Raw genomic sequence first — 64,125 nt, 5'->3', positions numbered from 1 at the left:
CACACTAAAATTGCAATGCAGTGCCATATTTTTTCTCAAGTTATTTGCAATATTTTAAAAAGTGTACTGCTGTTTTGTGAGTTTCGGAAGCGTAGTTTTCAATTAATTTGAATTACTTTAAAGAGACCAGAGAACAATCCACACACATCGCACAAATCATCTTTTCCAGTCCTCAAACCCAGGCTACACATCACTTACAAACAAACAAACACACAAAGTAAAAGCCCAACTACTCCTTGAAATATGAAAGCCTAGCCTAGTTCTGATGGGAGCAATAAAGTTTGGAGAGCTGGTGGAAACCCTAAATGGCTCAAGACTAGGATATCCAAAAGGCCATCTTCTCCCACAGAAATCTGCCTGTAAATTGATATTATAAATTTTTATTTTTTTTTATATCATTTTAAAGGCCATCTTATAAACCTTAACAAAAAAATATTTGGTTGGTGGGAACATGAGACAGGGCCTTTTTTTCGGTAGCACCCTGGTTGTGGAATTTGTTCTCAAAGAAGGTGAGATTAGCATTATCTCTGACTGTCATTTAGGTGGGCACTGAAAACATTATTGCTCCACATAGGTTTTAATTTAGGATTGAGGCTTTGTTTATTTTGATTTTCAGGTTTTAGTTTTAATTTCTGTTATTTGTTATGTTTTAGATGCATATATACAGAGAGAGCTTTGGGAGTCCTCATTAGTGCTAATAAGCAGTCCAAAAATTTTTCATAAATAACTATCTGAGTTATTATAATCTATATGGCTGCATAGAGAAACCAGTACACACAAAGATATACACAGAATAAATGGTAGGAAAAGGGACTGTTAACCTCTGTATACCTCTTATAAGCATGAATCACTACATATGGCAGCATAGCTAGCATGTGGCCTTTTCTGTTGGGAAAGAAGTAGCTAATTACCGCCGTATGGTGAAGTTACTCACTGTATATTTAACAGTGGAACCTCCAATAGCAGTGAAGCTGTTGGGCTGGCCATGCATTCACCTTTACAGCAGACAGGGCTCTATTTGAAGGACTATATAGTCTGTCTTAAAGATAAAAAGGGAGAGCCCAGGACTTAAGAATGTCCATAAATAGTTAGCACGTGGTGACAGGTCACAATTTCCCCCACTATGGCAAGGGGTTGCACAACTTCTCTTTCTCTCTGTTGTGATAGCTGATCAGCTGCCATCTTATTAATTGTGTGAAATTTTTGGTGGCTCAGTTTGACCACCAAAACCCTCTGCTCTGTAGCTATATATGAATGAATCAATTTATTTCGGTCACTGACCAGAACGAAAGCTATATATAATACTAAAATAATGCTTTTAGCCTGAATCCTCTTAATTCAAATTATATGTTGGGAAATACCTTTCCCCTTATAAATTCAATCTGGAATGTTTTCTGAAGAAAGAGGCAATTTCAGCTGATGCTGATATGAACTTTTATCTGAACAAGGATTGCAAGTGAGGACACGTCATACTCCTGTTATGAGAAAATGCCGCTCTATTCACAACTAATTGTTACACTGCCATGGCTTCCGGCAAATGATATTGTTTACCACTTCCTTTTACTGTAACATGATAACCCATTAGGTTCAGCAATAGCACACAAAGACTGGTGTGGTGGTTTCGCAACATTTAAAACAGTAGTATTTAAACCAGGGGAATCTTATCTGAGGAGTGAAAATGCACAACATTATCCTCATACTTCATGTATTAGAAAGCAGTTCATTCATCATTCATGTTTTTTCTGCTTTAAAGCTTCTTGCTATCCCCACTGCAAATGATTCAGAACCAAATATGGGCATAGTCAGGTTTCCTCTTCTTAATCAGGACCTGCAATCCAGCTAATACTTCACATGTGTATGAAGTTTAAAGTTAGGAAGGGGGCTGAAAATAATGTGAATGTTATTTACGAGGCTGCTTGAAAAGAACTTTTCCAGTTGGTCTGATTCTGAACCATAAATATTTCTATAAGGGTTTTGTTAAACGTATGCAGATCCATCTAGTCTTGCGCTGTCTATTCCGTGTGACAGTGGCTTTCTCGTGTCTCAGGCATTTCCCACCTAGCTGAGCTCCTGGGGATTGCTCATGGGAACTGACACATGCAAAACATGCGGTATACCACTGAGCTCTGCCAGCTGTTTCTTGGTATCACTAGTAGCACTTGCAAGAAAGTGTTCCATCTGCATTGTACACGTAAAGCAGTATGATACCACTTTGAGCAGCCACGGCTTCCCCCAAGACTCCTGGAAGACTTAGTTTGTTAGGGGTTGCAGGGGGTTGCTACGGTCGGGCAAAATACAGGACAGGTTGGGGTGGAATTGGGGGGGCTAAAAAGTACTTTACCTGCTGCAGAAATGACTTCAAGGCACTCCATTACAATAGCCCATGGGGGTTACAGTAGTTTATTCAATAATAAAAAAACAGGCCCATGCAAGACCCCTGTTCCTCGCTCTCTGACTTGAGTGTCCGTCTCTGACCCACGCACCTCTCCCTGCGCAAAAACTCTTCCCCCCCCCCCCTTCTCCATGCATCCAAAAAGCTCTTGCATGGTTGAATCCTTGTTCTGCAAATTTTCTCCTGCTACGGTATTTTGCACTGGAAAGAGACTTCTTCGTCCTGGAAGGTTTCCACATGTCGATTTGTATGTAGAATGTTAGAACTGTCGTTCACAAGGGTTCCTCCTGAAATGTTTTTGCATTTAATATGTAACAAGTTCTGGAGCTCCAGCCTATCCCGCCCGTTAGGCGGAGCACTTTAAACCGCAGCTTACTTGTTTTGCTTTCACACCAACACCCGGTGTCTTTTCGGGAATGGTGAAACTTAGCTTCTCGGCATTCAACAGGGCGAAAAAGGGGAAGATCGGGGAGCTTAAAGATGCGCCTGCAAGCGCCACTCAGGGAAACACTCCCGGTGCAATTTAAACACTAACGGGGCACCCGCGCGCGTCCCCCCCCCTCCCGCCACTGCCCAGCAGAAGCAAGAGGCGATTCCACCCCGCAAAACCGACGCGCGACCTGGATCCGCATTCAAGATGCAGATAGCGGAAGAAGGGGAGGACTAGAGGTGTCTACTACGGGCTACTCCGAGCGCATGCAATCATAAGCGGTCCCTGGAGAGGATGCGATCCATTTACTTTCGGTTTGGCCATGCACCGCCCCAGTTCCAGACCTTCCGGCGGCGTTTCGGGCCAACCCGCGCGAACGCGCCCAGCCAGCCAGCCATTGCCGCCGGCGCTGCGCGAGGGGCCGCCCGCTGTTGCGCAAGGGGCGCATCTCCCTTTCCCCGCGCGTCTCGGGGGAGGCGCCGGCTCCGCACTTTGCAGGCCAGGCGCTTCCCCGAGCGACACTCGGCGCGTCCAATAGGCAGCGGCGCCTCCGCCTAGTTTGGGAGATTCCCCGCGAGGGGCGGGCCCGGGGCAAAAGCGAAAGGCGCTCGGGGAGCCCCGGGTCCCTGCAGGGGCTGCTTCTGGAGGCTGCTCCCGGGAGGCTTTTGCGGGGCTGCTGCTCCCGGGCTCCCCCTGGGCAGGGGGCAGAGGCAGGAGGGGCGATGCTGCTCCAGCGGAGCGCCCACTTTGATCCTCAGAGAGATGTGGGGCCCTGGCTTTCCGAGCAAGCGGCGCTGCTGGGAGACGCTGAGGCTGGTGAGGGTTGCTGCTGCTGCTGCTGCTGCTGCTATTCTTATTCTTATTTTTTTTCTTCTTCCTGGACGGTGGAGTCGCGCATGCCTGTCCTTGTTGCCCGCTCAAAAAAAAAAAACCCCTCACGACCTGTTAAATGTGTTCTCGAGCCAAACTGCATTTTTTGGGGGGGAATTGGGGCGGCGGGACTCAGCTGCTGGCTCGCCTTGTTCCCAGTGGCGTAGCGTGGGTTGTCAGCACCCGGGGCAAGGCAAGTAATTTGCGCCCCCTAACCCGTGGATTTGCGCCCCCTAACCCGTGGATTTGCGCCCCCTAATCCGTGGATTTGCGCCCCCTAATCCTAACCCCCAGATGTTGCGCCCGGCCCCCCCTGCACCCCCCACGCTACGCCACTGCTTGTTCCGCTCCGGTTTCGTACTTGGGAAACTTAGAAGCAGTTTTCCCAGCGCAGGGAAGCCTGGCCAGGTGACAAACGTATCTCGACCTCAGCTCAGTGACCAAAGTTACTCAGACAGGTGAGCTGAGTACCTGTGAGCAGGAGTGCGGCGGCAAAGTCGGGAGGGCAGGTTTCCCTCATGCTCGTCGCAGCCTCCCCCCCTTCTCACAGCGCTGCCCTCTTCTAAGAGAACCAGAAATAATCTTTAAAACGTCTGGCTGCGTACCCTTAAAGCACATTCATACTTTCCCCTTCTCTGCTGCTCAGAGAATTCTGGGCACTGTAGTTTACCCCCTACACAGAACTACTGTAACCAAGAAGGCATAAACTACAGTTCCCAGAATTCTTTGAGGGAAAGAATGGGCTTCAGGTGTGCTTTGAAGGTATAGCATGAATACAGCCTTCCTCTGCTTACATTAGAACAGGATGCTTAAAACGGACGTTTAAACCTGCTGTAAAACACCAATCATCAGTCTTGATCAAAAACAGTGATAAGCTGATCCCAGAGGAGACAATAATTCCGTCTAATAAAATCCGAAGGTCACTGTAAGTAAAATTGGACTATTGCTTTTTAAAGTGAATGCATTATTTAGGGGTGCTGTTTTGTATATGATTCTATGAATGATGTTGTCTACCAAACGCCAGCCTCCTTTCAAAACACAGAATATCACCCATATAGGAAGACAGACAAGTTTATGTATTATGCACAATCTACTGTATTACTAGCAGCAGATTATTTTCTGACCAATAATGTATTGGCTCTTCCCTAAAATAACAATGATGATCCTAATCACAAGCGGACTGCTATTGTATCACTTTGTCTGACGTATAACATAAAGAAGCAGGCAGCCTGCAGGTCAAACTAGACATGATAAAGGAGATGTGTGATTATATCTATGGTCTCATTAAACCTATCATAAATAACAGCTGCTTGGGTGGTGGATGAGAAGTGGAATCCATTCTTAGGACGGGAGGGCTGTATCCAGCTTATCTTGTACTCAGAGTAGATTCATCAGTGGACTTAATTGAAGCTATTCAGTGTTTCAAAACAAAAGTCCCAGAGAGACAAAATATGGCGTACTTCCAGCCAGGAGGAAATTTGGTCATTAGAAACACAGAGATGGTGTAGATCATGTGATTGTGTTGGAGAAGCACTAATGGTCATGTCAACACCAGAGAAGTTGAGAAATGTGCTGTTTTTTGTTTGTTTTTTAAACTGCAAATAATTTTGTTTTGCAAATAATAATAATAATTTTATTACTTATACACTGCCTATCTGGCTGGGTTTCCCCAGCCACTCTGGGGAAGCTGCAGTACAGTGAAGAACAATTACAAAACAAGAAGTTACAGAGCCCCATGTGTCATTATTACAGCATATGACTGGAGAAGTGATAACCATTGAAATCAGATAAACAAGAACTAAAGCAGCTATCTGATATAAACCCTCAAAAACCCAGTGTGGGTAGTTGGAGGTCATGAACTCTCAAGAGAAGCATTTATGAAAGTTAGGAGGAGAAACCATACTGTATCAAATGGATTAGGTGTACTTTGACCCCTCAAACATATCTATGTATTGAATGCAGAGTTTTGCAAAATTTTGGAACGTGAGTGTGGACAAAAGGGACAGGCTTCGAAATGGAACCAGGTTGCTGCCATTTAATAGCAAACCGGTTGTAGAGCAGTTTTTAATCTGAGCCATGGGAAAAAGGTTATAGGAGCAATGGAGCACCCAATTTGGGAGGAATTGTCCACAAGAGGTGAGGGTGGTAGTGTTTCTGATTCCCAGATATCAGTGGGATAGTATAAGGCTACTGAACTAGGTGTTCAATAGGGCACAATATCCAGTCAAAGAGACCAGAGGGCTGTATGGGAAAACACACATGCTACAGACATTTGGAGATTTAGATCTGGATAAGCCAATTCTAGGAAGTTACTGAGCCAATATGGGAAATCCACAAGGCTTGGCTTTGTTGTTGTTGTTTAGTCTTGTCCGACTCTTCATGACCCCATGGACCAGAGCACGCCAGACACTTCTGTCTTCCACTGCCTCCCGCAGTTTGGTCAAACTCACTTCGAGAACACTATCCAACCATCTCGTCCTCTGTCGTCCCCTTCTCCTTGTGCCCTCCATCTTTCCCAACATCAGGGTCTTTTCCAGGGAGTCTTCTCTTCTCATGAGGTGGCCAAAGTATTGGAGCCTCAGCTTCAGGATCTGTCCTTCCAGTGAGCACTCCAGGGCTGATTTCCTTGAGAATGGATAGGTTTGTTCTTCTTGAGGTCCATGGGACTCTCAAGAGTCTCCTCCAGCACCAGGCTTGGCTTTAAAGGTGAGCAAAGATACTTTAGGGAGTATTCTAGTGGAATGCAGAGAACCAGTGGGATATAGTTGTATCTGTAAAAAAACCTCTAAAAGAAGGACAGGAAAGGGCATATGGTAATGGTGGGGTGTATCTCAGAGGGAATAAACTAGAAATCTCAGATGAAACAGACTCCCCTCCCCTGAAGCAAAATGCTCAGGGTGATCTTGAAATGGAGACCAAGTTATGTCAGGTCATGGTTTGCTTATATACAGCCTAGGACCTTGGTGGTAACTTAGACCCAAAGGCCCTCAAAGCAGTGAGCAGCATAATCATGTTAAGAAATATAAATTAAAAGTGCACTAAATACAGGAAATCAATCATCAAAACAAAACACCTGATAGCGGCCTACCCATAATAGGGGTTGATGGTTGAGGAATATGATCCCTAGTGGTAATTGGCTAGTATTGTAGTAATAGATGGCTTCAGTTACCCTAACACAGACAGTGTGAATGTGTCTGCAAGTTATGGCAAAGAGGTAAAAATTAAAGATAACTTCAGCAACTGTGTCTTGGAATGGTTAGCCATGGAACTTGCCAGAGGAGAGTTGACACTGGACTTAATTTTCCATTTGCGGTTAAACCATAGAATGTTGCCCCAACATGTGGCAATGGATTCCAGTTTAGGTGATTTTCAAAGTTGGGTTAGATCAGTGAATCTCAATTTATCTGATGCAATAGACCTGGAATCCTCCCACCATATTTGCAGGAGGGACCAGAACCATATTTGGACCTTGAAGCATCCCATCCAACCTGGGCTGTAGTGGAGTCACCAGGAACCATCAGCCAACAGTTTGTGGACTGGCACCAGTCTGTGCACCACCACTTTGAAAGGCACTGAATTAGATGACTGTCATCTGCTTACTTGAAAAGTGAGTTCCAGTGGTGTTTCCTCTTAGGAAACACTGCATAGGATTGTAATCAACACTATTTAAGAAGGAGCAGTGCAATAAAGAACCCCAGTCATTTTCCAGGAGGGGTGTATTTCAGAACATTGGCTCCTGAGTCAAGCATTTTTAATGAATTATTGCCACAATATATAAATACCTGGAAATTCCTGTTGTCCTTGCTGTGTTTTTGATTCTTCAAAAAATTATTAAGACACCCGTTGTGGAATTCCTTCCCAAAATAGGTGAGATTAACCACATCCCTGGTAGTGTTTAGATGGGCTGTGAAAACATTCCATGTGGTTTAATAGTTTACTTGATGGTATTTTATTCTTTTTTGTAAACTGCGTTGAGGGCTCTGGCTTGGGCCAAAAAATAGCGCGCGCGCGCGCGCGCACACACACACACACACACACACACATATATATATATATATATATATATGAGAAGACAATTTTTTAAGCAGACTCTGTGACTATTAAGAAAGTCCTCTGTCTTCTCTGATTATTTCTTCAATATGTATTTCCAAAAGTAGTATCTGAATATGTAATTCTACAAATGGTTCTGGCAACATTATTGATCTTATTCTGACAAGCAGCTTAATACAAACTTTAATTTTTAGAGTGAAACCCGCTTTGTAAGGTGACTTTTTTGTGTTTGTAAAAAGAAAAGTGTGATGGTTTCCTTTAATTTGCTTAGTCCTGGCAAGCATAAAACTTGTTTAGTAAGTATTTCTGGTTGAAATCAATGATACTTAAAAGTACTTAACCTTTGGCTCGATCCTCCCCAAAGTTACTGTAAAGAGTTGCATAATCCGTGTGACTGCCAGGAATGGCATATCGAATTGGAGTGCAATATCAGATACAGCCTGAAAGCTCTGGAAGTGTAGAATTTATTTTTCTTTTTAATTTAAACTTCCTTGAAATACGGAGAATGCTCAAACCGAAGCATGAGAGAGCAGGAAATCCTTCTGCAGATTCAGCTTCCTACTAACTGTCTATCATGTGCACCAGTTTTCCTTTGGTGTGTCACAACTTATCTTGCTTCCATTTTTCTCCTGTCAAAAATGTGGCAAGAGAACATTTATAGCACCTCTCTCTCTTGACTTCAAACTCTAAATGTGTAACAAGGAAATGCTAATTAAACTACAGTGGTACCTCGGGTTAAGTACTTAATTCGTTCCGGAGGTCCGTACTTTACCTGAAACTGTTCTTAACCTGAAGCACCACTTTAGCTAATGGGGCCTCCTGCTGCCACTGCGCCGCCGGAGCACGATTTCTGTTCTCATCCTGAAGCAAAGTTCTTAACCTGAAGCACTATTTCTGGGTTAGAGGAATCTGTAACCTGGAGTGTATGTAACCCGAGGTACCACTGTAGAAGGATTCTTCATGTTGCAGGTTATAGCATTTTGCAAGAGTTATTACTCTGGGTAAGGCAAAACAATAAATTAGGGCTGTCACTCAGTTAAAAAAATAATAATCTTAGGCTGCAATCCTGTGCATGCTTCCTTGGGAGTAAGCTCCCTTGATCTCAGTGGGGCTTGTGTTTGAGTAGACATGCACTATGAATTGATAATCACCAGTAACTTTTAGCAAATTAGTCCAGCAAATAAATTTGCTTCTGGATTAAAGCAGAAGTAAGAAGCACACTTGCATTGTAGTTCATTCATGCTCATGCCATGGGAGACGTCTTAGAGTCTGCATGCTATGAGAAGGAGGTGAGGACCACTCCTTTAAAAACTGCCATCAGTAATCTTTAGAAGTATGAAACGATTTCTTTTAATTTTTTTAAAATCTACCCCGTCAAAGAGGGGCACCTTTTTAAATGATTAATGTCAATTGGTTAAATGTTTCAGCCCTCAAAAAATTGTGGCGGATTTTGGCACAGTGGATTTTAAATTTACTATTATTATTGGTTAGTTATAAAGCGTTTCATATTTGTGGGTTGACCTGTGCTAAGGGTTTGGGACAGAGAATGCTTATATTTCCCTCCTGACTACAAGGGCCAGCCCAAGCCATTTATCAGCCTGAGGGAGAGCAGCAAACGGTGACTGCTGCTCTTGTGCTGGCAGCAATCCCAACGCATTCAGATTCTGTGTTCCAATTGAGGATGGGCAAATCTGTCCATATCAGTTCCTCTTAGTTTCTAATTTTCCCACTCTTAAGTTCAGTTCTCTACATTTCCACAACATTTTCATATTTACAAAACAGTCCTTGTGAAAAATCTTCAGCATTGTAGCGTTTATTATTATTATTATTACTATTATTACTACTACTACTATATAGGGAGCTCCCCATTCGAGTCATGCGTGACTGCTGACACACATGCCGCTTTGGGCATTGGAAAGGGACAAAGTGGGGGCGGAACAGGGCAGGGTGGGCTAATGGGCGTCCCACCATTGCGTGTGGTGCCTTGGAAAGCAACCCTTGAGTAAATGGGGAGTTGCCTGTATGCTCCTCAGCTTCTTGAGATAAGTTCATGTGATTGTCAAAGTTCCTTCTTATAGATGAAATCAAATCTCCCATTCCACTGTCCTACCAGTTAACAATATCCACGGGACACTGTGGCTTGTATTACATTAGAAGACTAGAATTCTAAACAATTTCCCCATTCATGCTGAAAGAGCTGCACTCCTAATAAGGCCACTAAGCAATAGTTTAAAACTACTAATTATTCCTATAACATTACATGACATTATTGTCCTAATGACGTTTGTTTGTTTCTTTGTCAGTCTTTTTAAAAAAATAGAATTGAGCTTAAACTGGCCTGAAGCATCTTATGGTTGTTATTTCAGATATTTTGGGGAATAACTTGGAGACACTCCGCACAGTTAATGTTGAAAGAAATGGAAATATTATTTATACCTGGAAGGTAAGTAAAGAAAGAGAGATAAGACTTAAGAAATGGTCTCCATGATGCTATGTCTGCTTTACTGGAAGTAACACTGACTACAAATGGGCATTGCACTCAAGTAAGACTTGGTGTGTTATATAGCAAATAATAAGTGTGTCCATCCCTTCATTTAATTTAAACTTTAATTTTGCTCTGAAATTAGAGATCTTATCATTACAAAACTGATTAATTTGCAATGCTGACTTCATATCCCACTTCGTTCATAATCAGTGGAGTGCTTCTATTTAGCACATTTTGGACTGCAGGGCTACATACACTTACCTGGGAACCAGTAGGATTTAATTTGAACAAACGTACATAGCTGTCCTCCTGTCTTGCCTTTCACCACCAAGATGCTCCCGGAAGTGCACCACTGTGCTTATCAGACCCTTCCATTGGGACAACCGATTATCTGTAATCCCTCCTAAAATACAGTCCTATTTATTTAACAATTTGTACAACTCTCTTTCCTTGTTCGCTATCAGCTGCTCCTCAGAAGGGTTGGAGCAGCAGGAGTCAGCAACCCTTTTCAGCTGTGGGCCAGTCCACCGTCCCTCAGACCATGTGGTGGGCCAGACTATATTTTGGGGGGGAAATGAATGAATTCCTATGCCCCACAAATAACCCAGAGATGCACTTTAAATTAAAGCACACATTCTGCTCATGTAAAAACACGCTGATTCCTGGCCCGTCCGCGGGCCGGATTGAGAAGGCGATTGGGCTGCATCCGGCCCCCAGGCCTTGGTTTGTCTCTAGTATCAAATGCCTCTGAGCTTCAGAAGAGTGGGCAGGGTTGCATTCCCTCCGTCCAACAGTGGACAACTTTTGCAAACTGTGGCAGCTGAAGTAGTTTCATTTCTGAACAAAGACTGGTCTTACCCAAATTTTCCTGGAACTCTCCCACCACTGACTGACTGCTCATGGTCATTGGGTCATGCAAATATGTTTTCCAGCAACTGCTGTCTTCTTAACTGGCGAAACTGGTTGAACCTGGTACTTTTAGACATGCAAAAATGTTTTTCGCCACTTTGCTCTGGCTTTTTCCGCAGACCACTGATCAGGTGCTTCATCACTGAGCTGTGACGCTTCCCCTATTGTGCCCAGACTTTAAAGCATGAGATCGTTGTTGTTTTTCCACAGACCTCTGATCTGGTGATACAGATTGGATGTGCCAGTTAGTTACATGGTGGCAGTGCACAGCCCATGCTGGTTCTTCCAATAGTCTGTTCAGCTGCTTTTAATTTAATTGTTCCTGTTCTGTTAACAGTGGCCTGATACATAGCAATCAAACATCTGTTTATCTCCATACCAGTACAAACACCACATGCTCAATTTCTTTCTGTTGAGCTGCTGTTAAAGACACAGAAATGGGGTCAGTCAAAGGTGGCAGCCTTCAGGCGGATGGTCACACTGCATAGCAGAATTAAGAGGAAGTAAAACTACTAGGTGCAAAGATGAGATGATTTAAAATGGGTTTCCAAATTTCCCAACATGTTTTGATGAGTGCTTTTCCTTGGGAGAAAAAAACAAAATCTATAAGTTCATTCAAAATTGTATTCACAAGGCATTAGAATACAGACTTATGTGCCTTTTCTCATTCTCCTTACCATGAAAGGGAAAAGGGAGGATATATTTAGTTGAGGAAACTGAGAGAGAAGGTATGACAGAAGTAGGATTGTCTATGTGTGTGTCTGCTCTCTCGTTCTATCCTGGCCTGCTTTCTGAGTCTCATAGCAGCTCAGCATCAAGAAGTTAAGTAGGTGAAGGATTATCATCATCACTTTTATCTTAGAGATGGGCAACCTGTGGCCCTAGGACCACACACAGGTCTTGGTCTAATATCACCTCCCTGCTCCCTGTAGGTGATCAGTTCAGGCTTTTGGCGAGAGCAACAGATTCCTCTCCCTGGCTGTCTGCTGGGCAGGAAGGAAGAATGGAAAGGAAGAGAACAAGGACTCCTGGCTGTGGCCTTTCTGATTTCTGGCTTCTGCCACGTTTAGCACTGATCCATGGTCCCTGACATTACCCACAAGGAGAAAAGCTTCACCTCCCTTCATGACAGGGGAAAATGTAATCATATATTTTGGGCTCTTAAAGATAAGGGACCAGAGCTGGTGAAATTGGACAATTGAAGATAAATGGTTATATTATTACAGGTGACACTGAATGTTTTTAAAATGTTCTGTTCTCATGGCTGAATCACTTCCCTTGCAGGGGAATCAGGCGCACACCTGTATTGGATTGTATGAGCCCAGTAGTCAAAAGAACCAGGTAAGCTTCATCCACCATATAGAATAGGGAGTGTTATAGAGCTTGGCTGTGTCCAAAATCAAGGCTTTTACAATTGCTACAATAAAACCAACAAGCATGTAAAATCTATAACAGATATATACACACACATATATACAAATGTTTATAAAATTATGAACATTGACATATCACTATAAAGCAGCAGTACTGACTTCTCCAGAATCCTCATAGAAGAAAAAGGGTTTGGCCAAGATCATGACACTAGAGGGAAGAAGCTTGGCAGATCTTCTAGATGGGGTAGGATTTAAAGATGCAATGCAGCCTTCGGGTAAATCATTCTGTTATTAGACCTTCAGAATGAACCTCCTTAGGGGCTGATTTGCCTGAGGATCTTAATTGGCACAGTGAGGGTCACATGGCAGAAGTAATTCTCCTTATGAATTGGGGCTTGGGTTTGAATCAGTTTTGGCAGGAAACATGCAGTGAGTGGCAAATGTTCTGGTGTTACATGTTACCTGGCTTTCTTCAATGTATATGAATTGCTTCATTCTGTGACACCTACAATTTTTATAACCACCCTCGGGTGCAGGTCCATGCAGGCAGTATTGCAGGTCAGGGTATGAGATATTCAGAGATACCTTTTCTCCAAAAGGGACTCAGTTCCCAACACAGATGTAATTGAGAAAGGTCTCCCTGGGCATTGCTGCCACCCAGGAGCCAAGGCAGGTCCAGCAAAACCATCATATCATAAACCAGTATAATCGGGGAGAGAATGTGTAGCTGAAGTCATATCCCTAAAACTGCTCATAATCTCCTGTACCTCCATGTGACTCCTTCTTGGATTGAACCATCATCCTGTTACCATATCTAGACACAGTGATTCACAGTCAAGATAAGATCCAGCATTAGAGGGAAAGCTGTCAGAAATTGGCATCTATTATAACTATGAGAACTTTCAGAATAAATAACTTGAACAAAACATGACCAGTAGATAAGATGTGCAGGTGTTGATTGGTCTAGGATAATAGGTAAGATACCTCTATTCTCTATACTTCCATAGCACAAAATTGCTTGGTTTTGAGGGTATGGACCATGGGTAGGCAAACTAAGGCCCAGGGGCCAGATGTGGCCCAATCGCCTTCTCAATCCGGTCCATGGGCAGCCCAGGAATCAGTGTGTTTTTACATGAGTAGAATGTGTCCTTTTATTTAAAATGCATCTCTAGATTATTTCTGGGGCATAGGAATTCATTCATTATTTTTTTCAAAATATAGTCTGGCCCCCCACAAGGTCTGAAGGACAGTGGACTGGCCCCCTGCTGAAAAAGTTTGCTGACCCCTGGTATGAACGTTAAGGAACCTAGTTTTAAGGGGGTTGCACTAAAACTGATTGGGATGCGGGTGGTGCTGTGGGTTAAACCACAGAGCCTAGGACTTGCCGATCAGAAGGTCGGCGGTTCGAATCCCCACGATGGGGTGAGCTCCCGTTGTTCGGTCCCAGCTTCTGCCCACCTAGCAGTTCAAAAGCACGTCAAAGTGCAAGTTGATAAATAAGTACCGCTCCGGCGGGAAGGTAAACGGCATTTCCGTGCGCTGCTCTGGTTCGCCAGAAGCGGCTTAGTCATGCTGGCCACATGACCCGGAAGCTGTACACCAGCTCCCTCGGCCAATAAAGTGAGATGAGCGCTGCAACCCCAGAGTCGGTCACGACTGGACCTAACGGTCAGGGGTCCCTTTACCTTTTATGGAGACTAAAGTGTGTGAATGTAAAGAACAAGGAGAAAGAGAGAACTAAATGTAGTTAAGATATACTTGCTCATAAAATGTCCAAACATTTCCCCCCAAATAGCACTTATATACTTTTGAAAAGGACTTGCACATGATCAGCTGCTCTGTCAACAGTGAGAAGACATTGCTGGGTAAGCTCCTTCCTGTTGCTTTCTCATTAAAGTTATGTTCTGTACAGTGTTAGAAACTCAGATATATAAGCTATGTGACAAATGGCACCTAAAATCTAGGTTGCAATCACCACAATGGAATATCTATTTGCCAGGGGGTTGTAGTAGATTACCCTCGGGATCCCTTCCAACGCTACAGTTCTATGATCTCAACTGCATTGCTTGGTCTTACAACAATTCACTTGCCCCAGTATGCAAGGAAGAGAAACACACACAGTGGAAATGGAAATGGTATTAACTATGAACTGAGGGAGAGGTTTTTAAATTGTGGTCGCCAACTTGGCCCCGGAAATCTTCACATAGTTGCAGTTGGACCCACGGCAGTAGCAAAACGCGCCTGGCTAATTTCTAAGACTGGTTCTGTATGAAGACTCCTTGTATCTTGTTAACTTGTAGCATTAATCCTTCAAGTGTTGCAGTATAATCTAAGTTATGCCATTTTTAATGCAGGCTTTGGCATGTTAGCATGCAGTGTGGTGAGGGAGTGGGCCTGTGGGTTTCACATTTGTACACTTAAGCATCGTTTAGTGCAACATGCATGAGCAGGAAGGAATCTTGGGCTCCTCTTCTCCCCTTGCTCCTCCAAGCCCAGGAGGAGGAGGAGTTTGGAAACATGTGGTTCCACATTTGTTTATCTGCAGATAGTTACACTGGCCAGTTCAATCAAGCCAACTTCAAACCACGTTATTGGAGTTGGCTTGTTTAAAATAAACATAGTTAGAATTAAGCACAGTTATGGTCTGGCCAACACAGAATACTGTCATTAATCAGAAGCAGAAATCAAAGCTTCTGAATTGCTCCTAGTCTTGCAGGAGGAGGAGGAGAGGAAGGGGAAGTACGAAATTCCAAGGTTTGCCTTATCTTGTTCCTTCTCATGCCCATGATGCTAAATTATGGTTTTAGTATGATGTGCACACATGAGTATTCGTTTTTAAATATGAGCTAACCACAATACGTTTTTATTATAGCATTGCTTTAAAGTAATATAAACATAGTAGTAATACAATTGCGTTAGACAGGCCACATTCATTCCCTAGGACTGAGGATCCCCACCACTGTAGCAATATCCCTTGAAAGTCTTGTTAATTTCCCTCAAACAAAAATTGTGGGAATTCAATATATGACGCTTACAATTTCTATATATTTGTTGTTATTAGCGGTCAGTTTTCTCCAGTCAACAACAGAAGAAAGAGCAAATCTCTTGTTTCCCCCAGGTACTTAAAACATTTGATACACCTTTAAATGGATGTTGGATATAATTTACAAACAGCAGACCGATTTATGTTAATTCTGCTTTTATCCTAGTGTCTAAATGTCTGACCTTGCTGATTGAAATTCACCCAGTAAATAATGTGAAAGTTTTAAAGGCTGTGGATAGCTGGATCAGAGTGCAGGTAAGTCATATTTGCAAACTTTTCATGATTAGGTGTGTAGTAACAGCCGTTAGGTTTGTTTTCTGTGCCAAAGTGACATAAAGCCTGCTTTCTATCTTAAATAGAATTTAACAATAACAATACCATTCTCTCAATTAGACTATGCAGAACACCATTAGCCAGCTATCTCGCCTCAATACAGCAAGCCTGTTATCTTTGAACAATTTCCTTTTACAGTTTGTTTATCCAGTTGCAGACACATTTGCTTCTCCAGCAAGCTACCTGTTGCTCATTTCAGAAGATAAATGTAAGTACTTAAATTTAAAAAGCATTTTGATAAAATGTACATTTTGATTGTAGGTTGGTAGGGTGTTCTGCAGTGTCTTGTCTTTTCCTGCTTTGGAGACAATATGGCTGTAAGGTCCATTTCTCTTTTTAAATCCTGCTTTAGGAAGTGTTGGGAGAAGAAAAAGATCTAAGCCTGAGTGGCATTCATGGGTGGCATTCAGTTTTAGAAAACCATCTCTGATTAAATGCTGGCGGCAGGGGGAAGTCTCTTAAAATGACCTTGTGGTTGTGAAAATGCATTGTTCTGTTCTTTCCAGAACCTCCTGGGTTCTTTGAAAAAGCTTTAAGTTTTATAGAGGAACTGTGGGAATGGTTTCACGCAGACCTAGAACCACAAGAAAGAACTCTGTGTGGCTGGATGTTCAACCCTGTGTGTGCTAATGTTCAACCCGACAATTTGCCCTTATTTGTAAAAAAAATGTTGTTGTGTCCCATTTGCAAATTGCCAGGTTGAACATTAGCACCAGCACACAGAGTCTTAGAATGTAGCATTCAGCCTGCCATCCTATGCCCATCTTCCTGGGAGTACCATAGAACTTAAGTCTTAGTAAATAAGCAGAGGATCGCACACTAAATCTGTACTAGTATGCTTTCAGAAGCTCAATATTGCACCAGCATTGTGTTATTATTCAACACTCATGTGCAGATATGCGGGCACAAATGTGCTCATCATTTAGAAGCAAAATATCCATTGAATTGTTTGATGATCTGTGTGTCTGTACTACATAAATAGTCACAAAATGACATTGTTTTTTCAATTTTAAGATATTGAAAAAATCGACATCAAAGTTGTCAGAGAAGGAGACAGTGTGGTAAGAAGCTTAACCCACTCCCCTTTAATTCTTTTGTTCAAGTGGAATTGGTTGGGTTGATATTTTTATGGACTGTCATTGTGTAATATTGATAAGGTCAGCAACTAGATGGCCAAATTCAGCCCCCAGCTGGAGTACAAGTTGGCAAGATCTTGCCATTAATCTAGTTTGGTGACTCATAGTCTTGGCCAGGGGTCAGCAACCTGCGGCTCCGGAGCCGCATGTGGCTCTTTTACACCTTTGCCGCGGCTCCAGGGCGGATACTAGCCAGGGGAGGAGGCGCATTGTGCGCCCCGACACTCCCCACTGTGGCAGGCGCTGTATTGGCTGTGACGTCGCATGGGGGCGGTGTGTGTTAGTCACGCACCGTCCCGACGTCACCTTCCTGCCCGCCCGCTACATTGTACGTTGGTACATGTACGCTGGTCACTGCATTGAAAGGGGGCATGTACGCTGGTCACTGTTTTGAAGGGGAGTGAAGAACACACACACACAAAAAGGTAACTTGTTAATTTAACGTTTATTTCTATGAGGAGGAGTAATTCTGAGGGGTCAAACAAAGAAATAATAAAAAAGTGACAAAAAGTTATTTTTATAATGACGAGTTTTGCAGCTCCCAGTTTTTTTTTCTTCGGAAACGGGTCCAAGTGACTCTTTTTGTCTTAAAGGTTGCAGACCCCTGGTCTTGGCTGTCCTCCTAAACTAGCTGCAGGATTATTCAGGTCAGGTGTTTTTCTACATGCTGGGGATGGTCAGAAAGAAACATTACCTGCATTCTTATCTAAACTGCACATGTTGAGTTTCTGGGAGTGTTACCTGAACAGGTCTCTAGTTACTGCAGTGTATTTGATTTGACACACATTGTTTCACTTTTTTCCTGATTAATGCTGATTTTCTGTCCCTTCTAGATGATAGAAAATGCAAGCCAGCTTTCAAGACAAAGAATTGTTGACGACATCTTTTGGGCCCAGTGGAATATGCTGGAGCAAACATTATTTTACATTGCCTCAAAGGTTGAAAATATGCAATATTTTGTTGCTTTGGTTACGCACTTGCATGCTATTTATTCAGTGAAAATGTTACATTTTAAAATAGTAGCAGGGTTTCTGATAATAAGGGAGATAGAAATGTGTTTTGAAATATACCTCAAAATTAGACTTTCATGCCACCTGCCATTTATGCCCTGGTACTTAATTGAGTAGGGGGGGAAATGTGATTACCTATTGGAGACGGAACGGGATCCTGTATTACTGAGTTGAATATTGGGAATCTAGTAGTGAGAATGGATTCTTGAGTGACTAAGTGTTGATTTTGCAAAATTCAGTGGAAGCTTCTCCCCTATGTGTCTACAGTTCCATGTTCATCTCTGGGGTGAACACGAGCAGAGTCTTCAGCCATGGAATGAATTGCATTTTATACCAGAAGGTATTCGCAATCAAAAGACTGCAGGCCAAAGCTTAGAACAATTGATTACGAAAGAGAGTGATTAATATTCCGTTTGTGAGGAAAGTAAAAGATTGGTTACAGAGGCAGCATTCAAATTGGATTGGCAGCTATGGGGTGAAATCTACAAAGTGGTAGAGGCTGGATGGATTCAATGCCAAGAGTTCTGGGGAGAGGGCAGCAGGACCCAGCGAGACATATGTGGCTGAATCAGATTAGGGTGGGAAGTTGGACTATAAACAGCTCTTTCTACCAGCATCTGTGGCTTGATAGAGGAATTGGAGAAGCAAAGAGCAGAAACAAGGTATGAAAGAGGAAGCTGGAGGGCAGAGAGTATCTCTTACAGCAAATGCAGGGGGGAAGAAGTTTTCTTCTTTAGGGGACAATAACTATAAAGCCCTTTAGGTCTGTGATGGGGAAGTGAGGACTAGCAGAGTCCCACAGGTCTCCAAAGCCTGGTGTTATACACGGCTTCTGCAGCTGAAGGCAGTACTACTTCTGAATACTAGTTGCTGGAAACTGCAGCAAGCTTGGATCCTGTTTGCGGGTTTCCTGCAGGCATCTGGTTGGCTACGGTGGGAACAGGATTCGGGGCCAGATGAGCCATTGGCTTGATCCAGAAGGCTCTTCTTATGTTCTTAGAGGATTGTAACGTGAGACAACAGGTTGTGCTTTTCTCTGGTCTTTAATTAAATTGAATACAAAACGATAAAAAGATGGAGTGGGGGAGAGCACTGGGAAAGGAGGCAGGGAGAAGAGCCATGCTGACTTGGGGTGGAGTGATCCCATGAAGACTGATGTTTTTGGGGAAAGAACCTCCCTGCGGGAGAGAATAATACTCATGGAATTGTAGAGTTGTAAGGCAATGTAGGAGTTGCAGCTAAAGCATCCATGACAGATGGTCATCCAGCCTCGGCTTAAAGACCTTCCCATGAAGGAGAGTCCACAACCTCCTGAGGGAGACTGTTCTACTGTCGAACAACTCTTACTGTCAGAAAGTTCTTCCTGGGAGGTTTATACTAAATGAAGAGTGAGGAAATACTAGATTCATTAGATAAGATATTCACGTTTCCAACCACAGTGCAGAGGTATGTGGTGTACAGGCAGATTGCAGTGTGCATATATTTGCATTGGGACATGTCAGAGCGTGCTGACCTGCCATGGGCACAGAGCTTCTTCTACCAGGGCTTTGAGTAGGTCCAATCATGATGTGGGTTGGAGGTCAAGTAGAAAGAGAGGCACTTGTATGTTCTGGAAGTCTCATACTGGTGTGTGTGGGTGTGTGTTGAATATATACACATAGACATACACACATGGAAAATTGTCAGCAAGAGTCCACTATTGATCTAAACTGAGGATACCCAGTACAAGCTTCAAGTTCAACTTCTCTCTGAGTGCCTAATGTATCTGCATATTAGCACTTGAAAGGCATCAGGGAGATTTCTAACTTAAGGCGCTATGGCCAAGCTTAAAATGACAGTGAGTCGGAGTTCCTTGGTAGCAAGCCTGTAAAAATGTCATTTTCCTGAAAGTAAAAAAATACTAGCACCAGAAGTGTACCCAGGTGTGCAGATTAGGGTGCCCTTCTGTCACAGCCTGGCATCTTTCCCCCCCAAATAATTCAGAACTGCTGATCTAGCTATGAGGCCACATTTCATAAGGACTTGCAGGAGAGGTATACTTTTGTGGTGGTTTTTGCTGCTGTTGTTAATAGAGTTCCTAGTACCAACTTTTAAAAACTGTGCAGGGCAAATGTACTTAACCCTACTGAAATGTTGTTGCAAATTGTAGACTGTACCGTATTTTTCGCCCTATAGGACGAACTTTTTCCCCTCCAAAAATGAAGGGGAAATCTGTGTGCGTCCTATGGGGCGAATACAGGCTTTCGCTGAAGCTTGGAGAGCGAGAGGGGTCGGTGCGCACCGACCCCTCTCGCTCTCCAGGATTCAGGAAGCTGTCAGCAAGCCTGGGGAGCCCTGCGGGAGTTCCCGCAGGGCTCCCCACGCTGCGGATAGCAGCCTGCCGCCCGGCCCTGAAGCAGAGCGCCCCTCCCGCCGGGCAGAAATCCGCAGCTTTGTGAGCCCTGTGGGAGTTCCCGCAGGGCTCCCCACGCTGCGGATAGCAGCCTGCTGCCCGGCGCGCGGAGCGCGCTGAAGCAGAGCGCCCCGCGCTTCGGGCAGAATTTGGCCAGCCCCACAAGCTCGGGGGACAGCGGGGAGGCGCAGCGCTGCCATCCCACTGTTCCCCGACCTGGTTTTGGGGGGGAATAAAGGAAAACATTTTTTCCTTTATTCCCCCCCAAAAAAACTAGGTGCGTCCTATGGGACGGAGCGTCCTATGGAACGAAAAACACGGTAATTTAAAACTAAAACACACAGCTACTCTGAGTTTTCAAAAGCCTCTCTGAACTGAGAATAGTGTTTGCAGTTTTTCTAACATGTCTGTGCCAAAAGGCAATGGGAAGCAGCTTGACACCCACAAAAGGTTTCCTCTTATGAAACTGCAAACAATGTTTTATGGTAAGCAAAACCATAAGTATTTACAGACAGAAGGTAGACAGTCTGGGGGAGGCAGGAAGGAAGTATCAAAGCTCTGTTGTGGTGAATTTTTTGTACTTTCTTTCTGAATTGCTTCAGGGCACATATGTTCAAAGAAGGGTCATATATTTTAAGGATGGAGAGCTTTTAAGGCCAGAATTAGATGTTACAAGGTCAGACCCAGCTCTCATGCTTTTTCTTCTTCTCTCACAAATTGGACTCTAAAGCTAGCAGTGAGCCTGGCTGTACGGAGATGCATTAGGGGGATACTATGGGTTCAAGAGCAGAGGACAGAATTATTTTCCTCATGCATGCATTCCCATTGACTTAGCCAGCATGAGCATGCTTTGCCAAGATAATGTCCAGTTCTTCCCCAGTGGTTTAAATGTATGCCAATAAAGTTTCTCTTTGTTGTAGGAATCAAGGGACACACTATACTGCATCCAGTTTTATCCTGATAAAAACTTTAAACTAATAGTAAGTTCTATTAAGCTTTTATTTGTTCATTTCAAAATACAAACATTCTGTTGATCTAGACTGCAATCGTAGCCTTATGGTGGCACTGTGGCTTAAACCACAGAGCCTAGGATTTGCTGATCAGAAGGTCGGCGGTTCAAATCCCTGCGACTGGGTGAGCTCCCGTTGCCCGGTCCCTGCTCCTGCCAACCTAGCAGTTCGAAAGCACGTCAAAGTGCAAGTAGATAAATAGGTACTGCTCCGGCGGGAAGGTAGACAGCGTTTCCATGCGCTGCTCTGGTTCGCCAGAAATGGCTTAATCATGCAGGCCACATGACCCGGAAGCTGTACGGCGGCTCCCTCGGCCAGTAAAGCGAGATGAGCACCGCAACCCCAGAGTCGGCCACAACTGGACCTAATGGTCAGGGGTCCCTTTACCTTAAAGCCCATTAAATTCAGTAGGACTTACTCCTGAATAGACATGGTTAGGATTGTGCTGTTTAAATAGTCCACAAAAGGCCTCCATTCTATGAAAAGTTCATCATTTTGATCTCTTAATTTCGCTGTCAGCTTTGCCATTTCTGCAGAGTCCATTACTTAGTGCCTTTCTGTTTTCCAACAGCTTGAAACACCTTTGGATATCAACTTGGATGACATAGGATTAAAGTGAGTTTGGGCGGAGTGCATTCTAGCTGTTTTCCTCAGAGCTATTTAGAATTGAATTAAGCAACATCTCAGCTTCGTGTGCTGCTACACATACATCTCCCCACTCCAAACCAGTTGTAAAATCATTTCCTGTCAGGAGGTGTTGCCGTTGGGAAGGCGAATTCTAGAGGAGACCATTTGTGAGTGCTCTTTTAGCGCTGTAGTGGCACACTATTCAATGTAGATAGTGATTGCAGATTCTTTTCTGCATCTTGATATCCCATGTATATTTATGAATTGGTTTTCTGTTTGGCAAGCCTAAAAGCAGTCAGTGATTGTTCCGTGCTTCCCTCAATGCAGCAACAACTTAGTTCTTTTCGAATTTTTCTGCATATATACAAAGATGCAAGAACTGATGAAGATGACTCCATTTCCTGAAGGTTCAATTCAGACATAACTGTGTCATTATGAGGAAGAGTCCAAGCAAAGCACTGAGTTCATATGCTTAATAAAACACAACAAGCTATGCCTTGTGCAAACAATGGCTTGCCAGCCAATCAGGTTTCCAGACAATTATGGAATTGTATTTGGAATCCTAGTGTAATGGTAAACTGTGGTTTGCACAAGCCATAGCCTGTCACATTCAGACAAAGCAGCAAACTATGGTTTGCTGCAGACTAGAAGCAGAAGCTTCCAGTCTCCTATTGTGTACCAAGGGGAAGAAGACTCCCTGCAGCTTAGTCTCATAATGACAAATTTGTCTGAGGGCTGCCAGTGTCTAACTTAGGCTGCAGATTGATCTTGGCAAGGCTTCAAATATGTCACTATTTTGAGTAAAGAAGCAAATTCATATTTCTGTTCCTAGATCTGTGAATTTGGATTTTAACTGTTCTCAAGACCAAGAGATGATATCTAAACCTTTGAATATTCAAGTTTTTACCAGTGAAACAGGTAATGTATACATGAGACACAGACTTGTGAACCTAATTTACCCAAACCTTTTAGTTTTACTTGCAGCTTAATTCTTTCTTATCTTTCACCATCATACAGTAAACTTATCCCCTTTAGGTATTTATTGTAGTTAGACACAAATGCCAGAAAACGTCATGCAGGAACCTAGCATTTGTTGTGAGAAACATGCCTATTTAAATTACTGTTCTTCTCTACTTAAGTTGGGACACACTCTGTTCTCTATCACTCCTTCCATGAAACTTGCTGACAAGAGCATGTCTGCATCACAAATCATGTAAGGCACAAATGATATATTCACATCAGTACCTGAGCTCAAGAGTGGTGTAACGAAACAGCTCTTGCATTTCAAAGTAATATATTATGTGTACTGTCAGGGGTTCAGGAGCAGAGGCAAGGGCAAGGGAGGAAACAGAGAGCGAGGGAGAGGAGGCAGAAGAAAAGATGAGTGATGACGACGACCCGAGATCTCCGAGTCTTTCCAGTGAATCAGAAGATTCACAGAAAGGAGCACCAGTGGCCAGGGCAAGGGGGGAGCCTAGGGGGACACCCCAGGAAGATAGAGCCAGAGGGGACTCAGAGGGGAGCAGTTGGAAATCGGGACCAGCGTCACCGCCAGAGAGCAGGGAAGAGGAAGGGCGCCAGGGATCAAGCGCTGGCAGCTCACAACAGGGGGGAGGGCACGAGTCAGGAGTGGCCACACCTCCATCGGGGAGCGAAGAAACGGTCAGACGGAAGGTGGAAGGTTGGGCGCGCGCGACAAGTTCAAATGCACAGGAAGGTGGCGCAGTAGGCAGCCCGGAAAGGGAGCCAGGTCCTAAAGCCCGCCGAAAGGAGGGAGAAGAGTCAGGGGGGTCAGCGTCAGCGTCAGAGGAATCCCGGAAGGAAGAGACCCCGGGGGGCAGAGGGACCCAGAGAAGAACAGTCAGGCGGAAAAGGTGGAGCAAGGCTAGGATATTAAGTTGGTGTACAAGGGGCGGAGACTCAGATGGAGCTTCGCCGATCTAACCATGAGACGTAGAGTTGCACGCAGCAGCTTGAGAATGGAAACTGTAACTCAATAAAGACTTTTATTTAATGATCGCTGGCTAGCGTGATCCTCTGTGAGCTAGGATCTGGAAGCAGCTCTGACAGTAAGCTCCATCTCTAGATTGTGGGCATCTACGTCCTCGCGGAGAGGAGAGAAAGCGGGTGCCTACTAGCGAGCTCACGAACGGCAGACAACATGACGGCCGAACAGCAGATAGTGGAACTCAGAGAAGCAGTGACACGACTGAATGCCGAGGCTCTTGCATCCAGGAAGAGAGAGGAGGACGCAGCTGCCGCCTACAGGGATCTCCAGGTCAGGTTGGAAGTGCTTACGAAGCAAGGGCAACTGACACCCAAACCGGAGGGGATTGGGTTGGGGAGACGAACAGGCGGTCTGGTCTCTCACTTCGATGGGAATTTGCAACAGTACCCCAACTTTAGAGCAGATGTAATGTGTGCACTGCAACTGCTGAACAAAGACTTTAGAGATGAGCAAGAGAAGGTGGGATTCATCATGTCCCATTTGCATGGAGATGCTAAAGCATGGCTGCGCAATTTGTGGAGAGATAAGGATCCGGCGCTCCAAAATGCGGATGCCTTTATTAAAGCGATGGATGGGTGCTTTTTATCAAGCATTGACGTGGATCTTGCTCGGCAGGAGATACATGGACTGAAGCAAGGGAGGGCCAGCGTAAGGCAGTACCATGCCCGCTTTTTCGCTTTGGTCAGTGCCCTGGAATGGGACAGAGATTCGGCTCCTGTAAGAGACCTGTTTTGGGAGGGATTGCACGGCTCGGTTAAAGATGAAATTGCGAGGGGGGAGAGACCCCGGACCACGCAGGAGATCGTTCAGAGGGCGCTGGCGGTAGGGGTGCGGCTGGAAGGACGTCCGTGGAGCAGGGACGAAGGGCGTGGAGGGCGCGAACCAGCCAGGGGCTCCTCCTTCCTTCCCAGAGAAGCAGCGCGTGCGCAATCCACGCCTCCGCCAGGAGGAGGAGCGGAACCTATGGAGGTTGGAGGTGCAAGGGCTCAGTCAGCAGCCAGAGCCCTAGCACCGGCAGCAGTGAAAGCGAAGCCTCCTAGAGGGAACAGGAAGTGTTACATCTGCGATGATCCACAGCATATGGCGAAAGAGTGTCCCCAGAGGCTCCACAAGCACACTGCAGCCTCAGCAATGGTAACTGCAGCAACGCAGCAAGGACAACCACAGCAGGGAAACGAAGGAGTCTGGTTGGCGGAAGAGGCACTGGGGCCCAGCCAGACGTGTCAGTGAAGCAGTCCCCAGAGATTTTACAGCCCATGGACCCCCTCCCGCCCAAACCGGTAGTGAAGCTCACCGCGTCGCTCCAGCTGCCCAATGGAATCACCATGGACGTGCCAATCACCATTGACTCCGGAAGCAATGCGGACTTTATAGGGCAGGACTTTGTCGACCGGCACGCTATACAGTTGCTGCCTGCCACGCTGCCCCTGCAGGTTGTCACGGTGGATGGCAGGGAGCTGCTAGGGGGGCAAGTGGTGAAGCAGACGCCACCAATGGTGATGCGACTTGGGAATCACAGGGAAATCATCAGCTTCAATGTCACTCAACTATCGGACACGCCCATTGTATTGGGCATGAGTTGGCTGGACAAGCACAGCCCGACGCTGGCTTGGTACCAGAGGCAGCTGACCTTCGGCTCTTCCTTTTGCGCTGAACACTGCATCGTGCCCAGGCAGGAAGGAGGGGAAGAGGAGTCACAGCTGCAGCTAGGCACGCTGCAAGCGGTTCCCCACAAGTACGCAGAATTTTTGGAGGTTTTCTGCGAGAAAGAGGCAGACAGGCTACCCCCCCACAGACCATATGACTGCAAAATTGACCTGCTGCCGGGGGCGGCGCTGCCCAAAGGGAAGCTGTATTCCATGTCTGAGGACGAACTGCAGGAACTCAAAGAGTTCATAGACCATAATTTGGAGCGCGGTTTCATCCGAGAGTCCAAGGCAGCGGGGGGCAGTCCGGTATTCTTTGTTAAGAAGCGGGACACGCCCCAAAAAAGACTTGTAGTGGACTTTCGCATCTTGAACAGTGTGACCAAGCCATCGGACTTCCCCATGCCCCGAATCGACGACCTCCTCGCAAAGGTACGGAAGGGCAGAGTGTTCACCAAGTTGGACCTGCGAGGGGCATACAACCTCATTCGCATGCGGGAGGGAGATGAGTGGAAGACAGCCATGTTCACGCCCCTGGGCACCTACGAATATAGAGTTATGCCTTTTGGATTGCAAAATGGCTCCCACGTTTTTCAAGCTTTCATGCATCACGTGTTGGCGGGGCTCCTCTACAAGACGTGCGTCTGTTTCTTGGATGACATCCTGATCTTTTCGGAATCGCAGCAGGAGCATGACAGACACGTCAAGGAAGTGCTGAGCAGGCTACAGCAACATAGGCTTTACGCCAAGCTGGAGAAGTGCCAATTCGACGTGACCGAGGTGGATTTCCTGGGCTACAAGTTGTCTGATAAAGGGCTCGCCATGGACAGCGCCAAGGTCCGAGCAGTGTTGGATTGGAAAAGCCCACGCAACCGGAAGGAGGTCCAACGGTTTGTCGGCTTCGCGAACTTCTATCGCAAGTTTATCAAAGGCTTTGCGATGCAGACAGCGGCCATCACGGACACGCTCAGCTCCAAGAAAAAGAAGTTCATCTGGACAGAGCAGGCGGAGCAGTCCTTTCAGGCACTCAAGCGTCTCTTCGCGTCGGAAGAGCAGCTGCTTCATGTCAACCCCAGCAGGCCGATGAGGGTGGAGACAGACGCTTCGGACAGAGCCGTGGGAGCAGTCCTGCTGCAGAAAGACCCGCAGGGGGTTTGGAGGCCGGGAGCGTTTTACTCAAGGAAGCTCAGCAAGTCCGAACAGAACTACACCATCTGGGACAGGGAGTTGCTGGCCATTCATGCAGCGTTCAAAGCGTGGAGGCACTTCCTGATCGGCGCCAAGCACACGGTGCAGGTCTGCACGGACCACAAGAATCTAGAGCACTGGCGCACGGCACAGTTCCTGAACCAGAGGCAGATACGTTGGGCTGAGTTCTTTGCGAATTTCGACTTCCGAATAGAGTATGTCCCGGGGGACACCAACATCATGGCGGATGCTCTCTCCCGTAAGCCACAGTATCTGGAGGAGGCAACGCCAGCGGCCGCCATGCACATCTTCGCACCGACAGTGTGGGCGTGCGCGGCGGCAACAGTTGACCTGGATGCGGTGCGACGAGCGTTGCAGGATGACTCCTTCGCGCAAGCAAAGATGGCAGAGGTGCACAGGGGCACGGCAGCGACCGACGAGTTCCAGCTGCGAGATGGTTTGCTCATCCGTAAAGGGGCCATCTACGTGCCGGGAGACGAACTTCGCGCCAAGGTACTGCAGCAGCTGCACGACGCGCCCACTGCCGGGCACTTTGGCAAGGAGAAGACGGTGGAATTAGTAGCCAGAGACTTCTGGTGGCCCGGAATGAGAGGGGAAGTCGCGGACTACGTGGCGAGGTGTGACACCTGCCAGAGGGCCAAACCAGTGCACAGACCGCCGGCCGGACTGCTGGAACCGCTGCAAACTCCGTTCGAGCCATGGGAGAGAGTGGCCCTGGACTTTGTCACGGATCTGCCCAGCTCGAGGGGCAAGACGGCTGTGCTGGTGGTGGTGGATTTGTTCTCCACGATGGCACATTTCATTCCGTGTGCGAAGGTGGCCACGGCGGAACAAACCGCCAAACTGTTCATAGACCACGTGTTCAAGGTTCACGGTCTGCCGCGGTCTATTCTGTCCGACCGAGGGCGACAGTTCATCTCAAACTTCTGGCAGAGGCTGATGGGCTTCCTGAACGTCAAGATCAACCTGGCGTCGGCTAGACACCCGCAGACCAACGGGCAAGCGGAGCGGGTCAATGCCATCATGCAGCAGTACCTGAGATGTTATGCGAATCAACAGCCTGCGACGTGGGTGGATTACCTGCCTCTCGCCGAGTTCGCCTACAACAACACGAAGCACGTGTCCACGGGGGTCACGCCGTTCTTCGCCAACAACGGGAGGCACCCCAGAACCTTCCCGGGACTGGAAAGAATGGGGGAGGGGGAGCCGCAGACAGCAGATGCGTTCGCGTCGGAGTTGCAGGAGGTCCACGATCAGCTACGGCGGCACCTGGAGCTGGCTAAACACGCATACAAGGTACAAGCGGACAAACACAGAAGGGTTGGCGAAGAGATCCATGTGGGAGACTGGGTCTGGTTAGCAGCCCACGCAGTGCCGGCCAGGTCGTTGGCGAAGAAGAAACTAGGGCATAAACAACTGGGGCCCTACCAAGTCGACGAACAGGTCAACCCGGTGGCTTTCAGGCTGGCTCTTCCGGAGGGTTCCAGAATGCATCCGGTGTTCCACAGATCGGTGCTCACTCCCTACAAGGCACCTCACAGGTTTCAGGAACCAGGAACGGCACCGGGTCCGCTCCGAGAGAGAACCGGGCAAAGGGGAGTGGCACAGGAGGAGCGCATCAACGAAGTCACGGAGATTTTGGACTCCAGATGGGGGGAAGAGGGGGTAGAATACCTTCTCGCCAAGGAGGGCACCCCGGCCAGTGCCAACAGCTGGGTGCCGGGCTACGCTTTAGACGAACCTCTGCTCAAAGAAGAGTTTCATGCCCTCTTCCCACATAGGCCAATGCCAGCAGACTTTTTCGACGACTGGCTTTTCACGCCCACGCTTTCAGCCAGCACGTTCCGGGGGTTCGACTCGGACGAGGAACCGACACGAGACGCCCGTTCCCCAGAGGGGTCACCCTCGGGATCTGCTTCAGAACCCTCGTATTGGTGGGATGATCGACCAGAGGAGCAGTTCCGCAGAAGGTGGCTGGAGGGTCCAGGACGAGCAACGTCTCCAGAAGGCAACGAGGGAGAGACGGACATGGACGTTTTCGGGGACGACCCGGGTTTCGAGCACGGCGGCACAGAGATGGAAGCGGAGGTGACCGTCGTCAACGAGAGCAGGGAGGAAGAACCGGAAGACTTCGGATGGCGGCCCGCCACGGGAAGCGAACTGTATCCGACATTCGTCCCCCTGACACGGCAGCACCCAGATCCCGCACCGGAAGGAGGGGAGGGGGGAAGAGGGGGCTTCGAGGGGGGGATGGATGTCAGGGGTTCAGGAGCAGAGGCAAGGGCAAGGGAGGAAACAGAGAGCGAGGGAGAGGAGGCAGAAGAAAAGATGAGTGATGACGACGACCCGAGATCTCCGAGTCTTTCCAGTGAATCAGAAGATTCACAGAAAGGAGCACCAGTGGCCAGGGCAAGGGGGGAGCCTAGGGGGACACCCCAGGAAGATAGAGCCAGAGGGGACTCAGAGGGGAGCAGTTGGAAATCGGGACCAGCGTCACCGCCAGAGAGCAGGGAAGAGGAAGGGCGCCAGGGATCAAGCGCTGGCAGCTCACAACAGGGGGGAGGGCACGAGTCAGGAGTGGCCACACCTCCATCGGGGAGCGAAGAAACGGTCAGACGGAAGGTGGAAGGTTGGGCGCGCGCGACAAGTTCAAATGCACAGGAAGGTGGCGCAGTAGGCAGCCCGGAAAGGGAGCCAGGTCCTAAAGCCCGCCGAAAGGAGGGAGAAGAGTCAGGGGGGTCAGCGTCAGCGTCAGAGGAATCCCGGAAGGAAGAGACCCCGGGGGGCAGAGGGACCCAGAGAAGAACAGTCAGGCGGAAAAGGTGGAGCAAGGCTAGGATATTAAGTTGGTGTACAAGGGGCGGAGACTCAGATGGAGCTTCGCCGATCTAACCATGAGACGTAGAGTTGCACGCAGCAGCTTGAGAATGGAAACTGTAACTCAATAAAGACTTTTATTTAATGATCGCTGGCTAGCGTGATCCTCTGTGAGCTAGGATCTGGAAGCAGCTCTGACATGTACGTTACTGATCTGCTTTTTTATTTCTTTTGGTAACGTGAAAGGTGTTTGATGATTACTGTGTTTTGCCTTGATACAGACATGAAAAGCAAACCTTTTTTCAGAGGTGTAATCATCCTGTCTCTCAACTGAATTCATTCCACTTCCACTACTAGCAGAAAATTTTACTAGAACTCCCAAAATGTAATACAGTGGTGCCTCGCAAGACGAAATTAATCCGTTCCGCGAGTCTCTTCGTCTTGCGGTTTTTTCGTCTTGCGAAGCACGGCTATTAGCGGCATTAATGGCTTAGCGGCTATTAACGGCTTAGCGGCTTTAATAAAAAGGAAACAAACTCGCAAGAACTCGCAAGACGAAACGTTTCGTCTTGCGAAGCAAGCCCATAGGGAAATTCGTCTTGCGGAACGACTCAAAAAAGGGAAAACTCTTTCGTCTTGCGCGTTTTTCGTCTTGCGAGGCATTCGTCTTACGGGGCACCACTGTACCAGTACTTCAGGTTTAAGGATGATCTTGTTTGATGACACACCACATTATTATATAATAAATGAGCATATATGTCTTAGATCTTTGAGCCACAACTATCCAACATGCATAAAGGTTTTTTTTAGGAAGCACTTCTGATATTCACACCTTAAGTGCACAATATCACATGTATTTGTCCTCTAAAGTGTTACAGGTGTGTGAGAGATGACTACAACACATTTTGGCAGTACAGTCATACCGCGGGTTGCGAACGTGATCCGTGTAGGAGGCATGTTTGCAATCCGCAGCGTTCACAGCCTGAAGCACCGTGTCTGTGCACGTGCGTGGCGCAATTTGGCGCTTCTGTCCATGCACATGGTGTCATTTTGTGTTTCTGCACGAGCGCCGAAACCCGGAAGTAACCCGTTCCAGTACTTCCAGGTTCAGCACAGTCAGCAACCCACAGTGTTCATAACCCGAGGTATGACCGTACAGAAAGATAACGTGTGTTCTGCATCTGAACTCTTCTTCCATAGTGGCTAGGCTGGAAAAACTGAAATGAAATATCCTCTGCAGCTTCCAGTATAATACAGCTGCAAGTGACTTAAGTACTGTATTTTTCCATGTATAAGACTAGGTTTTTTCCCTAAACTAGGGGGCACCTTATACATGGGGGCGTCTTGTAGACGGAAAAGTACGGTATTTAACAAGTTGCTTTTTTCAGGGAGTCTGAGAGAAGGGACAGCTGTTCCTCCCAGGAAGCTTGAATGTTACTAGAGCAAACAACAAAATGCGTAGTTCAGAGAGGAAAGGTTAGAGCTACCATGTTTTTGAGCACAAGGGGTCAAACTGTTTGAGATGTGTTTGAAATTTCCTTCCTTCAGCTTCTAGGACTGAAAGAGTTTGGGGAACTAAAGAAATGGATCTAGGCCAAGTACCATTCTGTTTCCTTTTAAGTCTGCAAAGGAAAAGTCATTGATATTGTTAACTAAACCACCACAGGGAGATGACTCACAGATATGCATGTAGCCATGGAAGTATCATTCCTCACTGGGCTTTAATCACTTCATTTTTCTAATATTAAAGTGGACATTTTATAGTTGCAATTTTGTGTGGAACACACTTTCTTCTTCTTTTTCTAGGATGCCTCTGCATATGCTGTAACCTGGTTCCTGCTAGTCCTGAAGAAGTAACATACTCCGTGTCCTTTTTACATAAAGGTATGTTAATAGGGCACTCCTGTGCATGTCTACTTAGAAGTAAGCCCAACTGAGTTCAGTGAGGCTTCTCCAGGTATGTGTGGATAGGATGGCAGCCTAATGCATCTTGTCCAAACTTTGCTATTTGTATTCTAGAAGGCCTCATTCTGTTACAGGATTTGTATTTATCTTAATCTCTGTCCCCTCAATCCTCCTTACCCCTTTGACACTTGCTTTTGTTTCATATCCAAATTTTCAAAAGCAAATACGTCTAATTTCAATTATTTAATTTTGTAAAGAATAAAGTAGATAGTGAAAGCACCAAAAGGAAAGAACTATTTAATAAAACTGTATGGAAAATATCTTCTTGAATTCATTGTTTTTGTTGATGTAAAATACAAGAATTCAAAAGTACTCTCTGCCCATCATAGAATTACAAATGTATGTGATCTGCCCATCATAGAATTTTGCATTGTCAACACAATCTAAGCTGTATTTCTACAACATTAATATTATGGTTTGCAAGAGGACTTTGGAATTTGCCTGCTTGAAATTTATTGTACTTATTTAAACAAAGCTTTTTGGGGTTTTGCTTAGTAAATTTATTCAAGGCCTGCTCTTGGCTTCCTTGATTCATAAATGGGAACCACATTCCCCCAGACACGATTACCTGAATATCTGCACTTCAGTGAATAAACCAGAGGATTTTATCCAGTGCTGCACAAATGGAGTCTTGTTTGCGCAACAGAACTTCCCTTCTTTGCCTCTGCATTTGTGCTCCCAGTATCTCCTCTCGAGGGTCCCTCAACCCTCAGGAACAGATTTTGAGGGTGCGAGGGAGAGGGGTTGCAGGCAAGAGGAGTTTTTGTGCAAGCAGAACAGCAACACAACCCAAGAAGATTAAATTAATAATAATTTGCAGCTCAAAGTTGAACTTTGTGATGCAAGCGGAAGCAGAAGAGTTGGTTCTGTAATGTTACACCCACTTATCTGAGAGAAACGACCAGGGAATTCAGTAGGCCTCATTTCTTAGTAGATATACATAGGCTCCAAAGCATTTAATCCAAACTTCCTCCGAGGCAGATTTCTGATGTTTAAGAAGCTTCTAGCAAAGGGGTGGGTAACCTTTCAGGCTGTAGGGTTGTATCCACACCATCACTGAACTCTCCCATTGGCCATGCATGGGAAGCAGATCACTTCCTCCTCATATGGTGGTCTAGACCTTGTGTATCAGCCCATCCTGTGTTCAGGAGTAACCTCTGCTATGAGGTGAGGCAGTGGTTTCTTTCTAATGCTGAATTAAGAAATTTTGGAGCTCTGGTACAGTTCAAACTAGGACGTCCCCCCCTTCCTAAAGGTACACATGAAATCAAGTACCACAACAACAACAAGGACTTTATTTGCGTAGCCAACAGGCCATAGCATCAAAGGACAAACACCGACAAAAATACATTACAAATATAGTTACTGTATAATCTTATGACCTATTAAAACCCTAGGTAAAAGCTGGATTATCATTCATCAATGACCCCCTGTCCCATGGGCGGCGGCCTTTTCTCTGGTAGATTGTTCCAGGTCGGTTAAGTAAATAGACCAGCCAAATTGAAAGATTATAAATATAAATATAACCTCGGAGGGATGGTCAGGACAGGGAGAAAGATAATAATAACCAGATGCAGATAAGTTAATAATCTCAGTACTTAAAACTTGGTAGAGATAATAAAATACTAATAATAAAACATAATGATAATAATGATAAGATCCTAGACGAGGAATCCGGGTGACGACACTGATGTCATTCAGATGGCAGCTCTCAATCTCATTGCTCTCTCGATAAATTTAGCAACCTTCTCTGTTGTCGAGCTGTTCTGGTCGGCTAGGAGTGAGAACAATTTGGCTTCACAAGAGCGGCTCGGGATGGCAGATAGGAGCGGCGTGTTGGTCTCGTCCCTCAAGTACCACAAAGTAAGCCTTGTGGTTTCTTAAAGAATAGCAAATTGATCATGGCATAAGTTTTCATGGACCAGAAGAAATACTCCTGAGCATGTGCAGATGGGGCAATAGAGTTAGGCTCTCACATGTCAAGTTTGTTGAATTACACCCTTCTTCCACCACAGCACGCAGAGATGTACATGTTCACACAGAGAGAGGCATATGTGCGACATTGGGAGCGGCAGAGATGCAAATGAATGACAATTTCAAATTTAAGGTGGAAACCTAGCTGAGGTGGAACTTTCCAATTTCTATTTTTCTATTATTTGTTCAGGAATAGTTGTATAAAACTGACTTTGTGTCTGTGATATACAAAAACACACCCCCTCTTAATCCTTTGCAGGTTATAGTAAAATATACACTATTACTCTGGAAAGAGGGGATTCCTCAGAAGTGAAAGATCTTACTTTTTTAAATCTTGGTAAGTTTCTAACTTCCTCTTTCTCCTTCAGTACTTCCCTTGATTACATACAATTATGATCAAAAATCCTTAAGTGGTTTTTTTATTGTGAAAAGTGGAAATGTACATATTTTCCTTCCTTTGTCTTACATGAGTCTATTACGCTTTCCCAAGATGATTGCTAAATAAGCAAATCTTTCTGTATTGACCTTCATTTCGTTTGGCATTAGCAAGTAGCTTTAGTTGTCTACGGTCATGAGACCATAGCATGCTTCTTGGGGGAAATGAGAATAACCAGGCTGCTTATTTCCTGTGGCACGGCATGCATAAATCTTGCTGTCTTGTGTATTGTGCCTCTGAGACACAGGAGTGGTTTTTGCTGGCAAAGGAAACTAGGCTGGGAGTCATGTAGTTGGCACACATACAGGATACAAGTATTCTGGTTTTAATGAGATTAAACATACATAGAATATTGTTACAAAAGTTGGGTGCCTCCCTCTCTTTCTGCCGAGCAGCGGCAAGAGCCCATGGGGTCTATGGTCCTTTGGAGAATTGAGACATGGCAGAGGCTGTTGTAGCTTTAAAAAATATACAGTGGTACTTCTGGATACGCACACCTCTGGTTGCGTATCCTTCAGGATGCGAATGCAGCAAACCCGGAAGTATTTTTCTGGGTTTCGCTGTGCGCACATGCACAGAACAGGCGCCTCTGGTTGCGAATTCCTCCGGAACGGATCCTGTGCACAACTGGAGGTACCACTGTAGTTTATTCACCTATTTACATGTTCAGGATGCATGGTTATTTCAAGAGGGGCTTGTATTATTATTATTATTATTATTATTATTATTAAATTTGTATACAACCCTATACCTGCAGCAGTGCAGTCATCTTTCAGCCAGCCTGCCCAAGATGGCTGCTTTCTTCCTGCTTCTTATTCCCAGAACCCCTTGCTACTAGACACACAGTTACCCAGGCAACCTTCCATACCCCTGTCTCTGTTCACACCTGAAGGTGGGGAAAGCAGTTCTCTTGCATTGCCAATGGCCCTCAATGGCCTTTCATTGTTTCTTAATGGCCCTAGCGTGGCCAGGTCGTTTTGCATAGGCTAGCCCAGGAATTCCTCTGCAGCTTGTATTCTCCCTGCAGATCCCAAATAATCAAAATCCTACCATTTATTAATTTCTAGGGTTTAGGGGGTCCCCCCTCCAAATCTGTAACAATATTTTGAATACAATAGTTCTGAATAACTCATCTCTCAAATAAGCCTGAGCTGTAAGGATAATTAAGTGCTCAAAATTAACAATTCTCTCCTGTTCCCCCCCCCCCAAAAAAACGTCTGTATGTTTGGTTGTTGTGAAAACAACTACAGACTATTATGTGGCTGTCTACTTACCTGGACACTTCCTGCATCTTCTCAACACTCGGCATCCTGACTTGATGTGCTATAACTTCTTTCTAACAGGTACAGTGGATTCTTTAACAATTAGTTCTGCAGCAGCTTCTCTCAATAGAAAGTCCTTCTGTGTCCTTCAGGTGCCTCTACAGAAATGAAACCCACGTGGACAATCCAAAATAGAAAGAACAATGAACTTTAGAAAAATTTCAAAGCAAAGCCTCAAGCTCTCTAGGCAGTGTGTACTGTCGTGCTCTTTCCCAGTTTTCTGCACTGGCTCTTTAATGATGAAATTTCGGCAAATTGGCAAAGATGCCATTTACACCACTATGTACTCAGTGCACAGACAGATCATGCCCTGAGGGCATCTTCCACCAGCATATTTTCACCACATATGCCTTGGAGCTAATGGGTGTTTGCACAGGAGAACATGCTCTTGCGCAGGCCCCATTAATTTCAAAAAGGGGTTTGTATGAGAACTACTGAGCTTGACCTTGCAATAATTTGAAAGCAGTGTCTGGGCACAAATTGCTGAAATGTCCTTGAAAATTTAAACGTATGGCAACCCGTGTTGGATTTTGGCAAATTTCCAAAACAACGACAACAAAAAACTCAACAATTTTGGCTAAGTTTCACTTTTTGAAATAAGGCAACCCTAGCTTATTCCCAGATAAAATTGTGTCTAGAATTGCAGCCTCGTTGTTTTATCTTCTCGTTTTTACTGCATGCTTGCATGGTTCTAGTTTTCTTTTACCTGCTCCCACCCACCAAATATAAAACAAAAACAGGAATGTGATCCTACCTTTTCCTCTTCCAACTGTGAGACAAGCTAGGCAGTTTATGTGGGATATTTCCCCCCACTTTGAAAACATGATCCCATAGGAAGGTTTGAATGGGTTTATGACGAGACGGGAGCTTTAAGTTTCTCCCTCCATGTTGACATCCTGACAAAAATTACCTCTCCCACCCCCCACAAAACTGCTGTACCCCCTGAGGGGGGGCTGTATTTGGGGGTTCTATGTCAGGTTTTAAATCCTTTTTCATTTGTTATTTGCTTGCCTGGACTTCTCCGTGAGTAAGAGTGGGATATCAATTTAAGAAATAAATATGTAATACCAAGCCATATAGGGACGCGGGTGGCGCTGTGGGTTAAACCACAAAGCCTAGGACTTGCCGATCAGAAGGTTGGCGGTTCGAATCCCCGCGATGGGGTGAGCTCCCGTTGCTCGGTCCCAGCTCCTGCCAACCTAGCAGTTCAAAAGTACGTCAAAGTGCAAGTAGATAAATAGGTACCACTCTGGCGGGAAGGTAAACGGCGTTTCCGTGCGCTGCTCTGGTTCGCCAGAAGCGGCTTAGTCATGGTGGCCACATGACTCGGAAGCTGTACGCCGGCTCCCTCGGCCAATAAAGCGAGATGAGCGCCGCAACCCCAGAGTCGGTCACGACTGGACCTAATGGTCAGGGCCCCTTTGCCTTTACCTTTACCAAGCCATATAGTTGTTAGATTGGGTGAGGTGGATGAGCATCCTCCATTGCCCTCCCTTCAAATCTGGTGAGCCCTTCATTAGTTTAATGTAAATACTGGTCATGTGTCATGTGTCATTGCTAGCTTTCTTGGATCTCGTAGCACAGGAGCCACAACTTTCGAAAGCTCTTAGAATAAAGGCAAACATGTGATGCAGGAGGTTCCTTTCCTGCCTTGATTCATGTTTTCAGTCTCCTAAAGGCAAAAGCATTGCAGCCCTTCTAAGAAATGCCACCAACCTTACTCACCTGAAAAGCACGCTGTATATACCAGACATTAGTCATACACTGAAGCATGCAAAACGAAGGGTAAAAGTCACTGGTGTATTATAGGGCTTGTTCCTCATGGAAATTACACTGGGGCACGAGGGGATTTGTATATTTCAGTGTGCTGTGTGAAATGTAAACTACTTCTCTGCAACCCTGTGTTATTCAGGTGGGAATGCAAAAATTAATAGTTTGCACACGAACGCCCTCCTTTCCCCTCTCAAGTCGATGGTCTTGGATCGCGGCACAGGAAGCATATTTACCATTGCAATAAACAGGCAGGCCTTGCTGCAGTTTCTGTGGAACAGCAAGTCGGATAACGACAGACTGGCAGCACTTCACTGTTTACTTCTGCATATTGGAAGCACTAAGGAATTGGAAACCCAGGTGGGAAAAGGATTCATTTTTTTCATGCAGCACAAAGGTGGATGCCATTTTGTGTGTAAAACATAGCAGCACAGTTCCTTTTATTAAGCAAATAGTTGCTAAAGCCATGTGTCCCAATATTGGCATTAAAAATATGCCACAATCTGAAAGCAGGAGCCCAAATATATGTAGGAATTTTAACGCAGCTCCTACAGAAGTTTAGCTTCGCAACGAGTTTCACTGGCTTGCCCTAAAGTAGGTCAGAACAAAGCCACAATCTGGTTGGGATGGGTACAGTGGTAGAGAGTTGGGGAAACTAGAAAATGTTCCAGAGATAATCTGCACTCATTGTATAAATTTGCATGCAAAAAATTAGACGACAGTAAGATTCAGATGATTTGGGGAGACTTCATGGCCAATCAAAATGGCAGGAGGAAGAAGCTTTGTTGCTTGTAGGTTATTTGGAAGGTGGCATGTGTTTAGTCTTAACTCAGGAAAGCAAAGCACAGAGATTTAAAGTCCTTATATTTTTACTGTAAACCTTCACACCTCAATCTGTGCTGACCATTTTATATTCTTACTTTCACAGATTATCCAGTGGATTATAGAGAACGCAGCCACTTGTTTTACATTTGACCCCATACAGGAACTTCTCATTGGTAGGTGTTTCTCGGACTGGCATCAGACTGGAAGTAGTGTGGGGTCTGTACACATGAGTTTGTTTGCCTAAAAATTCAGAGGTCACGAATCATTGGAGGAGAAACCCATTGGGAGGGGAATTTAAGTCAGGCTGACTAGCCCAAGGTCACTCAGAGAACTTCATGGCTGAGAGAGAATTTGAACCATGGTCTTCCAGGGGCTGGTCCAGCTATTACACTGAGAAGCCCAAGGAAACCCATGCTGATTCTTCATATCTGATATATTCTTTGAACTCCTGGTATTTTTTGGAACACTTGCAGGAAATACGTTGACTTGGAGGTCGCCAAAAGCCTTCATTGAAATGTTCTCTCAATTTTCTCAGCTTCTTTGTACTGGAGAATGTGTCTGAAGGACAGCAAACTGGATAGTGTTTTACCATATACACCACTCCTGTACTGGAATGAGGTAAGACAAATGCAGAATTGAAGAACTTACCCTTTCTCTTCAGCTAGGATTTAATTAAGAGTCTGTAATCGCTCCTCTTTAATATGGCCCCATAATTGGAAACTGGGGGCGGTATCAGGCTGCCACTGTTCCTGTGTGGGATTCAGTCACAGACCAGCAAATTTAGGTTGTGCAGTTACAGAGGATGTGTTACTCTTGCACAACAAACCCACGGCCAAAATGGGACTTCCCAAAGTTACAGGAAAACGCACTGAAAAATGTGGAGCAACAGTTGGTTGACGCAAAGTTGTCTAACCTCCCTGCAGTTTTTTTGCAAACAAATTGGGATGAATGCTTAATAAGCAGGTTGTCTTGAAGCAACCTTGAGCACAGAAGAGAAGACTATTCCCCCTTTTTTTCATAGCCTGCTATCCAAGTCTGCAGGGAAAATTGGTGCCACATCCCTAGCCTAGATTAAGATCTTGTGTTCTTGTATTTGTAGGATCTCCCTGGAATCGTATGCAGAACACACATTATCTCACTACCTGTGTTAAAGGTATGTCTGCATAGGAGACACTTGTTAGCAGGATAGTGAGTTGCATGTTTGTGGTTTTCAGAAATACTTATGTAGGTTACCTGTATGTGTAATTCACCATATTTTACAAAATTGCCACTAGGGGACACTATTGTTCCACATTGTTTTTCAACAGTTTTATCAAATACTGTCGCATACTTGCTGCAGGAGGCAATACCTGCAAACTCCGAGACTGAATGGTGCACTAAATGCCTTAAGCACCTGGATTTTGAAATGATTCCAACATTTACTGTTTTTCATAGAGTAATATCAGAATTCCACACCCTCATGGATTTTATATGGCAGATGTTTAAGCAGGAGCAGGCAGGATTCAAGGACTATTGTTTGACTTCATATTTCCTTCAGAATCCATGTGAATGTTTCATTCAACATAATCATTTTATGTTGTACTGATGTGAAAACGTTGAGCATGCGTTAAAATTACAAGCAAGGTCACTGCCAAATACTTCAACATGCAACTAAATTGTTGAAGTTAATATCTGAAGATTTAGTATAACCAAACCTACTCTCAAGATTCCCCATCTTCAGGAGAAAAATGATGGTTGCATGTATTTTGTTTCAGTGTATAAACATTTGAACTTAGCAGTTTTGAGGCTGTGCAACAGGTTAATGTCTGGGTGATGCAAAATTTCTCTATCACTCACTTTAAAGCTCTTTGCATGTCTCATTATCTTCTTTTGCTTAACTTTTGTTTATAGGAGGAAATAACGTCTCTGCTCTCTCTCACTCTTAAGGTACAGAAGTGCAAAGGCTTCTGGGAAAAGCTAGGTTCAAGCTTGGAATGCTCCAGGTGTTTTGACCCACACATGTGTTTCAACAGCAAGCTGCTCAGGCTGGAACGGGATAAACTGCTTTCAGATGAGGTAAATGGATCTCAGTAATGAATATTATGGTTCAGACTTTCCATTTTGTCACAGCCAATTTATCTGTATACTGTGTTCCTCACAAGTACATTGTGCTCAAAGTGGTTCATAGGATATATAGAGTATAGTAACCACAATTATAATACCTTACTATATAACAACCAGTGCAACAATTGCAGTTGATTTAAAAACATATGAGAAGATTAAGTGAATGTAATAGGACGTACCAGTAGACCACAAAACAATATCCAATATCAATGTTATAATCACATTAAGCAGTTCATTTAGTAGTTAATAATTCAAAGATCTAACAGTATGATACCACAACCACATCAAGCTAACAGAAAAAGAGGATAAGATAAACCAAAATAACCGCAAGACACTTTAGAGAACTCAGATGTGTAAGTGGATTTGCATATTGATTAAATCACTTGACTTTTTTTATATGAATTGCTTGTTGGCAGAAGTAGTTTTGTAATATATGGTTGCTGTCTTAGAGAAATAGCACATTTTTGCACACTCGTTTCTCTTTAACTGAAAACCACTGTTTTGATTGGTAACTGGTTCTGTGTTCATGAAGAAAGGTTTGTCCTACAGTGAAGAAATAACTGGGCCTTGCTGTGGATTCACATGGTCGCTGGGAACTTTAAATGCTCATTTAGACATCTCTTTGCCTAATCCCATTTCAGTACTCCTTTTATCTGCCATCCAGACAGGTGTGATTCAGCCTGGGGTGACCAATGTAGGCTATGCATTTTGTACACGTGGCTTCTCCTAGTCAGTGCAAGAGCTGGTTCGGGTGTAATGAGCAACCACAGTTTCCCATTCTGTGAATTAGCTTATATGAAACTCAGGTTCATGCATTGTACTGTGGGTGGTTAAACTGCAGTTTGTTAGAACAAGACAGAATCAAAACATTATGTAACATCCTTGCTTGTTCTGAGACAACGGTATAAACAAGAAGAGAGGTGGGAAGTGGGAAGGCCAAGGCAGGCTTATTCACATATCTGGAAACCATGTTTTTTGTAATCTCGGCCAGCTCAAAGAACATTCTGGGGAGCAGAGGACCCACTTTTATTCTGGGTCACATCCACTGTATTCTGGTTTTCTGGAACTTAACTGAGAACTTCTGAAGCTGTTGCTTGCACAGTTGGAGTACATAATTTGACAATGTAGGTTTCCTGTCTTCCTTCCTTCCTTTTATTTTGACTTAAAAATTCTTATTAGACATTGATAGAATAAAATTGACTGTATCTCATAATGTTCTTAATTCAAGTAATTTACACTTTGATTTAGAGAACTGAAGAGAGAACAATATATACGGAAAGCATGCTTGAAAACGCAAAGAAGTAAGTTGATTTCTGTAACGTTGCTGTTTCCAAAAAGTGAAAGACTGCATTTTAAAGGGTCTGTCCGTTTTTAGTGTGTTTGTGAAATTTAGCTGGAGAACAAGTTGCAGATGCCTCCAAAAAACACTTTGACTCCTCATGGCGAACAGTCAATGGTCCATTGGTAACTTCAAACCGTGTGGGTTTCTGCTATCAGGTTAAGCAGGGACACCATCTTGTTGGGACTGAGTTATGTTGGGCTTCCCCCAAAATTTGATCCCATCACTCATGTACCCCGGGGGACACATGACACCAATGCCCCCATTTGCAACAAAAGTTGGCGCCTCTGATGTTGAGTGTTCACCCCTCTTCACTTTCATCAGCACTGGCATTTATGTTGGAGTTCACAGTGTGATGGTAGAGATCCATGTGACAACTGCTTCTGTATTTTCTGACTGAGGCAGGCATCACCTGACACAGAAAGGCCACCCTCCCTGTCATTTTCAGGCCTTGCAGTACTGGCGTATCTGTGGCAGAGCAGTGCATGGAAACGCTGTTTACCTTCCTGCCGGAGCGGTACCTATTGCTCTACTTGCACTTTGACGTGCTTTTGAACTGCTAGGTTGGCAGGAGCAGGGACCGAGCAATGGGAGCTCACCCCGTCATGGGGATTCGAACTGCTGACCTTCTGATCGACAAGTCATAGGCTCTGTGGTTTAACCCACAGCGCCACCTGCGTCCCTGCGTTTGTGTTACTAGTATTCACTTAGTTATCCAGGTTTGGTGTGTGATATAATTCATACCTTATCCTGTTTGGGTTTGCATTTTTGCAAGCTTCTGCCTGTTCTATTTGTTGGTGTGTGAGCATCTACTCTTGGGTTTGCATTTCTTTCTGCAGCAGAGTTCCTCTTACAGAAAAGTTTTCTTGCATCTTTTAATGCTTTGCAGCAGCAGCAGCATTCCAGCTGTCTCTTAGTGAAATTCCCATCACAGGAATAAACACCATTTGGTTCTGTTTCTCAGAGTCTTTATTATTTACAAAACGTTACACTGGTCATTAATAAAGAAAAAAACCAAATGAAGCAACATAATCTATTTCTCTTTTTAGCCATCTGGCCAGAGACCTAATCCTGACTCATCCACATACTCACTTACACTGACCCAATGCCTTGGTGGACACTGTTTTCAGTTTCAGTTGTGTTCTCATTTCAGAAATCAGTGATTGTTGTGTAGATTGTGTGTGTTTTCTACATATGTTGGAGCAATCCCCCCTTTGAAGCACATTAATAACATTTTTCTTTTCACTCAGAGTGTTTTCCAGCCTGAATAAATGGAACACAGGTAAGACTAGTATTCCCTGATACTAAATGGCTACAAATAGTGATATTTAAATTCCTTCCCAGTGTTCCCTGTAGACAGACATTTTTGTCATACAGGCAACTCCCAATTTACACGGGGGTTACGTTCCACACCGCCACATGTGTAACTGAAATCATGTATATTGGGAGCACTTTGGAGACTCCTACTAGCTTGCAAGGAGACTCCATTGGGGGCTTTGTTGAGGCTGCTGAGCCTCCCTGCCTAACAGCCGACACGTGGGATAGTGCAGCTGCACCCCCTCCCGCTTCCCTGCATGTCAGCTGAGTGGGTAAAGGAAGTCACGCTGCCCCTCCGGCTTGTGTGGCTTGCAGAACTGACATGCAGGGAAGTAGCTGTGGCGGCTGCGCTACTCCACATGTCAGCTGTTAAGCGGGGACGCTCAGCAGCTTCACAAAGCCCTGCTGCCCCTTTGGCTCATGATGAGACCCCCCCCCAGCCCAAACAGGATGTCTACTTTGGGCTCTGGGGAGGGTCTCCTTGTGAGCCAGGAAGACTATTCAGGGTGCTCCCCATTTCCAGAATCCGCTTCCAGGTTCCTGGCACCACGAGTGTGTGGGGTTGCATGCAAATTGTGTGTGTGTAAATGGTGAGTTGCCTGGTATTGAAAATCACACAGATTTGCTGAAGACAAAGTGTGGGGGGGGGCATTTAATTAAAATACAAGAACGCTGCTCTAGATTTCTTGGGAGGGGTACTTGGATGAAAAGATTGCTGTGGGAAATAAGTTTGCAGGCAAATATATTTGCATCATTTCAGTAGGGAACCCCGCCACTCTGTATTTTCCTAAATATGTTTATTTATCATGGAACTTTTAGTAAAGTGTTCCAAGATCAGGGTGCAGATAACTTAGAGGTACCATTTGGAAGTACCCAAGTCTTGTCTCAAAGGCATTTGCAAGTTAATTCTCATTAAGTTTGGGGGCCTAAAGCATGGGCTGGACTGCTCATTGTGCTTAAAGAAGCAAAGTGGCAAGTAAGCAATGTTTTGCTTCTAGGATCCCAACCTACACATCAATAATCATTTGCTCGCCTCTTCAAGGATCCTGTGCATGCTGTGGGCTATGAATGTCAACTTCAGAACAAAGAGCATTTTGTATTATTGTCCCTGATTTCTCTGGACCTGAGGGCTCTAAAGGGCTTGTGGTGGTTAGAAGGGCATCTTGTGTGTTCGCACCAGCCTGTTCCTATGTTAGGCTTCTCAGAACTCACTCCAAGTTTTCTCAGGCTTGGTGCGAAGGCAACCCTCAACTGAGCTTGCCTTACATAGCCATGCATGGATATTTTAAAAAATTGATAAGAAATTTATTTCCTTATGGAGAAAGACCATCACTCAGTGGTTGAGAACATAATTTGCTCGTAAATGGTCCTGGCTTCAGTGGCCAACATTGAAGGATCCCTCTTCTCCATTCCTGGCAAGCTATAGATGCATCAATGAGCTGAATCGGTTTAAGGCAGTTTCTGTGTTCCCTGATTATCAAAATGCAGGCAGCATGTTGGCACTACATTCAGAAGCTGCTCAAACATGTGCCCTGTTACCCAGAGGACTCTGATGTATAGCATAGTCCCTGCATAACAACAACATAATATGGCCTCTCCTTCTCTTGTCTAATTTCAGAAGAAAATATGGTTCCTCTCTTCCAGGAAGAAGATTACCAGCAACGGTTGCTAACAGGACTGGTATGTGTTGGCAATAGGTGGCACAAGTTAGTTAAGAAAGGATATTGGAAAATGTAAATGCAAATGTTAGCGTTCAACTTCTTCATGAAGTTCTGTTTTCTTTGGTCAGCAAAGCTACTATACAGAAATGCTCACACATTTCCTCAGGTTGAATTTTTCGTTGTAAACGGCTCTTAGGTAATCTTCTGATGTTGAATATGAGCTTTTGGACTTCTGAGAAAATAGCCACTGGCAACCTCCTGCTAAGACCCTCTCTGTATAGAAGGCTCTAGACCCCAGTTTTCACTTCTGGAATTTACATAATAAGTGGGAGTATGGGTTGCATGTGCAGAAAATAAATTGGTTCGCTTATTGTTTCCATGTCACAGGTATATGTGGAGGTCACAATAATACATAATAGTCTGAAATCTCATAAACCCATGTTTTTCTATACTTATACAGCATAAGATCATACAGTGGGTGGGGGAGAGGAATGCATTAATTCATGCACTATGCTGTTGTGAGTCATATGACTTCAAGTGCTGCATCTGAACTCACCACAGATATCTTGTGATCCTACTGGACTTCTTTTGTTTTGGGATATTTTTGTACCCAATTTCTTATAGTGCTGCATTTGAAAAAGTACCGGTATATCCCAATTTTACTAAAACGCACATTGCCATATTTGTAATTTTGTTGTAGTTGAGAATTTTGATTAATGGTAATGAATTAAACAAAACAACGGTAATGAAAACAAAGAAAAGAAATACAACAAAGAACAACATTGAACCAGGAATAATTAATGTGAGACAAAGCATAGAGAGGACCATGGATCATAGAGTCCTAGATCATAGAATTGTAGAGTTGGAAGTGATCTCGAGGGTTGTCGCAATCCCCCATCCAATTACTACTTGTGGCTAAGGCATAGACAATTGTTTGCTTTATAAAACTAATCTTAACTGTCTAGGAGCACCCCCTCCCCTTGTTCTTTTTAATATTATAATTGTAAGTTACTGGTTTGTATTTTCAGATGGTAGCACAGTTGAAAGATCATCTCACAAGGCACCTGCAGCATGTTGGCAAAAAGCAGATTGACCAAATAGCTGTGGATTATGTTTCGAAATCGGTTGGTTCTTTTTATGTATCTATGTATAAAAGTAAAACAATGTTTTACAGCAAGACATCATTTTGTCCCTTTAGAATGTGTGTGTTGCTGTCAGGCCTCACCATTTAGCCAGTGAAACTATTTCCCCCAAACAGCACTCACCTGCCCTGCACTCGACATCCCGTGTGATGGAGAAGCAACAGGATGGGCGCCAGCCCCTGTAGAAAGCAGGGGAGCATCATCTGATGGGCAGGAGAGCTCAGTCCTGATTGGTTTGGCTGCACCAGACAGTTCCCTATAGAGAACTTATTGGCGCACCCAAACGTCGTGGAGAAAGCAGGATTGAACTCTCTGTTTAGCAGCTGATGTGTGGGGAATTCACTCCTCCTTGGTTCAGGTGCGTTGGCAAGCTCTTTGACCACATTGGCTGGGCCACCAACTCTACCCAGAAAGCTGCTTTCACACACAGCACATGTTGTTGGTGTAATTACAACGTAGTCCTATGAATGTTACTCAGAAATCACAGATAAGTTTCATTTTAGTTCAGTAGCGCTTACTCTGAAGCAATTGTTCATAGAACTGGTCCCCTGCAGTGGAATCCCTAAGCATGTTTACTCAGAATTAAACTATACTGTGCTAAACGAGGTTTCAGCCATAGTAAATGATTTTAATCTGCTGGTGAATAATTGTGAGAATTTTGAGAGTAAGTTAGAAAATTGAAAAGTCTTGTACATAAGAATTCAAATATACCCCCTCCCCTTTCTAGCTGGATCTAATATGCTTGATAATGGAGAACGTTTGGAAGAAATATGGTCTTGGTCCCTGGATATTCTCATGGTAAGTAATTATTTTCAATTAAGACACAATAAGTTCAATAAAAAAGAGAACCCCCACAAAAGCTGAAAAGAGTGTTGTGTTTTTTCTTTGGGGTGGTGAGATTGTGTCGTGATTACCTGACTCCACACATGATAGACTTGCTAAGAACATTGATCAGAGTTTATATGCATAAAGGTTTATTTAATCTTTTGTTATTGCCTGTGACAAATTCATTCAACATGTTCAACAATGCTTATGAAACACCACAAAATGCAATTATGCTACAACTGTTGCTTTAATTTTTAGACTGTATTGTATTGTTTCATGCTTATGTTCCAGTTTAAGCAGCAGAAGGGTCATTTTAGACATAGCATTCCTTACTACGTAATACATGGTTTGTGAGGTCAGAAATGGGTGTCAAGTCTTGTATTGTATTAAGGGAAACTGAGGCACTTTAGTTACAGGTAGGTAGCCGTGTTGGTCTGCCGTAGTCGAAACAAAATAAAAAAATTCCTTCCAGTAGCACCTTAAATGTTTTTATTATACTCTCTCCTGGGATTACTTGTCAAGGAAGAGGGGGCTAAAAGTATTTAAGATGCATAAACAAGTTTGCAAACTCCTTCATCCTTTGCTTCATTGTCTTGCCAGTGTGGCTTTGACATGGAGATTCTGACCTAATGTCCCGGCTAGTAAACTGATATTAAATTAAATCAGAGTTCCCTGTTTTGGAAAAACTGGTTAACAAAGCAGGTTCTCCAGATTGCATCTGGCTTGCAGGAGGAGGGGTGAGCATATGGCTTATGAAGCTGGACTATGAATAATGAAAGGAGTTCAGGGAAGTATGTGAATTTGCCGTTCTTACATTCCATGCTGTTCTTATCTTTTATGCAGTAGGCAGGAAGGAAGATTGGATGAGATGGTCGTATTCTGTATCATGTGTCAGATTCTACAGGCCACCAGTGGAATGTGCATGCCTTTGCCTCCTGGTAAGTCCTAGGACAGTCAAGCTGTGTGTTCCATTCATTTAGGCAGGGAGAGCCAAAATGCTGTAGTAATTATGGATGCACTGGACTGGAGACCTGCGTTTGAAGTTCCCGCTCAACTGCATAGCTGTCAACTTTCAGATTTGAAAATAAGGGATCAGCAGCCTCACCTGTCCCGGGGACAGTCTACGGGATATCTAACAATCCGGGATAGCAGTGGGAAGCAGCGGGAAACGGCGCTGGAATAAGGGAATTTCACGCAAAAAAAGGGAAAGTTGACAGCTATGCTCAACTGTGAGGCTGATCATCTGAACTTTGGGCCAGTCTCTCTCTCTCTCTCTCTCTCTCATTCTGACATACCTCCATGGGGTTGTTGTCAGAGTGTAATTTTGTAGGAGAGAAAAGCCACGTATACCCTCAGTTTCTTGTAGGAAAGGGAGAAATATGAAAGTCATTGTGCCCATTTCTGGGGGCTAGCTTTCTTCAGTCCCCACCTGTGTCTGTATACAGAGGAAACTTTACTGAATTTTTTTACGTTGGTTGTTTAGTACAATAATTTATATCTTGCCCTTCAGGATACAGATCCTACCAAGGCAGTGATAAAATCCCAATAAAAAACCATAAGTCAGGATCTTTCCTACCAGGCAGTTGCGAGAGGGGACTCTGTGGGGGTGGCAGAGCTGGAACGGATGCTTGGCATTATCTTTCCTTCCTCCTCTGCCTCCCCCCCCCCAGCCGCCTTCATGTCAAGATAAGGTGTTCTCTGGCACGGAAGTACTCCTCCCCTCCCCGGGGCTACCTTTGTGCTGCCTTCTTAGATCTAAAGGCAGCCTTTGACAGCGTTCCTAGAAATATTCTTTGGGAGAAACTTGCGAAACAATGCATCGATAGAAGACTCCTATGGCTTATAAGTCAGCTCCACGAAGGTACCCATGCCAGAGTGAGACTTACTCCTGCGGGCGACCTCACAAATTCGATACCAATAAACAAGGGAGTGCGCCAAGGATGTATATTGGCTCCCTGCCTATTCAACCTATTCATCAGCGACATGCGAGCACCCCTAGTCAACTCATCTCCAAGTACACACGCGCCTAGACTAGCGGATTACCGCTGTCCACTCCTTTTATATGCGGACGATGCGGTAATTCTATCTTATACACGTGTTGGACTAACCAGAGCTCTGAAGATCTTTGCCACGTATTGTCAACTCAACCAATTAACCATCAACCATGTTAAATCTAAGATTCTGATTTTCGCCAGAAGTCGGAGATTATACGAATGGAAGCTTGGCGGAGCAAAAATAGAGCAAGTCCTAAAATTTCAATACCTAGGAGTTATTGTTCAATACAATTTGGGGTGGAAAGCACAAATTCAACACCTACTTAATAAGGCCAAAACTCTGTCGTATGCGCTCCTCCGATTTTTCTTTTCGGATGGAGCCTTGCATGTTCCCTCGGCCCTAAAGGTGTTCAAGGCAAAAGTGGTTACCGCGCTTGCCTATGCTGCCCCGCTCTGGGCCGTGATGACAGATCTTGCTCCTCTTGAGACTCTGCAAAACCAATTCCTACGTCGGATCCTAATGCTCCCCCTGTGCGTAAGTAACGCAGCCATGCGACTAGAATTGAAGATCGCATCCCTAGAAACTTGCCTGTGGAAGCAAGTCTTCAGTTATTGGTTATCATTGTGGCATAGATTACCAGACCATTACCTTGTCCAATGCTTATGGCGAGATGAATTCTCCAGCCTTTGGACTAGTAGAATTCATGCCAAACTCCTGAGTTATGGAATCTCTCCCTTAGATTCCCTAAAACTAGATCAAATCACTGCTCAAAGACTGATCCGCCAAAGACTGGATGACATCGATTTACAGTGAAATTATACGCTGGGGGGAGGTGTTTGTTCGCCCCAGAACATTGGTATTACTTTAACTTACTGCGTTCCATCATACCTCTCCTCCCTTTCGACTGTTGCCCATAGGCTGGCCTTCACCAAAGCGAGGTTTAACGTTTTTCCCTCCAATGTCCTGAGACATAGATTCTCAAAGGGCCAAGCCTCCGCCATGTGCGAATGTGATAAGGAGACGCCGGAGTCGCTTCAGCACATTATGTTCACTTGCCCCTTGTTCAACGTGCCACGGGCAAACTTGTTGGGATCAATCATGCAGAAACTAGAGGGTACCCCACCAAAATTCCACCTTGCCCAAATCTTGCAGGATAAGGATACCCATACGACCCTGAAAGTGGCTAGGTTTCTGGTCGCTGTCCTTACCCAAAAGCGTTGCCAAGGAGCACTACAAGCTAATTAAGGCGCAGTATGTCATTCCATCTCATAGTATTTTATTGTTACAGTGATGTTTCAGCGGCTGTTTTTACCCACGTGCACAAGCTGTTATTTATGTCTTGTTTTTATCTGTATGGGCCTATGGCCGTAATAAATATTATTATTATTATTATTAAGATAAGGTGTTCTTATCTAGCAGTACAAAAAATCAAAACTAACAGGCGAGCATTGATTTGAATTTGTCCTATGCCATCATCCACACACCATTCTAAGAAATATTCCTGATGTACAAATAATGTTGGCAAATTGCTGGTGACAAATGCTGCTTCCATAACCAATTCACCTTCATGAGCCACTGGGCGAATCTTATTCTGAGCAGGGAAGATTCAGAGGAGTTATCCATGAAAAGAGGAATTGTGCTTATGATGTTGACTGCACTGTAGCTTTCTGAGAAGCAGCTCTGGAGAAATTTCCTTGTTGCCCATGTTGCTGGGCAGTTTCCCAAAACAGCAAGCGGTTTCTCATCTGACCCAATAGACTTGGGCTGGTTTGCAATCCAATTAAGAATGTTTTTGCCAGAGAACGTGGCTAATCATCTTGTCACTTGTGAGGCCATTAGAGTAATGGTGTAACCCGTTGCTTATTTTTACTCAGAGTTGATCCATTGAAATTAATGTTGTTGTTTAGTCGTTTAGTCGTGTCTGACTCTTCGTGACCCCATGGACCAGAGCACGCCAGGCACTTCTGTCTTCCACTGCCTCCCACAGCTTGGTCAAACTCATGTTTGTAGCTTCGAGAACACTGTCCAACCATCTCGTCCTCTGTCGTCCCCTTCTCCTTGTGCCCTCCATCTTTCCCAACATCAGGGTCTTATCCAGGGAGTCTTCTCTTCTCATGAGGTGGTCAAAGTATTGGAGCCTCAGCTTCAGGATCTGTCCTTCCAGTGAGCACTCAGGGCTGATTTCCTTAATAATGGAGAGGTTTGTTCTTCTTGCAGTCCATGGGACTCTCAAAAGTCTCCTCCAGCACCATAATTCAAAAGCATCAATTATTCGGCGATCAGCCTTCTCTATGGTCCAGCTCTCACTTCCATACATCACTACTGGGAAAACCATAGCTTTAACTATACGGACCTTTGTCGGCAAGGTGATGTCTCTGCTTTTTAAGATGCCTTCTAGGTTTGTCATTGCTTTTCTCCCAAGAAGCAGGCGTCTTCTAATTTCGTGACTGCTGTCACCATCTGCAGTGATCATGGAGCCCAAGAAAGTAAAATCTCTCACTGCCTCCATTTTTTCCCCTTCTATTTGCCAGGAGGTGTTGGGAACAGTGGCCATGATCTTCGTTTTTTTAATGTTGAGCTTTTTGTTGATGTTGAGCTTTTTGATGTTGAAATTTTGATGTTGAAATTAATAGACATGACTAAATTAGGTCTATTAATTTCGGTAGGTCTGCTTAGTCGAACCTCACCCAGCAGTTCTGAATAGGGTGTTTGCTTTGCTTTTGCTTTTGCTGAGGAATATTTCTCTCTCTCTCAAACTGCAGGATTTCATACTCTGCATATAGCACTGGGCATCCGATGTCTCCCTTTGCATGCACTCTTGCATTACATTGACCATGGAGTGCTACATTTGACAGAGAAGTGCGTAATGAAACTTTTGAAAGGTAAGATGGATTTTCCATATCCCATCATTAACTATTTGCTAGCAGCTCTGAATAGAACACTAGAACAGTAACAACTGTTATTTGGAAATTAAGTCTCCCTGTCCTACACGAAAGTGACGGAAGCTGGCATCACGCCGTGTCCTAGTAAGTAGATTTGTTATTTGGGATGGCATGCAGGAGAGAGTCTTGAATTTCCACTGCCACATACATAGCACAAACGTCAGTATGAAATGAGGCCTGCAAGTATCTCTCTCTCTCTCTCCCTCTCCCTCTCCCTCTCCCTCTCTCTCATATGTGTGTGTGTGTAAATAAATATATGCCCATATAAGTGGGTCTGGTTTTTTTTTTTATAAAAAAAAAGAGGATGTGTACCAAAAAGAGTTGGATTTTGGTTCACACTAAACTTTCCAGAGGGGCAGGACATGAGACTTAAGATTCACTCCAGTCTTTCGCTGCTCTTCATACTCTTGCGTTTATAGCATTGATAGAGAGATGGTTGGAAGGGTGGCATAAACAGAAGTGGCTTGCCTCACCTTTCATAGGTTGTGGTCCACAAAAGTTTATGCCTCATTAATTCGTTATTCTTTTAAGATGCCACAAGACATTTTATGTTATCTCTGTAATATTTAAGTTCAATTCAAATATTTTAGCTGCAACAAAGAACACCGTAAATTGTGGGCAGAAATATTTGATTTTACTGAATTCATGCTGCTAGAAGAGCATAGAAAGGAGAAATTTTTGTGTTAGAATGGTTTAATTACATAAACAGTAGATCTTAAATAAATTGACATACATGGCAGTAATTGGGTGGAAGCCTTCTGCATGTAGGTTTTGATCCTACAATTCTGGGGCCCTTTTCAGTTACTGTGTTCCTTGCACAGGTCGTAATGTATTTACCTCGGATATGGAAATACTGGAAAGGGACTTCACTTCCTCCAGAGTACTCGTTGCTACAGCTTTACAATAACACACCCACAGTGTTTCTCTGTCACCTCAATCGATTTTGCAAATCTCATCTCTTGTGCTTCTGCTTTATATAGCTCTGTTCAGCTGGCATTTATTAGGGGAGGAAGCATGGTTCCAACAACCATGAAACATCTAAGTTGACTGAACTAATCGTCTGTTCCGCCTTGGAAGTGTGGACTTCTAAACTGTGAAACAGCCTGGAGGGACTGATGTTTTGGTTTCTCATTAGGATTTTGAAGTAGTTTGGTTAACAAAATTCTCTCCTGAACAAGTTCACTCTTGTTAATGGTTGTGTTTTGCCATGATAAAGAGATGTTATGATTTGTAGAAAGAGCAAATATTCCAGTTTTTAAAAGCTTTATGTTTTATTATTCTGAAGGTCATCATACTTAAAGTGTTTGCATCGGACCAGAACTGTATGTGATGATGATCGAAACAGCACCCTCTTATTTCTGTAATTTGTTGTTAAGGAAATGTGTGACATCATGTGATTACATCATGTGTTTTTCCCTTAAACATTATGGGTTGCTGCTAGAGAAATGCACAGCCAATAGGTTGCAGCACATGTTTTTGCAGCTACACACTACAGGGAGAGCAGATGTACTTTTTCAGTGTCAACTGCGTTTGGCATTTAAGAAGCAGTTGTTTCAATGTAACTGGACTTTCTTTTACTTTTTTCTTTAACTTTTTCTTGTAGCTGTATAAAAATTTGGTCCCAGCCACTTAACTTGAAAGTATTATTTTAATAAAAAGGTAAAGGTAAAGGTACCCCTGACCATTAGGTCCAGTCGCAGACGACTCTGGGGTTACGCGCTCATCTCGCTCTATAGGCTGAGGGAGCCGGCGTTTGTCCGCAGACAGCTTCTGGGTCATGTGGCCAGCATGACTAAGCCGCTTCTGGTGAACCAGAGCAGCGCACGGAAACGCCGCTTACCTTCCCGCCGGAGCGGTACCTATTTATCTACTTGCACTTTTTTGGCGTGCTTTCAAACTACTAGGTGGGCAGGAACTGGGACCGAACAATGGGAGCTCAGCCTGTCGCAGGGATTTGAACTGCTGACCTTCCGATCGGCAAGGCCTAGGCTCTGTGGTTTAGACCACAGCGCCACCTGCGTCCCTTATTTTAATAGTAATGCACAAATAGGGTTATATGTTAGAAAGGCTATGGTAAAATCCTGTGTTCTTGAATTCATGCTAATATGCAATCAGGCAATTACATTAAAATTATATTTGAGAGCGGATTTGCTCAAACTTATTTAGATCGTGAGCTAAGGTAACTGAGATTTAAAACGTTTGTTTCATAAGTTGTCTTTCTTATAAGCTGTTTTGAGGGGGGCAGGGTTGATAGCTACAAATATACATTTGGATATGAATATGCATTAATAAAATCCCCATTAAGACACATTCTGCAGACTGTCATCAGTGCAATTCAAGGCCATCTTTTCTTAAAGAAATGGAGGGTATTTTTAGCCAGCACGACACTACATGAAAATCTGGATCAGTTTTCTATATAAATCTGGTTTATTTGTGGCACAGGCTTGGGTGTTCTGTTCGTTATGACGCTATACCTTGGTTTCCACCCTTTTGAAAAGCTAAGCTCTAGTTCTTTGTAGCTAAAGCTCCAGATACTCTGGGATGAAACCAGTTTTCTGGATAACGTCAATTGGACGCCTGGGCTGGGTGCAGAGACTGACTTGGCTGCCCTGCATGAAGGAAGACCTGTGTTGGGAGACAGACAAAGGAATGTGATGCTGTTGGTTTTCTTTGATTTTGCAGCAGTATTTGATACTATCAACCATGGTACCTTGCTGGTTTGACTGCCAAAGCTAGGAGGGAGATTTAATGCCTTGTAGGAGTTCTGCTTCTCTTAATGCGCTTCCCCTACTTGGATAAGATTAATTGGTTAATTTTCACGAAGGAAAAAATGTGCAAGTTCGATGGCCTCTTCTATATTTATTGTTTAGAATTCCTGGTTGTAAGTGTAATTTTTAATCCTCTTTTCATTCCAAAAGTCTCACTGAGTGAAATATGTCTATGTGTGTTCATAATGCAAGTCACATTCTTTCTCGCTACTTTTATATGATAGCTGTAATTATCACTGCTGAATGAATACTATATATAGGCTAAGTGAATACAGGTGGGGTCCAGAGCCCGGCTTGCCCCACTTTCGCCATTGGGAGCAGTCCTACTGAGGACTAAGCAGGGAAGGGCTGGTTGCCAAAAAATAAGGTTCTGCTATGGCTGGCGGTAGGGACGCGGGTGGAGCTGTGGGTAAAACCTCAGTGCCTAGGACTTAGAATCATAGAATCATAGAGTTGGAAGAGACCACAAGGGCCATCGAGTCCAACCCCCTGCCAAGCAGGAAACACCATCAGAGCACTCCTAACATATGGTTGTCAAGCCTCTGCTTAAAGACCTCCAAAGAAGGAGACTCCACCACACTCCTTGGCAGCAAATTCCACTGTCGAACAGCTCTTACTGTCAGGAAGTTCTTCCTAATGTTTAGGTGGAATCTTCTTTCTTGTAGTTTGGATCCATTGCTCCGTGTCCGCTTCTCTGGAGCAGCAGAAAACAACCTTTCTCCCTCCTCTATGTGACATCCTTTTATATATTTGAACATGGCTATCATATCACCCCTTAACCTCCTCTTCTCCAGGCTAAACATGCCCAGCTCCCTTAGCCGTTCCTCATAAGGCATCGTTTCCAGGCCTTGGACCATTTTGGTTGCCCTCCTCTGGACACGTTCCAGTTTGTCAGTGTCCTTCTTGAACTGTGGTGCCCAGAACTGGATACAGTACTCCAGGTGAGGTCTGACCAGAGCAGAATACAGAGCAGAATACTTGCCGATCGTATGGTCGGCAGTTCGAATCCCCGCGGCGGGGTGAGCTCCCGTCTTTCGGTCCCATCTCCTGCCCACCTAGCAGTTTGAAAGCACCCCTAAGTGCAAGTAGATAAATAGGTACCGCTTTATAGCGGCAAGGTAAACAGTGTTTCTGTGTGCTGTGCTGGTGCTGGCTCGCCAGAGCAGCTTCGTCACGTTGGCCACGTGACCCGGAAGTGTCTCCGGACAGCGCTGGCCCCCGGCCTCTTAAGTGAGATGGGCGCACAACCCTAGAGTCGGACACGACTGGCCCGTACGGGCAGGGGTACCTTTACCTTTTTATGGCTGGCGGTGCCATCCCCAAAGAGGCTGACACAAAAGGGACACTCAGTCAGGATATTGATATAGGATGTTGTAAGCCAGGTGGGAAACAGTTCTCTAACCCTCACCCATGGTGACAGCCTGATATGTTGGGAATCTGAGGTGAGAGAGACATGTAGTGGATGTTTCCCCAAGTTGCAGTCACCACACAGAGGCATCTTAAGGTCCAAAATAGTTTACTGCTGCAGAAGATAAGGCTTCAATAAATACAATTCCAGTGATATGTGCATACAGCTTGTAGGCTTTGTAGCTACAGATACAGATATATACAAGTACAAAGTGTTGTTCCAGCAGTTCAAGACATAACACACATGCATAACACTCATGCTTCCAGTCAGACTCACCCACTTCACAAGACTGAATGTGCCTCGATCACTTAGATAAGGGGCACTGGGCTGTTGCCATAGCAACTGGCTTGGCTAACCATGCACCTGTTGGCTTACCTTATTGAAGGGGTGATTTGTTCTCATGAAGGAAATTAACCTCTTCCACCATGTCCAGTTCCTCCAACAGGGTAGAGGGTCAGTTTGGTTTGGTGGGATTCCCCCTTGAGTGATAGACAAAGGGAGAACTGTTGAAGGGGACTTATTGTTTTCCTCATGACTGTGTGGGATGTGCCCACTACTGGGATTTAGTTTATTATCTGTGGCCCCATTCTTCTAGTTTTATGTGGTGATATTGAATGATTGTACTGAAATGTGTCTGGGTGGGCAGGTAGCAGGGAGGTGCAAAAATGCTACAGTGATCCAGAGCCCACAGGCACAACATTGTATGAAATTTGTATATGCTAATTTATATGCATATATGCATATCGAGAAACAATTACTAGAACTCTATTTCATGAAAGGCAAGCTAGTTAATTTTCTGTCCTAATCACCAGATAATATCTTCACATGTCATCCAGATCTGTTCAATTAATTACCCCATTACCCACAATTAATTTTCTGTCCTGATCCTCCTCCAAAATCAAATTCTCTTCAGTTACCTCCATTTATCACATCATTATCCCTCTAAATTGAATGAAATACAGTTCAAAATAAGCAGGAGGCACATCATGGTTCCCTTTGGGTGGTGGGAGGCGGATCTGTACTGAGGTGAGGTGGCTACTGCTGCTCGCCATAGCTGTCAAGTGTCCCTTATTTGAAGGGACAGTCCCTTATTCCAGCGCCATGTCCCGCTGCTGTCCCTTATTGATGGATGTCCCTTAAATGATGTCCCTTAAATTTCAAAGGAAGCAGCTCCTCTCCCTCCCTCCCTGCCGGCCAGGGAGGAGGGAGGCTCCAACTGTGTTGCTTGGCTGTGTTGCTCACCCAATAAGAAGTCTAAGAACGACTGGGGGGTGGAGCTTGCATGCCTTGTGTGTGGCCAGTTAATGCAAGCTGAGGGGGTTTTTGAATGCTGGACGCCATTTTGTTGCACGTGCTGCTGCAAACTTTGCAGTGCAAAGCCAGGCCGGGGAGCCATCTTAAGTTGAGGCTGCATAGGCCTTGTGGTGCATGTGATTCAGATTCTATGCAGTTGAACCTCTGGTTACAAAGTTGGTTGGACAGTGTTCTCGAAGCTACCAGCATGAGTTTGACCAGACTGCAGGAGGACAGGAAGACTGGAGTGCTTGGAACAAGTGAGGCTGCAGGTCCCTTATTTTGGCTGCTGGTCCCTTATTTTCAAATCTGTAAGTTGACAGCTATGCTGCTCGCTCAGAATTTTTTAAACCTTGCTGAAGCCAAAAAGGCAAAGTGGCAGCTGGTCCACCATTGCTGCACCTCATGCGCTGTGATCCAAAACCACAAATGCTTCCATTTCCTCACAGAACTCTAGTCCAATGGTTGCCATTCATTTGATTTTGAACTGATTTTAGAATGAATTGATTTTAGAATGCTGTATTACTTTACTGTTGTTAGCCTCTCTGAGCCTGGCTTCGGCTGGGGAGGGTGGGATATAAATAAATTATTATTATTATTACTATTTGCGTAATAATGGCTATAAAAAAGAAAGGAAAAGCTTGCATAAGGGAATAGGATGTGATTAACTTTTTAACTTAGTGCCACTTGGAGTAAATGTAGCTGAATGAGGATTTGTATAGTCAGTGACCTTTTCCCTTTCTTTTTATCGTATCCTTTTGTTTTCAGAGCTGGATAACACCGAAAAGAATGAAAAGCTCAAACTGAGTATCCTTATAAGGCTTCCTGAGGTAACTGTGTGATTTATTTGTTTCGTATTAAATCTGTTTGTGGGGAACATACGTGTTTATTGATGAAGTCAGCCATACTACTTTTATTCCATTAAAAGGTTAGCAATTTCCCAATTTGGGAAGTGGAGCTTAGAGGAGAGTGATCTGAATAACTGTAAAATAGCCACTTGTAGAATGTGTGTCAAAAGCTTATCATGGCTTAAGGTTGGCACCTTACTGCTATAAGATAATGAGAAAACAACATTGAGTCCTGGTAATTAGCTTTTAACAGGGGAAATGTTTTAAAATGGCATGGACTGAAAGCCAGACAGTGTTGTCTCTGGCCATTGATTTACTTCTGCAGAGCCAGTGAGACAGGATCTTCATTTGAACGTTAAGCCAAGATTTAGTGTGGACAACCAAGGTGAGATTGTGACCACTTTGCTTCTCTCCAGTGACTGCACTGAGCTCAGCCATCAGTCAGCTTTGTAGCTTTGTATGCTGTCTGAACTTGGGCTTGTAGTTTTGCATTCCTTTCTATAGGCTGCCATGTCTATTTCAAGAAACAAGAAGGGCTAATTGAACCTCCTTACAGAAAGGGGTTCTTTATTTGGCTGCATGGCAAAAACAAAGCTGGTTCTGTCCTTGCTACATTTTGTTTTAGGGAGTGGAAGGAGTCCACTGAATGGCATTCCTTCAGGGGCTGCAGTGTTGCATCTTAAATCCTCATCAGCCTTAGGGTCAGAACTCTTCAATTACACTTTAATTTAGGTTTGGAGCCAGAACTAATATTACTTTGCCTCTTTTGTTGTATGTAGCTTATTAGGAACATTAATCTTTTGTCCCTTTTTGACACTTGTCTCTTGATTCAGTTGCCCTGATGATTTTATTGGTGAATTGGTAGGGAAGAAGCCGTTATACAAAAAGTAACAAAAGCAGGATGCAGCTACCTGACATTTAACAGGGCAGAGCTTTGTGGGATGGAAGCAGACCATTGCAGACCCTCTGCTAGGCTGCATTTGACCTTTTGGGCACTAGCTGAAGAATTCTGGCGTCTGAAGAATGCTGTTGACCACATTGTACAAGCAGGATTTTCACTATAGTGGAGAAAGCACGTCATTTGCTATTAGAGCTACATTTCTTGTAGCTTGATTCAACTGGTTCGTGTCCTACCCTCCCGATCAGGAGAAAACAAGCTTGCTCCATCTTCCATGTGACAGCCTTTTAGATATTTGAAGATGGCTATCATGAAGCCTACATCTGAAATTGTGGCTTGTGCTATTATTGTTTATTAATAATTATTATTTGGGCAGAATAAGGTTGCAGTCCTAACCCCAGTTACTTAGGAGTAAACAGCATTGAACTTGGTGTGACTCATATCTAAGTAGATGTGGTTTAGGACTGGACTGCAATGTAAATTAATCATCATCCAAAAAGGAACAGATCAATGCTGTTTTGCCCTTTAGATATCTAACCATATTTTATTTTGTCTTATAGGCAATTGGTCGTAAGGTTAGTCAACTCTGGAATCACCCTGTAAGCACCAACAGTATTGCAAGGAACTATGTTAAACTCTTGCTTGAGAAACTCAGCAATAAACAGGTAAGCATTTTGGGATTAAACCTCAACTTGAAGTTGTTGTGATTCTTGTCCACATGGAAATTTGCAAACCTCCATTTGCTTGAGTGGAACACCAGATCAGAAGTTTGGAAGACAGGAGTGTCTTAGTCTAAATGGCGTAGCAGGAAAGCGGGGAAGAGAGATGAGGGGATCTGGATAAATCGAGTCTTAGAAGTTAAAGGGCTTTGCTGTTATTCCTAGTATTAACCCAATAATTAAAATGCATTTTCCTTCACAGTACAGTATGCTAGTTATGGAGAGTTTGTCACCTCAAATAGAGTTTCTTCCGCTTAACTACTTGGTCAATATGCTGGCAGAGGTGGAGAGTCAAGGTAATTATACTCCTGCAGTTTTCTACCCAAGTTCCTTGATTGTTTAAAAATGCATCTCATCTTGCTATTGCCATGTTGTTCTGAGGTTCACATGTACCTTGCTGGAATATAGAATTATTAAGCCCCAATTTGCAGCTTCCTTAATGCTAATTAGTGGCAAAATTATCCTCCCCTCTCCTCCAAAAAACCACATTTTTATTGAATGTTGGTTACATACCGGAAAAGCAGGTAAGCAGCAAAACAAAATTATTGTGGTACGCTTGTTAAACACTTTATAAAATTCATCAGTGCCTGATGCACCTCACACATTTCAGATGAGGCACTGTGTCTGCTGAGAAGCTCCTTCCAGATCACACTGGTTACTTACAGAACCTCACCTTCCTCTTTCGCGTCTGCTGCCGTGAGAAGCAACCACTGTGTTGCATGTGATGAGATTCCCATATGCCAGCCGTGTGACATGAGTGGGGTTTTTTTAGGAGTGCTAAAAAAATGCTTTTTTTGCATTCGTATCCACCAGCGTTAACTATAAGCCTCTCAAATTCACGCCCTTTGTATACTTCCTAGGATGGATGACTTCTGTGGCACAGGAAAACATGAATGCAAGATGTGTGGAAGAGTTGGCACTGAAGCACACGACTCTGCTCTTAGGTCTTTAGTGAAACTTATCGAAAGCGACCTTCTTACCTCAGCTGCATCTCAGTCTTGCTATGTCTGTTAGTGACATGTACTGATTCAGGAGAACTACTGAAACTTCCGCTGACTACTTAGACAGAGTTCAGTATAATGACTTTCTCATTGTCACTACTTATTATTAGTAATGGGATACATGCCAAAGTTGCTGTGCCCAAAATGTGGTGACTTTCAGGTACCTACATGGAATTACGAACTTACGCTTAATTTGCCTGCTACTCCAGTTCAGATTCTGGCAAATAAATTCTGAATATGGAGTAACTATATAACAGATCAAAAAGAAACCGGCAGCTGTTGTACACTGATGTATAAGGGGATCAATTTATGAACTTGGGAAGTATGATTAAAATAGCTCTCTGTAAATAATGGGAATAGATGTATAATTTTGAAACTTAATATATCCTTGCTTATGTAAAATGTCATCTTTCTTTTGTATATCTTGCTACAATCACATGAAACTTCTGCAAGGCAACTAAATTTCAACTGGGGCATATTTATATCTGTATTCTCCCTTAGCAATCAGTAGGTATGATCCACTTTTAAGTTAAGCATTATAAAAGCTTGTTGATATTGATGTGAGAGGTGATTTGCATTTAAATCAGTAGGACGGGAATGTTTCTCTTGCTGATAGATGTAGATTAAGTGTCAGTGCGAAAAGAAATAGTTGCTATCAAAAAAGTCACGCATCTCGCTCTTGCTTCTCACCTACTTTTGTAAAGCACTAGGCTTCTCTGTTTGTTTTCTTAGCTGTGAACAGCAACAGCAATAGAAAAGTTGGATTCCAATCAGGAACATTTTCAGTTTCCTACATGCTGGCATACCATTAAACTGATGTCATTTTCCTTGCAGCTACAAAAAAAACCCCTGTTATCTAAGTGTTTGACTTATAGTGAACAAAGACTTCTTCCACATATTTAAGTCAGACTCTGCATACTCGAATGTCCTATTCCAGTAGGATGGAACTATAATTAATTGTGGAAAAACTGCAGCTGAAATTTATTCCATCAGAGTGCTGGGGTACTAAAGTCTTTTTAGTCAGAGCATCATTTTAAACAGGTAACTGTTTTGCTATATAAGCCTAATGGGTGGTACCCAACTATGTCATGGTCTACCTAAGCCCATTACTTCATACTCAAGAGTACTCCCACTGAAATTAGTCACAAACTATGCAACAGGATTAAAATACGTGTGGGATTCAGATCTAGTAAGTGGAGGAGTGCAAAATATTGTACAGGGTACTTCAAACGGATCGGGGGCTTCTTCAGGGTTAACATGAATCAAAGTGGGAATGCCGGTCTTGTCTGGCTCAGAAATCCAGACATTTTAAAAAAGCTGTAGAAAAGTGAAACTGTGTCTCTAAGTTTAACCAGGATGGAGGAGTGGGGGGAGGGAACAACATTGAAAAATTGCAACTTAAGTCTCTAGCTTAAGCGCCAGCAGCTGAAGAGGGGGCAGTGGTGGCTGGACTGGAAGGTAGAGAGGAGAACCGTAGCTGGAGTCAGGGACATTGACAGGCACAGGCAACTGACGCTACTTTCTCCCCTACCTCCTTCCTCCCGAGGTCTAAAATGCCAACCCTGAGGCTCGGGGAGAGGAAGCTGACAGCCGTGTCACCTTCTGGATTGGTTGTCTGTAAGAAGACAGGCAGGCAGGGCTGGCTGAGGGCAGACAGAAGTTGGGGAGGGGGCCAGTGCCTCATTTGGGGGATCTCCTTAATGGCTGACAGGTTTAGTCTGTAATTGACAACACACTCTAATCTTTGTGGCTTATGGCCCTCGTATTTACGGGACCGCCTCTCCTGGTATGCCCTGCAGAGGACCTTAAGGTCCATGAATAATCATAGTTCAGAGGTCCCAGGCCCTAAGGAAGTCAGATTATCCTCCACCAGGGCCAGGGCCTTTTCAGTATTGGCTCCGACCTGGTGGAATGCTCTGTCCCATGAGAGCAGGGCCCTGCAGGATTTATCTTCCTTCCGCAGAGCTATTCCGCCTGGCTTTCAATCTGAACTTAGCCTGATCTTTTATTCCCCTTCCTTCCCTCCCCCTCCCCTTTTTATGAAGGTTACCCGCTCTGTGATCCCACAGTTAATTCTCCTCTGGTCGCCTCGCTGGTCCAAATAGGACTAATTTAGCTAGCTAGCCCTGGTGATCATCTAATGTTTATTGGATGGATTTCCCCCCTAAATTGATTTTTGAATTCTGAATTTATTGTTATTCATGTTTTATACTGTATTTTATGCTGTTTTTTTCTTGCATCAATTAAGTGTTTTAAATTTTTTGTTAGCCACCCTGAGCCCGGTTTTCTGAACCAGGAAGGGCAGGGTATAAATAAAAATTTATTATTATTATTATTATTATTATTATTATCCTGCTCTCGGCAGGATGCAAGTTTTCAAGAGCAATAGCTTGTCTCTTCCAAGCTTGAAGATAATGCCAGGATGGGGAGAGGGAAGTAGGAGCAATTCATTGTGACTTGACAGGTCAAGCTTTTAAGTGTGAGTGTCTGACCTTACTTGTCTACACAAATCAGCAGCTTTGTTACTCAGGCAGGGACACCTCTGTCATGTCTGCAGTGTTCAAAACATGTCTCCTGGCAAAACATCTGGGGGTAGGGGTTCAGTGAAATCTTTTGAAAACCACCCCCAAAATAGTGAATGGGGGAAGGTAAATGAAATAGACTTGGGTGGACCAATTATATCAGGCAACCAATAAATTGCCTCCAACTAAGGTAGTTTGCTTTACAAAGTGCCAAACTGACTATTGGTGCACACCCTCACTAGAAAACATACCGGTTTTCTGTTTATCTAAGTGCAAGAATTTACTCCTTTCCTATTTTTGTGGTAATGCTTCCTTGCTCCTATAATGCAGATATCTAAAGTTACCAAACCATCTTCTTTGCCTATTAAGAGGATGGAATGTAATCACAAATTTAAATAAGCACAACCACCTCATTTTATTTCACAGTTACTTTTATTTGAGCATAGAAAGAGTACTTCATACATCTGCAGAAAACAAGAAGGCACAGATAGTAAATGTTAATAACTGATTGGTAGCTTTATCTCCCATACTTTATACAAACTACTTGGCAGCCTCCAAACATTTCAAAATACTGCCTTAAATGTTTGGAAACTAACTGCATAAAGGTAATAGGATTGTACTGATGATGATCTATGTCTAATTTACTACTTGTGATTATTTAAAATACAGATTTTTTTTTGCAACACGAATATATGGGGAAATCTGCTTTATAGTTTTTAAATAAAAAATACTTAAGGGGGTACAATTTGCCATCCCTTACTGTACAACACCATTCATTTCATTAAGTGTTGTGTGACACTAGGGAATGTTTGTCAACAACACTGTGTGGTCTGTTATGCCCTAGTAATGGCATTGTGGGGAGTTCTGACTCTGAACTTAAGAGTAGGCCCTGAATTATAACTTCTGCAAGGTTCTGTCTCTTTAGACTTCAATTGGCTTCACAACTGGCTTCCTTATATGCCTCATATTTGCACTAGGCTCGCCTGGTTTGAAAGGAGCCAGTGCGCCATAGGGCCGTGGCAGAGGGAGAACATTTTCATCATCTGGGATGTAGGCATTGGGACGTTGCTCGGCTGTGGTGAATACAGAAGTTGGTAAGGAATATTGTTCCTCTTCTGTAGCACGCTGTAAAAACAGAATTTTTAACTGGTTAAATGCAGGCTATTAATTTCAAGTTTCAAGTTTTATTGCGGCCAAAGCCAGTGACACTAAACACCACAAGATCAGACAACAAGAAATCAGCAACAACTTCAGAAAAGAAAAAAGGTTACACAAGGGAACTTCGCAGTGTGCCATTCAACAGAAGAGATTT

At 44.2% G+C, this 64,125-nt stretch overlaps 2 protein-coding genes and 1 long non-coding RNA gene across 4 annotated transcripts in view; 1 reads left to right on the top strand and 2 right to left on the bottom strand.

The window, feature by feature from the left end:
* The first annotated feature begins 3,420 nt into the window (after positions 1-3,420).
* Positions 3,421-60,850, top strand: GSAP (gamma-secretase activating protein). 2 transcript variants are annotated; one of them, XM_081023564.1, is made up of 31 exons: positions 3,422-3,638; positions 10,109-10,185; positions 12,421-12,477; positions 14,305-14,374; positions 15,571-15,627; positions 15,719-15,807; positions 16,024-16,093; positions 16,900-16,946; positions 17,855-17,959; positions 21,344-21,403; positions 22,005-22,048; positions 22,893-22,978; positions 31,547-31,624; positions 33,939-34,016; positions 35,366-35,458; positions 37,350-37,567; positions 38,136-38,205; positions 38,568-38,650; positions 39,132-39,185; positions 39,959-40,087; positions 41,384-41,436; positions 42,725-42,756; positions 44,410-44,471; positions 45,481-45,576; positions 46,322-46,392; positions 47,263-47,357; positions 51,177-51,296; positions 57,594-57,655; positions 59,132-59,236; positions 59,493-59,586; positions 60,151-60,850. In XM_081023564.1, exons 1-31 carry the CDS (start codon positions 3,545-3,547, stop codon positions 60,240-60,242), a joined length of 2,541 nt encoding a protein of 846 aa, XP_080879690.1. In that variant the 5' UTR covers positions 3,422-3,544; the 3' UTR covers positions 60,243-60,850. The 2 variants fall into 2 exon arrangements, with proteins under 2 accessions (XP_080879691.1, XP_080879690.1); XM_081023565.1 differs by lacking the exon at positions 12,421-12,477 and having other exon boundaries at positions 3,421-3,638.
* On the bottom strand, positions 51,653-57,587 carry LOC308486765. The gene is made up of 2 exons (XR_013991284.1): positions 55,419-57,587; positions 51,653-54,494 (listed from the first exon to the last, which is right to left on the bottom strand). It is a non-coding gene; the product is annotated as an uncharacterized lncRNA (long non-coding RNA).
* Positions 60,851-63,226: 2,376 nt separating the features above from the next.
* The window catches only part of CCDC146 (coiled-coil domain containing 146), a 41,606-nt gene continuing 40,707 nt past the window's right edge, over positions 63,227-64,125 (bottom strand). Inside the window, exon 13 of the mRNA XM_080972057.1 lies at positions 63,227-63,938. Within this exon, the coding sequence (XP_080828183.1) occupies positions 63,735-63,938 (204 nt within the window). The 3' untranslated portion in view covers positions 63,227-63,734. The remainder of the gene's footprint in view (positions 63,939-64,125) is intronic.

Source organism: Podarcis pityusensis (assembly GCF_964106645.2).
Source record: "Podarcis pityusensis genome assembly, chromosome: 10".
Taxonomy (NCBI): domain Eukaryota; kingdom Metazoa; phylum Chordata; class Lepidosauria; order Squamata; family Lacertidae; genus Podarcis; species Podarcis pityusensis.
This window is presented reverse-complemented; position numbering and strand designations above follow the sequence as displayed.

Excerpts from the sequence above, each read along its gene's own strand:
- GSAP (XM_081023564.1), top strand. The coding sequence starts at position 3,545 with ATGCTGCTCCAGCGGAGCGCCCACTTTGATCCTCAGAGAGATGTGGGG. Across the intron at positions 22,979-31,546 it reads AGTTTTTACCAGTGAAACAG|GATGCCTCTGCATATGCTGT; the intron begins GTAATGTATACA and ends TTCTTTTTCTAG. Across the intron at positions 39,186-39,958 it reads TCTCACTACCTGTGTTAAAG|GTACAGAAGTGCAAAGGCTT; the intron begins GTATGTCTGCAT and ends CTCACTCTTAAG.